Consider the following 72089-nt stretch of genomic DNA (forward strand, 5'->3'; position numbering starts at 1 on the left):
AGTCTAAAAGCTCCGCAGTCAAGAACAGCTCAAAAAATCCCAGGGCCGAACCGATCTGAGCCGTCTCAACCCGAACTCCAGACTGGGCGGTGAAAGGGAAAACTACGGGTGCGGCTGAAGTTGGGGACTGCCAATCAGGGTTTGCCAGCACCTCTGGGATTCTAGGGGCTCTACGGGCACGTCTTTGCGGTGGCTGCGACGGGGTCACTACTGCACGTGCCACCGTACCAGCTTCAACTGCCCTTCTGGTGCTCGCTACTTCACCAGGTTGTACGGCAGTGCTGGTACTAGGTCCAGGAAGGGCTGGGCTGCTGGTGTATGCCTCACCACGTAATCCGACAGCACCAGCCCCACTCTGCTGCTCTTGAAGCGGATCCTGCGCAACCTGCGGTCTAGCGACACGGGGCCGGGTACGCCTGGTGCTATCAGGGACCTCAGCCTCCTCGTCCGAACTTTGGGTCAGAGAGCCACTGCTTTCTACAGGTTCGTATTCTGACCCGCTGGATTCATCAGATGAGGGTTCCCACTCCTCATCCGACTGGGTCAGAAGCCTGTAGGCCTCTTCAGAGGAATACCCCCTGTTTGACATGTGGGCAACTAAATTTAGGGGTATTCCCTGAGACTACCCAAGAAAAAAAAAGCAAGCCTGTCTTACAAAGGGGAGGCTAGCGAAGTACCGGAGGCTGCTGCGGTTGATAAAAAATATCAAAACTGATTTTTTTATCGCCGCAGTGCGTGTAAAGTGAATGTGCAGTGATCAAAAAAAAAAAATTTTTTTGTCACTGCGGTGGGGCGGGTGTGGGCGAACGCACGTGTGGGCGACCGATCAGGCCTGATCGGGCAAACACTGCGTTTTGGGTGGAGGGCGAACTAAAGTGACACTAGTACTATTATAGATCTGACCGTGATCACTTTCAGATACTATAAAAGTACAAATGCTGATTAGCGATACGCTAATCAGCGAATAACGGACTGCGGTGCGGTGGGCTGGGCGCTAACTGATCGCTAACTACCTAACCAAGGGACCTAAACTATACCTAAAACCTAACGGTCAATAACAGTGAAAAAAAAAAGTGACAGTTTGCACTGATCACTTTTTTCCTTTCACTAGTGATTGACAGGGGGGGATAAAAGGGGTGATCAAAGGGTTAATTGGGGTGATCTGGGGGCTAAATGTGGTGTGGTGGGTACTCACAGTAATGATGTGCTCCTCTGCTCCTCTGCTGGAACCAACCGACCAAAAGAAGGAGCAGAGGAGCACAGCAGCCATATAACCCCATCATATTTACTAATATGTGGGGTTATATGGCTGCTGATTGGATTTTTTAAAAATCAGCAGCCTGCCAGCCAATGATCGTGGCCGGCAGGCTTCTGACGAAATAGTCTTCTGCGAAATGCCGGCCCGCGATGCGCATGCGCGGGCCGGCTGTGACGTAATCTCGCGTCTCGCGAGAGGACGCGCCGATGCGTCCATGAGGAACTAAACAACCACCTCCCGGACGCATCGGTGCGTACAGCGGTCGGGAGGTGGTTAAACCTTTTTTTTTTTTTTTTCTCTCTGCTTAATTAAGGGGAGTGCCCTGGGCAACCAGGTGCTATAAATTAACCCACTAAAACTCTGTAGAGCCTGCTCTTCCTGGGACCTGCTCTACTAAGTGGCCTTCTTATTAAGTGGAGTTAAAAAAACAAGGAGTTTAAGAAAAGGAGTTTGGAAACTAAGGTTGGATATAATTTCCTTGTGTGTTGTTGGCTTGGTTTAGCATAGCCCTTCGGCTACAGCAGACAGGGTCTAGGTCTGAATCATATATACTGTTTTACTTTTTTACTGTTGTAATCCCCATTTAGTATGTGTTGCACAATTTACAACGCAGTCCAGTGCACATCTTGCATGATGTATGCAGTCCTGGAACAGGAGTTCAAGGGTGCATATCTTTGTTCTAGATGTGAGCAAATAACCCGTTTGGAATCGCAAATCGAGTCTCTAAACGGGCAAGTTGCAACACTGAGAGGCATTGATAATTTGCAAAAGAGTTTGCTTCTCACCGAGCAAGCACTCTTTGGGGTAGATGAGGGGGAGGGTGACAGAGAGGAGGCTGAGGAAAGTGAGGTAGCTAGCTGGGTAACAGTTAGAAAGCGGGGTAGAGGGAAGAGTGCCAGGGAGGCTAGCCCTGATCTGACACACCCCAACAAGTTTGCACGTTTGGCAGATGAGGGGGATGTCAGTCCGGGGACGGCACTGCTGCAGCCGGACACTTCCTCTGCCAGTCAGGGGAATGTCAGCTCCAGTAAGCAGGGAACCAGGAGAGCAGGGCAGGCCAGACAGGTGCTGGTAGTGGGCGACTCCATTATTAGGGGAACAGATAGGGAAATCTGTCACAAAGACCGTGATCGCCGAACAGTGTGCTGTCTTCCTGGCGCTAGAGTTCGACACATTGCGGATCGGGTTGACAGATTACTGGGAGGGGCTGGAGAAGATCCAGCGGTCATGGTCCATATCGGAACCAATGACAAAGTTAGAGGTAGGTGGAGAGTCCTTAAAAATGATTTCAGGGATTTAGGTCAAAAGCTGAGGGCAAGGACCTCAAAGGTAGTATTTTCCGAAATACTGCCTGTACCACGAGCCACACAAGAAAGGCAGCGGGAGATTATGGAGATTAACAAGTGGCTCAAGAACTGGTGTAGGAAGGAGGGGTTTGGGTTCCTGGAGAACTGGGCCGATTTTTCTATCGGCTACAGGCTCTATCGTAGGGACGGGCTGCACCTCAATGGGGAAGGGGCAGCTGTGCTGGGGAGAAAGATGGCTAGAAGGTTGGAGGAGTGTTTAAACTAGGGACTGGGGGGGAGGGTAATTACGTTATAGGACGGGAAGATAGTGCAGATAGAGACCGGGGGCAAAGTAATGGGACTGGGGGAGGAATGGAAGGAGGGACTAGAACAGTTCAGAAGGAAAGGTGTAGGGTAAAAAATATAAATAAACCTCTCAAATGTATGTATACTAATGCCAGAAGCCTGACTAATAAAACTGGTGAACTGGAATTAGTGATGTGTGAGGAGAACTATGACATAGTGGGAATAACTGAGACATGGCTGGATGATAGCTATGACTGGGCGGTTAATGTACAAGGTTACAGTCTGTTTAGAAAGGATCGTCAAAACCGGAGAGGAGGAGGGGTCTGCCTCTATGTAAAGTCCGGTCTAAAGCCCACACTCCGCGAAGATATAAATGAGGGATATGAACATGTGGAGTCACTGTGGGTAGAGATACATGGAGCTAAAAACAACAATAAATTACTAATAGGAGTTTACTATAAACCACCTAATATACCAGAGTCCACAGAAAATCTATTACTAAACGAGATAGACGAGGCGGCAAATCATAATGAGGTGGTTATTATGGGGGACTTCAACTACCCAGATATAGACTGGGAAACTGAAACTTGTATATCTCATAAAGGAAACAGGTTCTTGGCAATAACCAAAGACAATTACCTCTCCCAACTGGTTCAGGACCCGACTAGAGGGACGGCCATACTGGACTTAGTATTAACCAATAGGCCGGACAGAACAACAGACGTGCAGGTTGGGGGACACCTGGGAAATAGTGACCACAAAGTAATAACCTTCCAATTATCATTCAAAAGAGCGTTTCTACAGGGAGGAACAAAAATACCAAACTTCAAAAAAGCTAAATTTAGCCAACTAAGAGAGGCCATAGGCCAAACTAACTGGGACAAAGTCCTCAAAAATAAAAATACAGCCACAAAATGGGATATCTTTAAAAACATCCTAAAATCTCATTGTGAGAGGTACATACCGTATGGTAATAAAAGGTTAAGGAATAAAAAGAAACCAATGTGGATAAATAGAACTGTAACGAAAGCAATAAATGACAAAAAGAAAGCATATCATTCACTGAAACAGGAGGGGAACACGGAAGCACTGAAAAACTATAAGGAAAAAAATAGAACATGTAAAAACAAATAAAAGCGGCCAAACTAGAGAACGAGAGATTAATTGCCAAAGAGAGTAAAACTGACCCTAAAATATTCTTCAATTATATAAATGTTAAAAAGTATAAATCTGAAGGTGTCGGCCCTTTAAAGAGTAATGAGGGGGAAGTCGCAGAGAGCGACGAGGAGAAAGCAAAGCTGTTAAATATTTTTTTCTCCAATGTATTCACTGAGGAAAATAAATTGTCAGATGACATGCAGAATGTAAAAATAAATTCCCCATTAAAAGTGTCCTGTCTGACCCAGGAAGAAGTACATCAGCGACTTAAAAAGATTAAAATAGACAAATCGCCAGGACCGGATGACATACACCCCCGTATCCTAAAGGAATTAAGTAATGTCATAGCCAGACCCTTATTTCTGATATTTGCAGACTCTATACTGACAGGGAATGTCCCACAGGATTGGCGCATGGCATATGTGGTGCCAATATTCAAAAAGGGGCCAAAAACAGACCCTGGAAACTATAGGCCGGTAAGTTTAACATCTGTTGTGGGTAAACTGTTTGAAGGTTTTCTGAGAGATGCTATATTAGAGCATCTCAACAGAAATAAGCAAATAACGCCATATCAGCATGGCTTCGTGAGGGATCGGTCATGTCAGACTAATTTAATCAGTTTCTATGAGGAGGTAAGTTCTAGACTTGACAGCGGCGAATCAATGGATGTCGTATATCTGGACTTCTCCAAAGAATTTGACACTGTACCACATAAAAGGTTAGTATATAAAATGAGAATGCTCGGACTGGGAGAAAACATCTGTATGTGGGTAAGTAACTGGCTCAGTGATAGAAAACAGAGGGTGGTTATTAACGGTACACACTCAGATTGGGTCACTGTCACTAGTGGGGTACCTCAGGGGTCAGTATTGGGCCCTATTCTCTTCAATATATTTATTAATGATCTTGTAGAAGGCTTGCATAGTAAAGTATCAATTTTCGCAGATGACACTAAACTGTGTAAAGTAATTTACACTGATGAGGACAGTATACTACTACAGAGGGATCTGGATAGACTGGAGGCTTGGGCAGATAAGTGGCAGATGAGGTTTAACACTGACAAATGTAAAGTTATGCACATGGGAAGGAAAAATGCAAGTCAACCGTACATACTAAATGGTAAAACACTCGGTAACACTGACATGGAAAAGGATCTAGGAATTTTAATAAACAGCAAACTAAGCTGCAAAAACCAGTGTCAGGCAGCTGCTGCCAAGGCCAACAAGATAATGGGTTGCATCAGAAGGGGCATAGATTCCCGTGATAAGAACATAGTCCTACCACTTTACAAATCGCTAGTCAGACCACACATGGAGTACTGTGTACAGTTCTGGGCTCCTGTAAACAAGGCAGACATAGCAGAGCTGGAGAAGGTCCAGAGGAGGGCAACTAAAGTAATAACTGGAATGGGGCAACTACAGTACCCTGAAAGATTATCAAAATTAGAGTTATTCACTTTAGAAAAAAGACGACTGAGGGGAGATCTAATTAATATGTATAAATATATCAAGGGTCAGTACAGAGATCTATCCCATCAGCTATTTATCCCCAGGACTGTGACTGTGACGAGGGGACATCCTCTGCGCCTGGAGGAAAGAAGGTTTGTACACAAACATAGAAAAGGATTCTTTACGGTAAGAGCAGTGAGAATATGGAACTCTCTGCCTGAGGAGGTGGTGATGGTGAGTACAATAAAGGAATTCAAGAGGGGCCTGGACGTATTTCTGGAGCTTAATAATATTACAGGCTATAGCTACTAGAGAGGGGTCTTCCTCTGGATCAACTTGCGGGATAACAGGCCGAACTGGATGGACAAATGTCTTTTTTCGGCCTTATGTACTATGTTACTATGTTACTATGTTACCTCACCTTCATTAAGATGAATGAGGCATGGATCCCGAAGGAACTGACAGTGGGGGATACGTTTGACTAACAAAAGGCCTGATGACATGCCTTGGCCTCAAAATGGTCCCCACGCTGCTGTATTTAATGTCTGCATATCGGATGACTTTCGTGAATTCTCCGCCACCAACTAGGGTTCAAGCCGCAATGTTTTAGTCACCTTTCTGCCTGGAAAACATCAATTTTTCCGTCCGCTGCTACAACAGCGGCTGCAACAATACAATTTTTTTTCAGGCATGTGTACATGCCTAATTTTTCTGGCCTCTGGTGCTGCACTGTGGCTGCAAAGACAAAACAACATAAAAAAAGGCACATGTCAATTCCCCTTCGTGATCATTACCTTGTTGTGGTGAAGGGGCTTGCGTATCACAATGAAGTGATCATCACCTCTATGAGTCAAATTATTTTTTCACTGTGATATAATCGCAGTTGCAAGCCAGTGTGTGTCAGGCCCACACAGACTGTACTCTGCCCACCACGTATATAGGGTGGCACAGTACCTTGCACGCATAGTACCACTTATCAAAAAAAAATGACAGGCAGAGGCAGGCCACCCCGCAGGGGCCGTCGTGGTCGTGGTGCTGTGATTTCCACTGGCCCTGGAATAATGCCCAGTGTTCAGAGGCCACATACCCTGAACCCGAAAAATTCTGAGAACATAGTTGACCGGCTTACACAGGACACCCAATCTTCAACAGCTTCCGCTAAGAACCTTCTGGCCTGCCCCGCTTCAAGTGTCCTGTCAGAAAGGACCTTCAGTGCAGCAGGAGGCATTGTCACTGAGAAAAGAAGTCGCCTCGGTCAAAAAAGTGTTGATTACCTCACCTTCATTAAGATAAATGAGGCATGGATCCCGAAGGGACTGACAGTGGGGGATACGTTTGACTAACAAAAGGCCTGATGACATGCCTTGGCCTCAAAATGGTCCCCACGCTGCTGTATTTAATGTCTGCATACCGGATGACTTTCGTGAATTCTCCGCCACCAACTAGGGTTCAAGCCGCAATGTTTTAGTCACCTTTCTGCCTGGAAAACTTCAATTTTTCCGTCCGCTGCTACAACAGCGGCTGCAACATTACCATTATTTTTCAGGCATGTGTACATGCCTAATTTTTCTGGCCTCTGGTGCTGCACTGTGGCTGCAAAAACAAAACAACATAAAAAAAGGCACATGTCAATTCCCCTTCGTGATCGTTACCTTGTTGTGGTGAAGGGGCTTGCGTATCACAATGAAGCGATCATCACCTCTATGAGTGTGTTGGCAATGTTGCCACACCCCAGATGATAAGGCCGTTGCTTCATTATGATCAGACCAAAAGTGATCGGCTGGATAATTTTTAAGTTGTATGGGTTTTTAATACATAAAATAAAAAAATCATAATAAAGTCTCTTAATAGTTTATTAGAAATAATGCAGACAATTTAAAAAATCCCCATCAATTCCAATACAAAGCAAGTACAGAGCTCAGAACTAAATTATTTCAGGATGTCGTAATGGTTTGTTATTTCGACATTTCGTTATGGTTAATCAATTTCAAAACACGTCCCCGGATAGGGAACGTAACAGGGATTAAACTGATAGGAATAGTACTAGTTAAGACACCACTCATATAGGGTGTCACAGCACATTGCTCCGTACACGCGCAGTGCCCCAACTTGAGAGTAAGAGGACCGACCAAGCTGCTTTTTCCATCTCCCGCTTCCTAAAATCAATTCAGTTTGGTGTATCAGAGTTTGGTCTGTCACTGTGAAGGCAAAAGGCAATCCCTGATATGGGACGTAACAGGGATTATAGTACTACAGAAAATACCACTCATATCGGGTGTGACAGTAAATTGCACGGCGCAGACGCAGTGACCGTGGATTAAAACAAAGGGGAGGGAGCCAGCGTTTTTTTAACCATCTCTCCGTTCGAAAAATCTATTCAATAAATGGACCCCAGATTGGGGACGTAACAGGGATTAAACTGATGAGAATAGTACTACAGAAAATACCACTCATATCGGGTGTGACAGTAAATTGCATGGCGCAGACGCAGTGACTGTGGATTAAAACAAAGGGGGGGGGGGGGAGCCAGCGTTTTTTTAACCATCTCCCCGTTCGAAAAATCGATTCAATTCACCTTTCAGGGACCCTTGGTGTTGTACGTGGCTGGGTGGAGGAAGAAACCTTTAATGACATCAACTGGACATGGCTAGCTTGGTATCCAACCGTGTGCAAATGGGGAGTTTGCGGTTGGGCAAATGAACTGTTTGCGGTTGTTTGCGGTGCATTAAAAGGGGAGTTTGGTCTGTCAATGTCTGAGAAGCAAGCGTAACCCTTACACTACCTGATTGATACAACATCATACCCGATCGTATACACACACTAGATGTTTTAAACCACTTGGTTAAAAAAAAAATAGGATTGTTAGGTGATTTATGCCCTTTATGGATTAAATCCCAACTCTGCGTCAACTATGTAATTTTCCATGGGAGTTTTGCCGTGGATCCCCCTCCGGCATGCCACAGTCCAGGTGTTAGTCCCCTTGAAACAACTTTTCCATCACTACTGTGGCTAGAAAGAGTCCCTGTGGGTTTTAAAATTCGCCTGCCTATTGAAGTCAATGGTGGTTCGCCCAGTTCACGAACATTTGCAAAAATTTACGTTCGCCGCTCGCGAACGAAAATTTTTATTTTCGCGACATCTCTAGCCAGGATCCAGGAGTCCAACCGTACAAAGCTAGGAGACACCGTTGACACTATTACTACAGCTACACAAAGACATTACACCACTTTGGCATTCCTAATCTGGTACATTAGTTGCAACACCTTAACCACTTCAGCCCCACTAGCTGAAACCCCCTTAATGACCAGGCCACTTTTTACACTTCGGCACTACACTCCTTTCACCGTGTATCGCTCGGTCATGCAACTTACCACCCAAATGAATTTTACCTCCTTTTCTTCTCACTAATAGAGCTTTCATTTGGTGGTATTTTATTGCTGCTGACATTTTTACTTTTTTTGTTATTAATCGAAATGTAACGATTTTTTTGCAAAAAAATGAAATTTTTCACTTTCAGCTGTAAAATTTTGCAAAAAAAACGACATCCATATATAAATTTTTCGCTAAATTTATAGTTCTACATGTCTTTGATAAAAACAAAATGTTTGGGCAAAAAAAAAAATGGTTTGGGTAAAAGTTATAGCGTTTACAAACTATGGTACAAAAATGTGAATTTCCGCTTTTTGAAGCAGCTCTGACTTTCTGAGCACCTGTCATGATTCCTGAGGTTCTACAATGCCCAAACAGTAGAAAACCCCCACAAATGACCCCATTTCGGAAAGTAGACACCCTAAGGTATTCGCTGATGGGCATAGTGAGTTCATAGAACTTTTTATTTTTTGTCACAAGTTAGCGGAAAATGATGATGATTTTTTATTTTTATTTTTTTCTTACAAAATCTCATATTCCACTAACTTGCGACAAAAAATAAAAAATTCTAGGAACTCGCCATGCCCCTCACGGAATACCTTGGGGTGTCTTCTTTCCAAAATGGGGTCACTTGTGGGGTAGTTATACTGCCCTGGCAATTTAGGGGCCCAAATGTGTGAGAAGAACTTTGCAATCAAAATCTGTAAAAAATGACTGGTGAAATCCGAAAGGTGCACTTTGGAATATGTGCCCCTTTGCCCACCTTGGCTGCAAAAAAGTGTCACACATGTGGTATCGCCGTACTCAGGAGAAGTTGGGGAATGTGTTTTGGGGTGTCATTTTACATATACCCATGCTGGGTGAGAAAAATATCTTTGTCAAATGCCAACTTTGTATAAAAAATGGGAAAAGTTGTCTTTTGCCAAGATATTTCTCTCACCCAGCATGGGTATATGTAAAATGACACCCCAAAACACATTCCCCAACTTCTCCTGAGTACGGCGATACCAGATGTGTGACACTTTTTTGATGCCAAGGTGGGCAAAAGGGCACATATTCCAAAGTGCACCTTTTGGATTTCACCGGTCATTTTTTACAGATTTTGATTGCAAAGTACTTCTCACACATATGGGCCCCTAAATTGCCAGGGCAGTATAACTACGCCACAAGTGACCCCATTTTGGAAAGAAGACACCCCAAGGTATTCCGTGAGGGGCATGGCGAGTTCCTAGAATTTTTTATTTTTTGTCGCAAGTTAGTGGAATATGAGACTTTGTAAGGAAAAAAGAAAAAAAAAGAAAAATCATCATTTTCCGCTAACTTGTGACAAAAAATAAAAAATTCTAGGAACTCGCCGTGCCCCTCACGGAATACCTTGGGGTGTCTTCTTTCCAAAATGGGGTCACTTGTGGCGTAGTTATACTGCCCTGGCAATTTAGGGGCCCAAATGTGTAAGAAGTACCTTGCAATCAAAATGTGTAAAAAATGGCCTGCGAAATCCGAAAGGTGCACTTTGGAATATGTGCCCCTTTGCCCACCTTGGCTGCAAAAAAGTTTCACACATGTGGTATCACCGTACTCAGGAGAAGTTGGGCAATGTGTTTTGGGGTGTCATTTTACATATACCCATGCTGGGTGAGAGAAATATCTTGGCAAAAGACAACTTTTCCCATTTTTTTATACAAAGTTGGCATTTGACCAAGATATTTTTCTCACCCAGCATGGGTATATGTAAAATGACACCCCAAAACACATTCCCCAACTTCTCCTGAGTACGGCGATACCAGATGTGTGACACTTTTTTGCAGCCTAGATGCGTAAAGGGGCCCAAATTCCTTTTAGGAGGGCATTTTTAGACATTTGGATCCCAGACTTCTTCTCACACTTTCGGGCCCCTAAAAAGCCAGGGCAGTATAAATACCCCACATGTGACCCCACTTTGGAAAGAAGACACCCCAAGGTATTCAATGAGGGGCATGGCGAGTTCCTAGAATTTTTTTTTTTTTTTGCATAAGTTAGCGGATATTGATTTTTTTTTTGTTTTTTTCTCACAAAGTCTCACTTTCCGCTAACTTAGGACAAAAATTTCAATCTTTCATGGACTCAATATGCCCCTCACGGAATACCTTGGGGTGTCTTCTTTCCGAAATGGGGTCACATGTGGGGTGTTTGTACTGCCCTGGCTTTTTAGGGGCCCTAAAGCGTGAGAAGAAGTCTGGAATATAAATGTCTAAAAATGTTTACGCATTTGGATTCCGTGAGGGGTATGGTGAGTTCATGTGAGATTTAATTTTTTGACACAAGTTAGTGGAATATGAGACTTTGTAAGAAAAAACAAAAACAAAAACAAACAAAAAATTTCCGCTAACTTGTGCCAAAAAAAATGTCTGAATGGAGCCTGACAGGGGGGTGATCAATGACAGGGGGGTGATCAATGACAGGGGGGTGATCACCCATATAGACTCCCTGATCACCCCCCTGTCATTGATCACCCCCCTGTAAGGCTCCATTCAGACGTCCGTATAATTTTTACGGATCCATGGATCGGATCCGCAAAACACATGCGGACGTCTGAATGGAGCCTTACAGGGGGGTTATCAATGACAGGGGGTGATCAGGGTGATCACCCCCCTGTCACTGATCACCCCCCCTGTAAGGCTCCATTCAGACGTCCGCATGATTTTTACGGATCCATGGATACATGGATCGGATCCACAAAACACATGCGGACGTCTGAATGGAGCCTTACAGGGGGGTTATCAATGACAGGGGGTGATCAGGGTGATCACCCCCCTGTCACTGATCACCCCCCCTGTTAGGCTCCATTCAGACGTCCGCATGATTTTTACGGATCCATGGATACATGGATCGGATCCACAAAACACATGCGGACGTCTGAATGGAGCCTTACAGGGGGGTGATCAATGACAGGGGGGTGATCAGGGAGTGTATATGGGTGATCACCCGCCTGTCATTGATCACCCCCTGTAAGGCTCCATTCAGACGTCCGCATGTGTTTTGCGGATCCGATCCATGTATCCATGGATCCGTAAAAATCATGCGGACGTCTGAATGGAGCCTTACAGGGGGGTGATCAATGACAGGGGGGTGATCAATGACAGGGGGTGATCAGGGAGTGTATATGGGTGATCACCCGCCTGTCATTGATCACCCCCCTGTAAGGCTCCATTCAGACGTCCGTATGCTTTTTGCGGATCCGATCCATGTATCCGTGGATCCGTAAAAATCATACGGACGTCTGAACGGAGCCTGACAGGGGGGTGATCAATGACAGGGCGGTGATCAATGACAGGGGGGTGATCAGGGAGTTTATATGGGGTGATCATGGGTGATCAGGGGTTTATAAGGGGTTAATAAGTGACGGGGGGGGGGGTGTACTGTAGTGTGGTGTTTGGTGCGACTGTACTGAGCTACCTGAGTCCTCTGGTGGTCGATCCTAACAAAAGGGACCACCAGAGGACCAGGTAGGAGGTATATTAGACGCTGTTATGAAAACAGCGTCTAATATACCTGTTAGGGGTTAAAAAATTCGGATCTCCTCCCTGCCAGCGAGCGATCGCCGCTGGCAGGCTGGAGATCCACTCGCTTACCTTCCGTTCCTGTGAGCGCGCGCGCCTGTGTGCGCGCGTTCACAGGAAATCCCGGCCCTCGCGAGATGACGCGTATATGCGTCGTCGTGCGCAGGGCTGCCGCCTCCGGACCGCACATCTGCGTTAGGCGGTCCGGAGGCGGTTAAAGGGCCCTAAGACTGTACCCTGCGCACGCTGCAATTGGCCTCACAAACAAAAACAATAGACTTCTATACCTATATCCGGACCCACTGCATACTTTGGCGTCCACTTAACCGTACCACGCCCCGGCTCATTGCATTTTTTGGTTTCACTGGAACAGGATCGAGCTGTGTGCCAACAGAACCGGATCCAATTGTGTGCTTAACCGGATCAAATTGCATGTTTCACGGTACTGCAAGATCTACAGATTGTGCCAAAACCCTGAAAATTTACTTTATTGCCTTGTTGCTGTGCCAGAAAGCACTAAACGTGCATTCCAGCATTCAAAGGGTTAATTCGCCATATTTGTAAAATGGCGCTTCTTCTTCATGCCCAGAAGTGGGAAAACACAGGAACGCCCTCTCAAGAGTACAACGATGTCGAATACACCCCAGAAGCGGGAAATCTAAAGCCTGCCCACCAAGAACTTTGCATTGTGAGCCAAGGGAGTGAAGTCTCCTCCCTCTGGGCTCCACCCTCACTTCCTGAGAGCACCCCGACAGTGGAGCCAAGAAAGATGGCGCTCCCTCCTCCAAGATGGGATCAGATGGCGATCCAGGGAGAGCTGATATATGAGACAACCGTACCTGAGATCCAGGTCTCGCAGCTTGTCAAGAAAGTGGGCCCCTACATATTTGGAGCGTCCCCAGAGCCAGCGCCTGCCACAAGCAAGGACATGACAGCCGCCGCTAACCCAGCTGAGAAGGCCGCTGTTCCAGCTCCCGCGGAAGAAGACGCGACTCCAGCCAAGTCCTCGGAGGCTGTGGATCCCTCCGCTACTTCTGCTGTCAACACTGAAGGCAAGACGTCACCCAAGATGGCCGCCAACGCTGAACCTGCTCCCGCGGAGGACGCCGCTGACACAGCCGTCCAGGCTTCGGACCAGCCTGCACCGCAGACGGCGATTGGACCCCTCGCGATGACCACCAGGAGGCACTGGAAACGGACAGCCGTAACATCAGGTAGTGTCACTACCAGAGCTTTGAGACGTTCTCACAGCTCTGTGTCTCCACCCCTGTGATGATGTCACTTAGAGTTTGGAGGTGTTCTCACTGTTCTGTCTCTCCGCCCCTGTGATGAGGTCTTTACTCTCAGCTGTTCCTCCTGCGTTTGATTTCCCTGCCTTTAAATCACCCCTCCTCCTATTGCAGGGCGTGGATTATATTTCTCTTTTCAGTTGTAGCTCTGCCTTGAGTATCTTCACTTCTTAAGCTATTAGTTCTCTGGACCTGTGTTCTGTTGCTGCAAGCACTCCGGATATTGCCAGCGGCCCTTGGATCCGTCTTCTCTGCGGCTGCAGCTCCATCAGCTAAGTGTGCAGACATTGTTGTGTACCTGGTGATTTTCTGACTGGATCTGAGGTGGCCACGGTTCCCTCCATATTCTGAGCAGGGCATCGGTGGCTGTGCCCCTTCCACTATTGTAGGGGTTACAGGGCTCATCAGTCTTAGGCACGCGGGCATGCCTCGTTCCACCACATGGATCCGGGCATGTGCTTTAGCAGCATAGGGAGAGTGTTGAGGGTCTGACAGGGGTCACCCTTTCTCTTCCCTAGTTTGGGTCCGGTCAGTAGCTCTTTTTACTGTGTATGCTCTTATTACCCTTAAACAGCCGTGACAGGTAGGAGCAGCCGAGCTCCCTGAGGCCCATGCCCAGTCCATACCTGCCCCTGCACCGCTCCCGCGGGTCCCGAAACTGCTAACAGGCCTAGGCTTGCTCCGCCAAAGACACTTACTGGTGCAGCGGAGGTGGCCAGTTTCCACTCCGCCGCCCAGTGCCTCAACTACTGCAAAACCGGGATGCTTAAACCCCAAAGTGCCATGGGAGATCACTGTGTATGCCCAGACCCCATGGGAATACAAGACTAATATAGAAGAGTGGGTCAAACAGGTCTTAGACGATCCCCAACCAGGAGAACCCCAAACTCACCAGACGGACAGAGACAGTCCTCTGGTTTTCCGTCCAGCGCGGAGTGGGATTCCTGCAGGACAATTATTCAGGAACAAAGATGTTTGTGGGCCGCCGCTCTGTGAAGCGCCCCTTTTTGCCGCAGGCCCATCACAGTTTGTATGTGGGCGACCAGGTGGAGTACACCCCTATGCGTTCTGTTCAAGGACCCTTTGCTGCCGGCGTGACCCTGCTGGCTAAACCATTAACCCCTGCAGTCATCCCAGAGACCTGGCAGGAAGACCCAAACTCTGCAGGGAAGGTCAGATCCTAAGGCCTTTTTCACACGAGCGTGGCGTTTGAGGGCCCGATAAGATGCGGGTGCGTTGCGATAAAATGTGCGATTTTTGCGCGCGAGTGCTAATCGTTTTAATGCGTTTTGCACGAGCGTGAGAAAGATCGCCATGTTTGGTACCCAGAACCAAACCCAGACTTCATCACAAAGTAAATTAGGGATGGAGGGGTTAAAAAAAACAACTTACCTGCGCCATAGCTGCCAGTCTCTGTTCTATCTTCAGGACCTGGCAAAAGACCTGTGGTGACGTCACTATGGTCCAATCACATGGTTCATCACCATGGTGAGGGACCATGTGATTGGATCATGTGATGTGACGTCACCACAGGTCCTTAGTCGGCAGCTCAACATTACAGAAGAAGACAGAGATCTGCAACTACGCGATCAAGTGGACTCGGTGAGTTAATTTTTTTTTTTTTAACCCCTTCATCACTATTTTACTTTGCATTCTGTATTCAGAATGCTATTATTTTCCCTTACAGCCATGTTATAAGGGAAAATAATACAGATAGGGTCCCCAGCCCGATCATCACCTAGCAACCATGCGTGAAAATCACACCGCATCCGCACTTGCTTGTGATTTTCACGCGGCCCCATTCACTTCTATGGGGCCTGCGTTGAGTGAAAAACGCAGAATATAGAGCAACTCCAGCCAGAACCTGCACCTCTTATCCCTGACCTGGCCGCACCACCAACACTGCTGTTGGGCCAAATCAACAATTCCGTTTTAACATTTAACCCCAGGGTGCAATCTTATGTCCTTCCTTGGAAGGAGCCTTCCAGAACCCGTTCAGCGGGAGGTTTTGTCCACCTCTGCACCGGCTAGGGATCCCGGCTTGCAGCAGGTCACAGCTGCTTTCACCAGGCTGTCTGCATAGCCAGTACCCAAGGACACCACCAGAGGTCAGTGGCGCGCTACCACTGCTGCAACTATGAGCTACCAGAGGCAAGAGTGCCCCCTGATGCGCTTCAGTAGCTCAAGCAGCGAGGAGGACATGGATGTCCTTCTCTAGGTGTCTTCCTCTTCAACAAAATAGGGAACTATTTGAGAGCCACGTCGTGGACTATTCCTGATGGGTGAGGACCCGTTGGCATTGTGTGTCTTAACGTTTTTATTTTCAGGTTGCCCTGTTCGGTCGTCGCTCGGGTGGTTGTGCACTGTGGGGACTCCCCCCATCATCATTTGACCCCTCGTGTCCAAGTTCGTTGTTTTGCCCCCTTTCTCGGGTTGCTTGATGGCCTCGTGGAACTCTGGTTCTTGGGTATGCTGCTTTTATGTGACATTTCATACCACCCTTTGGATTACGGTTAACTTTTATCCCTGTGGATTACGGTTGAATTTCACCTGTTTCCGGAGGATTCAACGACGGGAACTTCGGGTCAAAGGACTCAAGTTATTTTTGAGCCTACTCTTGCATTAATAAAATTGCACTACTTTTACTAAAAATGTTTACCGCAACATAAAAGCTTGCACCCAAAGAAAAGACTCAAACGATAGCTGAGCTCTTTGTGATTTCATACTGTAATATTTTTGCCCTACACATTTTATGCAACGTTTGAGATAACATGCCCATTGTGTGTATTGTTTTTCAGGTGCCGCAATGTGAACTTATGCACTATTTGTGACAATTGCACTTAACATTGCACTTAACTGAAAATATAGCAACTTACTCTTGTATGCCTTATTTGACAGCTCATGTTCTCTCCTTCCTTTATACGTACTGCCTTCATGCGGACGCTTAAAACTAATGGCCTACATCTGGAGTTATATATCCTAGGTACCCAGGTAAAACCAAGTGGTTAGTCCAGGCAGGTCCAGTAACTACACGGGTAACCCCGCTGCTTCGGGAATCGTTAGTAGTCATAGACCCCGCTTGTTTCATGTTCAGGATTGCTCCCATCCTGAGGTGTTATTTCCAGGAGTTCCATGGGATTATACTACCCTCCTCCTGTGACATTGCCAGAAGTGCATGGAGACGCTAAATACCTCCCCTTCTAAGCCTTTGCCTAAGGTAAGGCGCCTCAAACCTTAGAGACACAATTTAGCTACCCCTTAGTCGCCATAGGGATCATGCTTTAAGCCAAATTTCTCAGGCTTTGGTGCAGGAAAGGGAATACAGGATAAAGCCACCCTTTAATTTGCGGGCATTCAATTACTCAATGGCGGGACTACAGAGTAAAGACACCCCCATGCATTCTTTGGTGTTTTAGGGCCAGAACACTTCAAAGTCAGTCAGTAATGTTTGTTAGTGCAGTATTTGGTTCACTGGTTTTTACCAAGAGAAGGAAACTGTGTGTTGGACATCTTACTCTATCGGGCAGGAACCTGGGGATAGCCGTTTCATGTTTGTCTATGTATGTCATTATATGTAATTCACACAGCACTTTGCACTTTATTGGGTACCCCAGAGCTGATTCCTCTCCCTCCTAAGCATAAGCCGAGGGCGGCTTAACTAAAAGTAAGGTGTAATGTAACATCCCAGAGTTATGTTACTAAACTCTTTTTTCCCGTTACTATTTGTTGGTAACATGTGCCTTGTCATCTAATGTGATTTTATTTAATATTCCTCACAAATGTGCATTGAAAGCCTTGTTTGAATGTACTTTGCTGTAATTTCCATGTACACCAGCAGGGGGCAGCAATGTGTCAGCAGGGCCTTAGTTATAGTTTAGCATATATAGACTGGAATAGTACATTCCAGTTTAGCTCCAGTGGGCTGCCTCATGGGGAGGAGAAGGAAGTTCAGTTAGTGTGCCAGCCACCCCGGCTAGGGGAAGGCTGTGCTGGTAGGAGCTCCCAGTTCTAGGGATCCCAACCCAGGATCATGTCTCGGCTAAAACCAAAGATCTTCATTCCCAGTCTGAGCCTTCAGTCTCAGCTGGTGACAAGCAAGCAGCCACCTCCAGAACTCCAGGAAGAACCATTCCCTGTGAGCATAACTGTGAGTACCATCCAGAGACCAGGAGAAGCCAAATTCCTCCTCAGCTAGTCAGGCCCATACACAGCAGAAGATAGACAAAGCAGAAGATATAGATTCCTGCCACATATTACAGAGCCATAAGCAGACGACTAATCCTGCAAAAGAGCTCCAGGCTCATGATAGAAGCAGAAGAGATATTGATTCCTGCCATACATTGCCTGCTGGGACCCAAGACTGTTGCTGTATCTCATATGGATTAAAGACAAGTTTGAATTATACTCCAAGTCTGGATCTCATTTACTGCTACTAAAACCCTCAATTACTCCTACTAGCAACGCACTAATTTATTGCAAAAGAGCCAGGATCTGTCACAAACAGACAGCTGAGAAGCTCTGACAGAAGCCTTTCAGAACCTCCTCCTTGAGTTTTCTTTGTTTTGAATTTCAGTTCCTCGTCTCGTTAGCCTCTCTCAGCTGTCATGTAGTTGGACTGATTGCATCCCTTTAAATTCCTCCCCATAATGCATTAGTGTGTGGCTTATACAACTTCCTGGAGTGTGTGTGCATGCTGATCCTATTTTCCAGCCTTCTACAAGATAAGTGCTGTACATTTATTTGTGATTTTCTGTTTGCTGGATCCCAGGTGACCCTGACTCCCTCCGTGTCTAGTGTAGGGAGCCGGTGGTCGTGTCCCCTCACTATTATAGGGTGTTCAGGTGGTATATAGTTGAGGTACGTGGATATGCGATCATCCACCATTGGGATTTTCGCATAGGTTGAGCAGACAGGGAGAGTGCCAGGTCTTATGCAGGGGTCTCCCTTTTGTTCCTTAGTTTTGGGATCCAGTGAGTCATATATTCATTTTGCATAATCTTGTTTCCTGTACATCTTCCGTGACATTATAAGCCGCCAAAACCGTCTCAAGCATGGATCCGGTTTCACTTTTGACTGAACGCTTCCAGGGTCTTTCATTGGAGGTAGCTGATCTCCGTAAGACTCTTTCTCAGTTTCTAGTGACCGGTTCAGCTTGCGTTCATGGAGTTTGTTCTGAGCCTAAGATCTCGCTCCCAGATACGTTCTCCGGGGGTAGTGAGAATTTTGTGCGTTTCAGAGAGGCTTGCAAACTCAATTTTCGCCTTCTTCCCCATTCCTCTGGTGATGAGGAACGGAGGGTGGGGATCATTATATCGCTGCTCAGGGGTAACGCTCAGTCGTGGGCCTTTTCGCTGCCGGTGGGGGCACGGCCCCTCCGTTCAGTGGATGATTTCTTTTTAGCCCTGGGTCAGATATATGATGATCCGGATCGTGTTGCTTTGTCTGAGTCTAGACTACGTCTGTTATGCTAGGGTAAACAATCCGCAGAGATATACTGCTCAGAATTTCGGAGATGGGCAGCTGATACTGGTTGGAATGATGCTGCACTCCGAAGTCAATTTTGCCATGGTCTTTCAGAGGGATTGAAAGATGCATTTGCCTTTCATGAGAGGCCTATCTCCTTGGACTGTGCTATGTCTCAGGCCGTTCGTATTGACAGGCGTCTTAGAGAGAGAGGAGCGATCTCTCCTTCCTGTCATACTCAGTCCCAGGACAGTGCAGCGGTCTCATTCTATGCGCAGGGGTCTCAGTCGCTGTCAGCCCCTTCTGAGCAGGAGCCCATGCAGCTGGAGTTGATTGCCTCTGACAATAGAAGATTCAGCCCGCATGGGAAGGTTTGTTTTTGTTGTGGAGGTATAAATCATTTGGCAAATGTTTGTCCCTCTAGGAGATTCAGGCAGTTTTCTGGGAGTAATAAAGAAACAAAAAGGAAAAAATCTTTTAAAAATGTTCCATCTGTTACTATTGGCAGGGTTGAGGCGGAAATTGAAGGTTTTCCGTTTGCTTGTAGTTCCCATTTTGTCCTGCCTGCTAGGGTGGCGCTAGAGAGCAAGAACATTTTTTGTGAGATTTTTGTAGATAGTGGAGCAGCTGTCAATCTCATTGATAATCATTTTGCGATAACTCATGGTTTCCAGGTGTGCACTTTGGGAAAGGATATTCCTGTTTTTGCTATTGATTCCGCTCCACTTTCTCAGAAATCATTAAAGGGCATAGTTTACAATATTCGTTTAATTGTGAGTGATGCTCATGTTGAGGATGTGTCATGTTTCGTCCTTAGCGGATTACCTACTCCTCTTGGGTTGGGGCTACCCTGGCTCACTAAACATAACCCCACCATTGATTGGCAAGCGAGGCAAATAAATGGTTGGAGTGACTTTTGCAGAGAGAATTGCCTCACGACATCTGTTTCTGAGGTTTCTACTAAGACTGTACCACCTTTTCTCTCTGAATTTTCGGATGTCTTCTCTGAGAGTGGAGTTCAGGATTTGCCCCCGCACAGGGAGTACGATTGCCCTATTAATCTCATCCCAGGCGCCAAACTCCCTAAATCTCGTTTATACAATCTTTCCCAACCTGAAAGGGTCGCTATGTGTGCTTATATCTCGGAGAGTCTGAGAAAAGGACACATACGACCCTCGAAGTCACCCGTTGCCGTTGGTTTTTTCTTTGTTAAGAAAAAAGATGGTTCTTTAAGAGCTTGTCTGGATTTCAGGGAGCTAAACAGTATCACTATTCGTGACCCTTATCCGCTTCCTCTGATCCCGGACCTGTTTAACCAGATTGTTGGGGCTAAAGTATTTTCCAAATTAGATCTAAGAGGGGCATACAACCTGGTCAGGGTCAGAGAAGGAGACAAATGGAAGACGGCCTTCAATACCCCTGAGGGCCAGAATGTTGAGAATTTGGTTATGCCTTTTGGGTTGATGAATGCCCCAGCCGTTTTTCAGCATTTCGTGAACAGCATTTTTTATCATTTAATGGGAAAATTTGTATTAGTGTATTTGGATGACATTTTGATTTTTTCTCCTGATTTCAAAACTCATAAGGAACACTTACGTCAGGTCTTGCTAATCCTGCGGGAGAATAAATTATACGCGAAACTGGAAAAATGTGTGTTTGCGGTTCCAGAAATTCAATTTCTGGGGTTTCTTCTCTCCGCTTCTGGTTTTCGCATTGGACCCCGAGAAGGTCCGCGCTGTGCTTGAGTGGGAGCTTCCTGAGAATCAGAAGGCGCTGATGCATTTTTTTGGGCTTTGCAAATTATTACAGGAAGTTTATTTTGAATTATTCTTCTATTGTTAAACCACTCACTGATATGACCAGAAAGGGGGTAGATTTTTCTTCCTGGTCGGTAGAGGCGCGTAAGGCCTTTTCTAATATCAAGGAGAGTTTTGCTTCCGCTCCCATCTTGGTACAACCTGATATTTCTCTACCCTTTATAGTTGAGGTTGATGCTTCTGAGGTGGGTGTGGGTGCGGTCTTGTCTCAGGGTTCCTCTCCTGCCAAATGGCGACCGTGTGCCTTTTTCTCGAAGAAACTCTCCTCCGCAGAGAGAAATTACGATGTGGGAGATAGGGAATTGTTGGCCATCAAGTTGGCTTTTGAGGAATGGCGCCATTGGCTAGAGGGAGCCAGACACCCTATTACCGTGTTTACTGACCATAAAAATCTGGCCTACTTGGAGTCAGCCAAGCGTCTGAACCCGAGACAGGCCAGATGGTCTTTGTTCTTTTCAAGGTTTAATTTTGTTGTCACGTTCCGCCCTGGGGTTAAGAATGTGAAGGCAGATGCCCTGTCACGTTGTTTTCCGGGAGGTGGGAATTTTGAAGACCCGGGTCCCATTTTGGCTGAAGGTGTTGTGGTCTCTGCTCTTTTTCCTGAATTGGAGGCAGAGGTGCAGGCAGCCCAGTCAGAGGCTCTTGATCTTTGTCCTCCTGGGAGGTTGTTTGTGCTTCTCGCTTTAAGACACAAGATTTTTAAGGAACACCACGATACGGTCCTGGCTGGGCACCCGGGGCAAGAGCCACAGTGGATCTCATCGCTCGGAGATTCTGGTGACCTGCGCTTCGTAAGTCGGTTGAGGGTTTTGTGGCAGCCTGCGAGACTTCGTCCCTCATTCACGGCCATCAGGTCCTCTCCTTCCCTTACCCATTCCTTCCCGTCCTTGGACACATCTATCCATGGACTTCATAACGGACCTGCCTCGTTCCTCGGGGAAGACTGTGATTCTGGTGGTGGTGGGCCGTTTTAGCAAAATTGTGCATTTCATCCCTTTTCCTGGTTTGCCCAATGCTAAGACGCTGGCGCAGGCATTTATTGATCACATTGTCAAATTGCATGGTATTCCTTCAGACATACAGGGAGTGCAGAATTATTAGGCAAATGAGTATTTTGACCACATCATCCTCTTTATGCATGTTGTCTTACTCCAAGCTGTATAGGCTCGGAAGCCTACTACCAATTAAGCATATTAGGTGATGTGCATCTCTGTAATGAGAAGGGGTGTGGTCTAATGACATCAACACCCTATATCAGGTGTGCATAATTATTAGGCAACTTCCTTTCCTTTGCCAAAATGGGTCAAAAGAAGGACTTGACAGGCTCAGAAAAGGCAAAAATAGTGAGATATCTTGCAGAGGGATGCAGCACTCTTAAAATTGCAAAGCTTCTGAAGCGTGATCATCGAACAATCAAGCGTTTCATTCAAAATAGTCAACAGGGTCGCAAGAAGCGTGTGGAAAAACCAAGGCACAAAATAACTGCCCATGAACTGAGAAAAGTCAAGCGTGCAGCTGCCAAGATGCCACTTGCCACCAGTTTGGCCATATTTCAGAGCTGCAACATCACTGGAGTGCCCAAAAGCACAAGGTGTGCAATACTCAGAGACATGGCCAAGGTAAGAAAGGCTGAAAGACGACCACCACTGAACAAGACACACAAGCTGAAACGTCAAGACTGGGCCAAGAAATATCTAAAGACTGATTTTTCTAAGGTTTTATGGACTGATGAAATGAGAGTGAGTCTTGATGGGCCAGATGGATGGGCCTGTGGCTGGATTGGTAAAGGGCAGAGAGCTCCAGTCCGACTCAGACGCCAGCAAGGTGGAGGTGGAGTACTGGTTTGAGCTGGTATCATCAAAGATGAGCTTGTGGGGCCTTTTCGGGTTGAGGATGGAGTCAAGCTCAACTCCCAGTCCTACTGCCAGTTTCTGGAAGACACCTTCTTCAAGCAGTGGTACAGGAAGAAGTCTGCATCCTTCAAGAAAAACATGATTTTCATGCAGGACAATGCTCCATCACACGCGTCCAAGTACTCCACAGCGTGGCTGGCAAGAAAGGGTATAAAAGAAGAAATCTAATGACATGGCCTCCTTGTTCACCTGATCTGAACCCCATTGAGAACCTGTGGTCCATCATCAAATGTGAGATTTACAAGGAGGGAAAACAGTACACCTCTCTGAACAGTGTCTGGGAGGCTGTGGTTGCTGCTGCACGCAATGTTGACGGCGAACAGATCAAAACACTGACAGAATCCATGGATGGCAGGCTTTTGAGTGTCCTTGCAAAGAAAGGTGGCTATATTGGTCACTGATTTGTTTTTGTTTTGTTTTTGAATGTCAGAAATGTATATTTGTGAATGTTGAGATGTTATATTGGTTTCACTGGTAAAAATAAATAATTGAAATGGGTATATATTTGTTTTTTGTTAAGTTGCCTAATAATTATGCACAGTAATAGTCACCTGCACACACAGATATCCCCCTAAAATAGCTAAAACTAAAAACAAACTAAAAACTACTTCCAAAAATATTCAGCTTTGATATTAATGAGTTTTTTGGGTTCATTGAGAACATGGTTGTTGTTCAATAATAAAATTAATCCTCAACAATACAACTTGCCTAATAATTCTTGAAAGGGATTTTCATAATCTTACTTTTGATACATCACAGATTAGACATATATTATACAAGCCTCATCTCTTGTGGAAACGCAGTACCTCGCATTAACATATCTTACACCCTCTTCCAGTCTTGGACACAATAGCAGCCTTCCTGACCAAAAGGCTATTTAACATCTCACCTCACATACATTGACAGGAACCTGTGATTTCCTATTTAACTTGTTAGCATGGAGAGAAAAACCTGTTCAATGTAAAATAACCCTTTCATGTATTGTATATAGCAGATGTCAGCATTGTTTAGCAAAGTTTCAACTGTATATTGACAAACACATGCTTCCCAGGGCCTGCTGAGTTCTAGGAGGATTGGTGCAATTGGATCTGGAAGGACACAATGTTCCCACCCCCAAGAAACACTATAACTATGTGCTGGAAAATAAAGATTTCAGATATTGACAACCTATGTTGAGTCAGGGCTGTCTTATCTCTCTGATCAGAAGCAAAGGGGATATTCGTTGCACAGGGAAATATTCACGGGTGTGGAGGTCTGAAGCCATGGTACAAAGGAGACCCTCACTGGAATAAAATATATATGAATACTTGTGGCCAAGCATGGCTATGTGCAAAAGTTTTGGACTGACTTGTGCAGTTCAAATACAAGACAGCAAAAGTGAAACCCCCCTTTGTGATTTCAACTCCTGTCCCACCCCCATATGTGCCATTGTATCCCGTAGTAACAAAATTAACAACAGAATCAGATGATGAGATATGCGCACACTTGACTCTACCACAGTTTCTGGTTTCCCAGAACCTGGGGAACAGGTTTTGTCTGAGCATACTAGTCAGCCTATTGTACAGTCTGCACAGCCCAGTAGAACAATATATGCAAGGGCATCAAAGATTCAAGGGATGAGCAAAGACGCTAAGGGTCTATGCTCAAAGGGAGGAGTAGTATGGGCAGACCTCTCCCAACCCCATGGACAATGAGTCCATTAATTCTGATGCCTAGATACTTGCAGCAGATACAAGAGGAAAATATGACAAAACTGATTGAAGAAATAAAAACATTGATTATGATGATATTTCGCTTTTGTTTCCCTTGCCAACAGGTGCACCAACCCAACCCTCGTCTTAGAGGAAAAGATGGCACTGGATTATCTTTTAGCTTCTAAGGGGGGGTTTCTGTGAGTTTATAGGAGAGGACTGCAGATACCAGGGATAAAGTCCAGGCCCATATGGATAAAGTCATTGTAATTCAGGGCGTAGATAGGGCTATTACTAATGAGGGATAGAATCCTTTCACAGCTTTGGGTGGTTTTGGAGATTTCCTGATTTCCATAGGTAACTGGTTGAAGGAAATAGGAATATATATCCTCATGTTGTTGTTTTCTCTTTATCATATATATCCTGGTGAGATGCTCCTGCTGTTTGATCGATCGGATTGCCCAGTCACGTGCAGATAATCACATCCTCATCGCAGCTCCCAGATACACCACGGATCAACCTATGTCTTTGATGGAAAGGATGTCCAACTAAACGTTCATCGCCACGCCACACCTTACCACATCAGGACATCGCTCAGAGTCTACTCCCCGAAGAATCGAACCGAAGGATGGAGCATCATCATGGAGGCAATAACACCCAAGGAGCACCACAATCGACGAGGGCAAGCTGAGGAAACCGAAGATTCAGCAAGAGACTCAAAGAACACAGGGGACATATTGCAGAGAGGAGGGAACTGTCGTGGAAAGTTTTATTAAGCATAGGATGACTATGGTAGACTTTCTTTTTGGCTTAGGAATGGTATGTAAGTCTATAGATCAGCACTCTGGTTCCTGCTACCCATGTGAAAGCCGCCACCGTTGGTTTGAGAGGGATCTAATGGCTGCTGGCTCTGAGAGCAATGTTCTTAGTGAAAGCTACCAGCGGGTCCTCATCAGCAACGCTGGGGTATGGCACGCTGATGCCAGTCTCACTGAACCATGGGCGCCCCGACATGAAACATTGGTTGGTGAGACTGGTGTCCATGTGAATGCTATATCACCTTTCTTGGTCGACTCTGTTTTAAAAGACCTTCCTCAGGGACTGATCCCCCTTTCGGAACCATGTCTAACAGAGATTCACTGTGGGTTAGTAGCATCTTTGTACCATATTGAATAGATGCTGTCCGATTAAGGCCACATTTGTTTAAAAAAAAGGGCTGATTCATTTGGGAGCATTTGCGCATGTGCTGGGTGTGGTGGTGGATGGTGAGTGTTTGAGCGCCACCCACCGTCACTCTCAGGAAATGTGCGAATGAGTACCTTCCAGGTCTAAAAGGAATTTCTATTGGTCAAGGCATGAGGTGGAATGTACCTGCCTATCTGCAACATTACTGGGCAGCCATGTGCCATGGAGGGCGGGGTTAGCCCAATAAAAGTCTATGTGCAGAGCTTGCATGCTTTATGTTTTTTCTTACTTTTCTTTCTTCTCTCTTTTCACTATGCAGGAGATTTTTTTCCTACTGTGCGCCAAATTACACAGAAGTTTTTTTTTATCTCCTTCATAGTCTTTATTGTCTTCATGTGACACACACACACATATACATACATATACACACACACACACACACAGCCTTAGATGGAGAAAAACATAAAGTGATCCCGTCAACTATGTGCTGGAAAATAAAGATTTCAGATATTGACAACCTATGTTGAGTCAGGGCTGTCTTATCTCTCTGATCAGAAGCAAAGGGGATATTCGTTGCACAGGGAAATATTCATGGGTGTGGAGGTCTGAAGCCTCATAATATAACCATCATAAACCTGCCTAGAAAGATAGCTAACAATTCTGCACTCCCTGTAGTCTCTAATAGGGGCACGCAGTTTGTTTCCAGATTCTGGAAGGCTTACTGTTCTCGCTTGGGGGTTCGGTTGTCATTCTCTTCTGCTTTCCACCCGCAGTCGAATGGCCAGACAGAGCGCGTCAATCAGAATCTGGAGACATATCTGCGCTGTTTTGTGGCGGAGAATCAGGAGGATTGGTGTTCTTTTTTGTCCCTTGCTGAGTTTGCTTTAAATAACCGTCGTCAGGAGTCCTCTGATAAGTCACCATTTTTTGGTGCATATGGGTTTCATCCGCAGTTTGGGACTTTCTCGGGAGAGGGGTCTTCTGGTTTACCTGAAGAGGACAGATTCTCCTCGTCTTTGTCTTCTATTTGGCAAAAGATTCAGGATAATCTAAAGAGCATGAGTGAGAGATATAAGCGTGTGGCAGATAAGAGACGTGTGCCTGGTCCGGACCTGAATGTTGGTGATCTGGTGTGGTTGTCTAACAAGAATATCAAATTGAAGGTTCCCTCCTGGAAGTTGGGTCCTAGGTTTATTGGGCCTTACAAAATCCTGTCTGTCATCAATCCTGTTGCCTACCGTCTTGATCTTCCTCAGACTTGGAGGATCCATAATGTTTTTCATAAGTCCTTATTGAAACCTTATGTTCAACCCATTGTACCCTCGCCTTTGCCTCCTCCTCCGATTATGGTTGATGTGAATCTTGAATTTCAGGTCTCTAGGATTGTGGATTCTTGTCTTGTCCGCGGTTCTCTCCAGTACCTCGTTCATTGGGAGGGTTATGGTCCTGAGGAGAGGATGTGGGTCCCAGTGACGGACATTAAGGCCACTCGTCTCATCAGGGCTTTCCATAGGTCCCATCCTGAGAAGGTGGGCTCTGAGTGTCCGGAGTCCACTCGTAGAGGGAGGGGTACTGTCACAACCAGACATCTGAGAAGCTCTGACAGAAGCCTTTCAGAACCTCCTCCTTGAGTTTTCTTTGTTTTGAATTTCAGTTCCTCATCTCGTTGGCCTCTCTCAGCTGTCATGTAGTTGGACTGATTGCATCCCTTTAAATTCCTCCCCATAATGCATTAGTGTGCGGCTTATACAACTTCCTGGAGTGTGTGTGCATGCTGATCCTATTTTCCAGCCTTCTACAAGTAAGTGCTGTACATTTATTTGTGATTTTCTGTTTGCTGGATCCCAGGTGACCCTGACTCCCTCCGTGTCTAGTGTAGGGAGCCAGTGGTCGTGTCCCCTCACTATTGTAGGGTGTTCAGGTGGTATATAGTCGAGGTACGTGGATATGCGATCATCCACCATTGGGATTTTCGCATAGGCTGAGCAGACAGGGAGAGTGCCAGGTCTTATGCAGGGGTCTCCCTTTTGTTCCTTAGTTTTGGATCCAGTGAGTCATATATTCATTTTGCATTATTTTGATTCCTGTACATCTTCCGTGACAGGATCCAGGAGTCCAGCCGTACCAAGGTAGGAGACACTATTACTACACAGAGACATTATACCACTCTGGCATTCCTCACCTGGTACGTGAGTTGCAACACCTTACAGGGCCCTGAGACTGTACCCTGCGCACGCTGCAATTGGCGTCACGAACAAAAACAATAGACATATCCGGACCCACTGCATAATTTGACGTCCGCCTAACCGTACCACGCCCCGGCTCATTGCACAAGGCCATAGCTGACTTTGTGGTCCGCAAATTAATGATCCCTGTGCTTTCCGCATATTGCGGATTGCCACATCCTCCCTGTTAAAACTGCCAAAAAATGGGCAAGAATAGGACATGTTCTATTCTTTTTGTGGGGGCCACAAAACGGACGTACGGATGCGGCCAGGCCACAATTTGCAGTTATGGGTCTGCATCTGATTGCAAAGTTGCAGAAAGAAAACCCCACTTGCATGCTTGCGTCTGTTCTGTAGGGAGTCGACTAGAATGGAGTTTCTATTAGTAGGTCCTGCAAGTAACTCCATTCTTGTCATTTCTGCAATTAACTGTCTAGACTGGAGTTGCTCCTAGCAGTCCTCCCTTTAGCAACTCCACTCTAGCAAACTCACTACTGAACTGTCTAGAGTGGAGCTTCTGTAAGGAGGATCTACCAGGAGCAACTGCAACCTACAGGCAACTTATTGACTCAGCACGCCGCGCGTTACACCGCCATTTCCCCTACTCTATGAACTGCCTTCACGCCTCTAGACAGTCACGTGATCCGGAGTGCTTGCGCGCCCCCCCCCCCCCACGTCACGTGACCGCAGTGACTCCGAATTCGTTGGTTTCTCCCGTCCGCCGGACCGGTCTCCCGTGCCAGGTGAAGTGAATGTTGGTGACTTTATAAGTAAGTGGATGGACGAGTGGGTAGTGTTGTCTTGTGTGACCACTCAGAGCAGTGTACAGAGCGCTTAGCTTAGCTTGTTACCCTCCACTTCCTTGTTATTCGCCATGTTACCAGTTATAAGTGCAGGGCGCGGCAGTACCCGGGACGCGTCTGAGGCACTTTGTAGGACCCTTCTCACCTCTCTATTGACGTCACAGTACAGGTGCCCTCTCCTTGACTTCAGGTTCCTTTACAGTACATTTCCTTCAAGGCCGGGGCGCATGCTTTTACTGGTCATACACTGCGTTGGCATTGGGTAGTGGAAGTCATGAGCAGTGGGTGATAGACTCCCTTTAAAGGGTTTCTCTCACTAGAATTTTCAGCATTAAACTGTCTGACGTTACTTTCACACTTGCGGCAGTGTGATCCGGCGGGCAGTTCTGTAGTCAGAATGCATTGCAAGGACGGATCCGTCTCTCCGCTTGTCATGCGGACCGACGGATCCGTCTTGTACATTTTTTCACAATTTTACCGATCTGCGCATGCCGGAACGACGGATCCGGCATTCCGGTATTCTGAATGCCGGATCCGTTGCTAATACATTTCTCTGGGGAAAAAATGCCGGATCCGGCATTCAGGCAAGTCTTCAGTTTTTTTCGCCGGAGAGAAAACCGTAGCATGCTGCGGTTTTCTCTTCTGCCTGATCGGTCTAAACGACTGAACTGAAGACATCCTGATGCATCCTGAACGGATTACTCTCCATTCAGAATGCATGGGGATAAAACTGATCAGTTCTTTTCCAGTATAGAGCCCCTGTGACGGAACTCTATGCCGGAAAAGAAAAACGCAAGTGTGAAAGTACCCTTAGCGATGTGCTAATGTCAGCTGCACCTACCTCTGCTATTCTAAGGATTATCCGTGACCCTGTTACTGTAGAATTCTTACTTTTATAATACGCTAATTAGCCTCTAGGTGCAAGGGGGGGGGGGGCGTTGCTCCTGCTCCTAGAGGCTTTGTTTGCCCACCTCTTTTAACGCCCCTCTACTCTTGATTGACAGGGCCAAGCATCATTTGCATCCTCTTGCCTGCCCTGGGGAGATCTCATGCCGTTCGGTATTCTGCGCAGGCGCAGTGAGTGAAGTGCGCTCGCAGGCTGCTAGCTTCCTCACCACTCCTGCGCCGAATACTGAACGGCACAAGATTTCCCCACCGGTCAGGGCCGGCAGGAGGATGCGAACGCTGCCTGGCCCTGTCAATCAAGAGTAGAGCGTTGAGGTGGGCAAACGGAGCCTCTAGGAGCAGGAGCAACGGGCCCCCCCTGCTCCTAGAGGCTAATTAGCATATTATAAAAGTAAGAATTCTGCAGTAACGGGGTCACAGATAATCCTTAGAATAGCAGAGGTAGGTGCAGCTGACATTAGCACATCGCTAATGTCAGACAGTTTAATACTGAAAATTCTAGTAACAGAAAACCTTTATGGTAGTATAATAGAAGGTCCCATGTTATGTAGTGCAGTAGATGCGCCTTTGCCGACATTTTCATGGGTAAAACTCCAACCCCCCCCCTTTTTTTTTTTTTTTTTTTTTACAGACATAAACGGGACGTGGACACATGAAAAATACTTTAGGGTATATTCTCATGACAGATTCTGTGTTGAAATCCATATTAATTCTGGCCAAAAACGACATTCCACTTCTTTAAATGGGTTGCTTGTCATTTATATACATGCATTCTGCATGCAAACCGTGGCAGGTAGCAGGCATGTCTGCAGCATATGAAACGGCAAATTTTTGCTAATGCTAAAGTAGAAGATCTGTTTTCTGAACGTAACATTAGGTATTGTTCACACAGGAGCAACAACACATAGTAAAGGGCTTGGCTGTCCTTCATATTGGTTATCAGTCAGGGCCAAGAGCTTCTATTTAACCCTGTAATGCTGTAACTAGACCCACATTGAGAGCTCACTCAGCTCTGTTGGCAGAAAATAAAAAAGGGCATGGGCATTAGAATATGGCAACACAAAGCTATTTTCAAGCGCTTTTTAATGTTTAATCCTAAAAACAATGGCAGAATTGTGTTTTCACCGCCATACCAAAAGATTTTTGAAAATTTATACAATTCATCTGATGTACCACAAATTGGTGCTGTTATAAATGTAATTAGCCCTGCTATATGGCTACAGAAAAATAGAATAGATAAGGCTCTTGAATTGCAGAGTTTCCCAAAATGAAAAAACATTTTTTTTAAATGTTTGCCTGTTTTTTATTTTGGCACTACTCTATAAAAATATTGTGCTTCTGTAGCAGTCAGCACAGAGAAATAGGTACCCTTGTCAGTTTACTGCTGCCGTGAGGGAGTGATGTTATATGGTAGAGTACAGTGTTATAACTCCATTCTTCTCTTGATAGGCCTAGGTGAAGAGCCTCACAGAAGAGCACAGTTACTTATCAGTCTGATTGTTTCACTTATCCTCTTTCCCTCTCTAGTCGGAGTGAAAGTTCTGACTGAGAACAGCTACCTACAGACGTGGACAAAATTGTTGGTACCCTTTGGTCAATGAAAGAAAAAGTCACAATGGTCACAGAAATAACTTTAATCTGACAAAAGTAATAATAAATTAAAATTCTATAAATGTTAACCAATGAAAGTCAGACATTGTTTTTCAACCATGCTTCAACAGAATTATGTAAAAAAATAAACTCATGAAACAGGCATGGACAAAAATGATGGTACCCCTAACTTAATATTTTGTTGCGCAACCTTTTGAGGCAATCACTGCAATCAAACGCTTCCTGTAACTGTCAATGAGACATCTGCACCTCTCAGCAGGTATTTTGGCCCACTCCTCATGAGCAAACTGCTCCAGTTGTGTCCGGTTTGAAGGGTGCCTTTTCCAGACTGCATGTTTCAGCTCCTTCCAAAGATGCTCAATAGGATTGAGGTCAGGGCTCATAGAAGGCCACTTTAGAATAGTCCAATTTTTTCCTCTTAGCCATTCTTGGGTGTTTTTAGCGGTGTGTTTTGGGTCATTGTCCTGTTGCAAGACCCATGACCTGCGACTGAGACCAAGCTTTCTGACACTGGCTAGTACATTTCTCTCTAGAATTCCTTGATAGTCTTGAGATTTCATTGTACCCTGCACAGATTCAAGACACCCTGTGCCAGACGCAGCAAAGCAGCCCCAGAACATAACAGAGCCTCCTCCATGTTTCACAGTAGGGACAGTGTTCTTTTCTTGATATGCTTCATTTTTTCGTCTGTGAACATACAGCTGATGTGCCTTGGCAAAAACTTCGATTTTTGTCTCATCTGTCCACAGGACATTCTCCCAGAAGCTTTGTGGCTTGTCAACATGTAGTTTGGCATATTCCAGTCTTGCTTTTTTATGATTCGTTTTCAACAATGGTGTCCTCCTTGGTCGTCTCCCATGTAGTCCACTTTGGCTCAAACAACGACGGATGGTGCGATCTGACACTGATGTTCCTTGAGCATGAAGTTCACCTTGAATCTCTTTAGAAGTCTTTCTAGGCTCTTTTGTTACCATTCGGATTATCCGTCTCTTAGATTTGTCATCAATTTTCCTCCTGCGGCCACGTCCAGGGAGGTTGGCTACAGTCCCATGGATCTTAAACTTATGAATAATATGTGCAACTGTACTCACAGGAACATCTAGTTGCTTGGAGATGGTCTTATAGCCTTTACCTTTAACATGCTTGTCTATAATTTTCTTTCTGATCTCTTGAGACAGCTCTTTCCTTTGCTTCCTCTGGTCCATGTCGAGTGTGGTACACACCATATCACCAAACAACACAGTGATTACCTGGAGCCATATATATAGGCCCAATGGCTGATTACAAGGTTGTAGACACCTGTGATGCTAATTAGTGGACACACCTTGAATTAACATGTCCCTTTGGTCACATTATGTTCTGTGTTTTCTAGGGGTACCATCATTTTTGTCCATGCCTGTTTCATGAGTTTATTTTTTTACATAATTCTGTTGAAGCATGGTTGAAAAACAATGTCTGACTTTCATTGGTTAACATTTATAGAATTTTAATTTATTATTACTTTTGTCAGATTAAAGTTATTTCTGTGACCATTGTGACTTTTTCTTTCATTGACCAAAGGGTACCAACAATTTTGTCCACGTCTGTATATTCACACGAACTGGAAAAAATGGCCATGTGACAACTGTTTAAAGGGGTTATCCAAAACCTATAGTATATATCATACTGGGGGCAATATGGAGGACACTGCAGGGGTTGCGATTTAAAAAAATACATACGCCAAATGTGTTTTAATAGCTGTTTTTAATCCCTTAGTGCTCCATCACGAGTATACACATCATGGCATTAAACTGTCACCATGTCTGCAGACATGGTGACAGCGCTGAGACCCCAGCTGTTACACACAGCCAGAGATCTCGGCTTACCATCCATAGGGACCGCTGTATGGAAGAGGTTAACAGAGGGAGGGAGCGCCCTCCCTCTCCCATAAGGCCGCTGCTGTGCTGTGGCAGCTCCCCGATGGTTGTGCTGTGGCAGCTGCCCGAGAGAGGGAGCTCCCTTATTGGGCTGTGGCCCCGTCCCAATGGTTACCATGGCTACCAGACGCCTTCACAGGCAAAAAAAATAGGTATCGCTGCGTCCATAACGACCTGTTCTATAAAAATATCATACTCTTCCCCCAAAAGGTAAATGGCGTCATTTTTATTTTTTTATAAAAACTGTGCCAAAAAGCCATTTTTTGTCACCTTACATGACAAAAGGTGTAATACCAAGCGATTAAAAAAAATACATATGAACCCCAAAATAGCACTAATCAAACCGGCATCTCACTATGGCTCTGATTTTTGGTGTATCAAAAATGCTTTTATTGTGTTAAAGTGAAGTAAATTAAACATTTTCGCTTTATAAGATGCACCTTTTCCCCCCAAAAGTGGGAGGGGAATGTCAGTGCGTCTTATAAAGTGAATGCTGCAATTTTTACTCTGCTAGCACTGATACATCGCCGGCCGCTATGCTGCACAGTGCAGCCTGCGATGCATCAGCGGGGAGGAAGGATGGGCTGGAGGCCGGCAACTGGTGTTGAAATCACGGCGGGGCCAGGTGCAGTCACTTTACTCTATTACACCGGGCCCCACTCACAGCAGTCTTTATATGTAAAGTGTAGCCATGTGAGCTTTGTTAAAGTATGGCAATCCTCTTCAGTAGCGCAATCCTCTGTAGAACTCACTATCAAACTACCCTAGCAGGCAGGCCGGCCATGTAACGTCACTCACTCCGTCACACGTCTGCTCCTCCCACTTTATTAATGAAGCAGGCGCATGAAGGAGTGAGTTATGTTATGCTGACGGCCGACCTGCCTGCTATGGTAGTTTAACAGTGAGTACTGCAGATGATTTCCATACTTTAGCAAAGCTCCCATGACTACACTTTAAATATAAAGACTGCTGTGAGCGAGGCCCGGTGTAATAGAGAACAGTGACTGCATCAGGCCCCGCCGTGATTCCAACACCAGTTGCCGACCTCCACCCCCTGTTTTGGGGGTCAATATTTACACATGGACACTGTTATTGGGGGGGGGGGGGGAATCTGTGGATGACACATATATAGCATAAGATGCTATATATGTGTTATCCACAGATGCCCCCCATAACAGGGCGTCGTCCACAGATGCCCCCCATAACAGGGCGTCGTCCACAGATGCCCCCCATAACAGGGCGTCGTCCACAGACCACCATTAGTTCAAAAGCACACCTTTTTGGTTAAAAAATGTTTTTTTTTTATTATTTTCCTCATCAAAAACCTAGGTGCATCTTATAAAGCGAAAAATACGGTACATATCGCCGCGCCTGTAACAACCTGCTCTATAAAAATATCACATGACCTAACCCCTCAGATGAACACTGTAAAAAAAAAAACTGTGCCAGAAAAGCCATTTTTTGTCACCTTACATCACAAAAAGTGTAATACCAAGCGATCAAGAAGTCATATGTAATCCAAAATGGTACCAAACCGTTGCCTCATCCTCCAATAAATAAGACTACCTAAGACATATTTATAAAACATATATTTTTTTTCTAATATGCTTTTATTGCATAAAACCAAAATAAAAATAGACGTATTAGGTATCGCTGCATCCGTAACTGCCTCCTCTATAAAAATATCAAATAATAAATTTGTCTACTTGCTCAATAAAATGTAATGTTGAATGATCAAAAAATATTATGTACCCAAAATTGGGACCAATGAAAATGTGTCTTCCCGCAAAAAAGATTGTCTATGCACAAAACGATCGGCAGAAAAATAGAAAAACTATGCCTTTCAGAAAATGGACACACAAAAACATGATTTTTTTTTTTTTTGAAATGCTATATTAAGTAAAACTGAAACAAACAAAAAATGTAGACATATTTGATATCCTAGTTTTTGTAACAACTTGCTCTATATAAAAATAGCCCATAATATAACCTGTCAGATGAACATTGTAAAAAATAAAAACTATGCCAGAACAGCCTTTTTTGGTTACCTTGCCTAACAAAAAGCGTAATATAAAGCGATCAAAAATCATATATAACCCAAAATTGTATCAATAAAACTGTGACCTTATCCCATAGTTTCAAAAATATGGGCACTTTTTGGTTGTTTCTACTGTAGGGTGCATCAGGGGGGCTTCAAATGGGACATGGTGTCTAAAAACCAGTCCATCGTTGCTGCCACTTCAGGTCCCCATACCATATGCTGCCACACGCAGGACACTAGATAAAGACTACAGCTGAACCATACGGGGCTATTATTGGACAGCTAAGTAGACAATGTTTCGCTTTGTAAACACTCCAAAGATTGTTGCAAATATGTTCCTCCAGCATTATAAGAGTACCCTGTAGATTGGCCACTGCTAAATCCTCAGGAGACCTATGAAACGCGTCGGGACAAGTATATTGATTATGATTAATTCAACACAATTGTTCCATAATCAATTCTCTCGCTTTTCCCTTTTTGTTTCCGTATTACTTGACAAAACTGGGCAGTCACTGTCGCCTGGTTTAGGGACACTAAGGGATACTTAGAGAGAGAGATTTAACAGTGAGACACAGAGGGACAGATACCCAGTATCTTAGTCTCTCCAACATCTATTCCCCTGTACTTGCTGTTATCTGTAGACCATATAATTATCGTATGGCAGCTAGCGGTCGCACCCCTTTCATTTTGGTGCGACCCCTGTTTATACCTTTTTTTTTTGTAGTAATATTCATATCTGGGCCTATTAATTTTAATAAGCTATTGATTAAATGTTAAGTTTTAATTGCGGTCACTTATGTAAAACTGATATTTTAAAAACCAGTCCAGCAAAATGCTCCTTTCCTTCTGTGCCGTTCCATGTGCCCATACAGCAGTTTGCGACCACATGTGGGTGTTTCTGTAAATCGCAGAATCAGGGTAATAGATTTTGAGTTTTGTTTGGCTGTTAATCCTTGATGTGTTACAGGAAACAATTGATTAAAATGGAAAATCTGCAAAAAGTGAAATTTTTAAATGTCATCTCCATTTTCCTTTAAAGGGAACCTGTCACCTGGATTTTGTGTATAGAGTTGAGGACATGGGCTGCTAGATGGCCGCTAGCACATCCGCAATACCCAGTCCCCATAGCTCTGTGTGCTTTTATTGTGTAAAAAAAAAACGATTTGATACATATGCAAATTAACCTGAGATGAGTCCTGTCCCTGACTGATCTCACATACAGGACTCATCTCAGGGTAATTTGCATATGTTTCAAATCGTTTTTTTTTTAACAATAAAAGCACACAGAGCTATGGGGACTGGATATTGCGGATGTGCTAGCGGCCATCTAGAAACCCATGTCCTCAGCTCTATACCCAAAATCCCGGTGACAGGTTCCCTTTAACCCCTTAAGGACATAGGACGTACCGGTACGCCCTGTTTCCCGAGTCCTTAAGGACACAGGACGTACCGGACCCCCGCACCCCCCCCCCGTGTCGGCGATCGCAGCAAACCGCAGGTCAATTCAGACCTGCGGTTTGCTGCGCTTTTTGCAGTTTCTGATCCGATCAGAAACTTTAGAGTGCCTAAATTAGAGATTTTGCACCCCTGCACGATTTGATGGCGGCGGGTGGTGCAGGGGGGGTGTCGCAGGCGGTGGGGGCGTTGCAGGAGGCGGGATCGCGATCCCCCGCCCGCCTCCCCTTGAATAATCGTTGGCGTCTAGTGGGTTATACCAGGGTGCCAGCACATTGCTGACACCCTGGTATAAACGGCTGACATCTGTGCAGATGTCAGCCGTTTAACCCTTTCCATACCGCGGTCCGTACGGACCGCTGTATGGAAAAAGTTAACTGTCATCGGTCAGGGCGCTCCCTCCCTCTCCATCGGGGGGCTGCTGTGCCTTTGCAGCCCCCCGATGGAGAAGGAGAGAGCCCCCAGGCAGCCCCCCAAAGCCCCGTCCTTACCCTTCCCCGTCTGCGAAGTTGTGGCAGATGGGGAAGGTTCCCATGGCAACAGGACGCCTGCTCAGGCGTCCTGCTGTCCATGGTGCTGAACAGATCTATGCTAAAAGCTAAATGTAAAAAAAAGTGAAAAAAGTTAAGATAAAAAAAAAAAAATATACACTACACATATTAGGTATCGCCGCGACCTGATCTATAAAACGGTCATGTTACTTTCCCCGCACGGTGAACTCCATAAAAATAGAGACGATTACTCTTACCGGTAATTGGATTTTCCAATAGCCTCCACAACGGCACTCCAGGAGGGTGTCCCCGCCTTCCCAGGACAGGAAACAGCGTAGAAGCTTAAGTTTAAAAGGCCCCCTCCCCTTACCTGCTTCAGTTAATGAGATAGGACTCGGTTAGTTAGTTGGTTCAAAACTATATTGATATAATGACAACATAACATGAGTAACATAACATTCCACATAAATTATACCACTTGGGTAGGGAATCCAGTGCCGTTGTGGAGGCTATTGGAAAATCCAATTACCGGTAAGAGTAATCGTCTCTTTTCCCCGGCGCCTCCACAACGGCACTCCAGGAGGATTAATAGAGAAATAAACTCTAGGGTGGGATTACGGCAGATAAAACTTTTCTGCCATATGATAACTCATGACTTCTGAGTATATCTAACTTATAAAGTTTGAAAAAAGTATTTGGCTTTTTCCATGTAGCTGCTGTACATATTTGTTCTACTGAGGCCGAGGCGTTCTCCGCCCATGAGGCCGACACAGCTCTGGTAGAGTGTGCTTTTATCCCTTCAGGAGGGGTTAAGTTCTTCTGTAGATAGCAAAATTAAATGGTGTTCCGGATCCATCTGGATATAGTGCCTTTGCTTGCCGCTGATCCCTTGCACTGCCCCTGATATTGAAGGAGGAGATGGTCCGATTCTCTGAATGTCGCTGAGATTTCCAGGTATTTTAGTAGACATTTCCTGACATCCAGGTTATGGAATTTCCTCTCCAGGTCAGAAGTCTGATTCTCACAAAAGGATGGAAGTGACACCTCCTGTTGGCGGTGGAACCTTGAGGCCACTTTAGGAAGAAACATTGGGGTGTGTCTAAGAATAATCCGGTCTTGTAAAACTGTAAGATAAGGTGCTTTACAGGAGAATGCCTGAATCTCACCTACTCTCTTGGCTGATGTTATAGCCAGCAGAAAGGCAGTCTTTAAGGATAGGAGTTTAAGTGAGATCTTTTCTAAAGGCTCAAAGGGTGCCTCCATTAGGACTTCTAGCACTAGGTTCAAGTCCCACGGGGGAATGGTCGAATGAAAAAATGGGCATTTTCTGAATGCTCCCTTTATGAACCTGTTTATCAACGGAAGGTCTGCCAATCTTACGTCAAGGAAGCTACTTAAGGCTGAGACTTGTACTTTTATGGTGTTGGGTTTGAGGCCCCTATCCAGGCCTGCCTGTAAAAAGTCCAGTATGAGTGGGATATTAGTCTCCTGACTGTGGTATATCCTGTCTCCTGCAAATCTTAGGAAGGCTTCCCAAGTTCTTTTATAGATCCGAGAGGTAGAGGCCTTTTTACTGCATAGTAGGGTAGATATTACGGAATCTGATAGACCTCTTTGCTGTAAGTGAACCCGTTCACTCTCCATGCTGTTAAGTGAAGGTTTGCTACCTCTGGATGAAGTACCGGCCCCTGACGTAGTAGTCCCGGATATGATGGGAGAGACCAGTATTGACCTGCCGACAGATTGTAGAGGAGGGGAAACCAGGACCTTTTGGGCCAAAAGGGGGCGATTTAATATTAGTTGTGCCTTCTCCTCTATTATTTTCATTAGCACTCTTAAAATTAGGTTGTACGGGGGAAATGCGTACAGGAGATTTTTTGGCCATGGACAGGACAGGGCGTCCACCATCAGTGGGTGATCCCTGTTGGAGAGGGAACCGAATAACTCGAGTTGTCTGTTTTTCAGGTTTGCGAAGAGATCTACTTTTGGTAGCCCCCATTTGAGTGTTATTTGTCTGAACATGTTGGGATCTAGAGACCACTCTCCCCCTTTTAGAACTTCTCTGCTGAGATAGTCTGCTATTTTGTTTTCCTCTCCTTTAAGATGAACTGCTACCAGGGATTTTATATTCTTTTCTGCCCAGCTGAAAATTTCCCCTGCCAATTTTTGTAGTTTTATGCTTCTGGTATCCCCTTGTCGGTTCAGGTAGGGTACAGTAGTAGCGTTGTCGGACAGTATCTTTACATGATGGGTCTTTATGAATGGAAGAAGATGTGTTAGCGCCTCCCATACTGCCGACAGTTCTCTTACGTTTGAGGAGGCTGCTGACATCTCTGGACTCCAGGAGCCCTGGATTACCTGACACCTTGTATGGGCTCCCCAGCCCCAGCTGCTGGCATCGGTAGTTATAGTGATCTGGTTTATCGGTCGCCAAAAGACTCCTTTTTGGAGGTTTCTTTTTATTTTCCACCACAGGAGAGATATTTTCACTTTTAGTGGAATTTCTACCTTCCTGTTTAGAGAGCTTTGTTCTCCGTCCCAGGATTCTAGGAGAAAAGTTTCTCGTGTGATGTTGTGCCCATCGCACTGCGGGAATAGTGGATGTCAGATGACCTAACAGTCTCATGATGTCTCTTATGGTCACTTTCTTTGCTTCGCAAATTTTGGAGACCTTTTGGCCTATGTTTATCTGTTTTTCTGGGGGGCAGGAAGGACATGAGATTGTGTGAATCTAACAGTATCCCTAGAAATTTTTTCAGTTGACTGGGAACTAAGTCGGATTTTTGAGTATTTATTAGCCAACCTAGCTCGGTCAGTTTCTCCTGCACCAGCTGTAGATGACCCTGGAGAACCTGAAGAGATGAGCCCACTATCAGGAGGTCATCTAGGTATGGGACTACTAGGATACCCTGAAGGTGTAGGAACCCTGTCACTTCGGCCATGATTTTTGAGAAAATTCTTGGGGCGGATGATATCCCAAAGGGAAGGGCCTGAAACTGGAAGTGAACCTCCCGACCTCCCAGAAGGAGGGCTATCCTGAGATATTTTTGGTAGGCTCTGTGTATGGGAACATGGTAGTATGCGTCCGCAAGGTCTACAGGTCCTTCTAAAAAAATTAGCATATTGTGATAAAGTTCATTATTTTCTGTAATGTACTGATTAACATTAGACTTTCATATATTTTAGATTCATTACACACCAACTGAAGTAGTTCAAGCCTTTTATTGTTTTAATATTGATGATTTTGGCATACAGCTCATGAAAACCCCAAATTCCTATCTAAAAAAATTAGCATATCAGGAAAAGGTTCTCTAAACGAGCTATTAACCTAATCATCTGAATCAACTAATTAACTGTAAACACCTGCAAAAGATTCCTGAGGCTTTTAAAAACTCCCAGCCTGGTTCATTACTCAAAACTGCAATCATGGGTAAGACTGCCGACCTGACTGCTGTCCAGAAGGCCATCATTGACACCCTCAAGCAAGAGGGTAAGACACAGAAAGAAATTTCTGAACGAATAGGCTGTTCCCAGAGTGCTGTATCAAGGCACCTCAGTGGGAAGTCTGTGGGATGGAAAAAGTGTGGCAGAAAACGCTGCACAACGAGAAGAGGTGACCGGACCCTGAGGAAGATTGTGGAGAAGGACTGATTCCAGACCTTGGGGGACCTGCGGAAGCAGTGGACTGAGTCTGGAGTAGAAACATCCAGAGCCACCGTGTACAGGCGTGTGCAGGAAATGGGCTACAGGTGCCGCATTCCCCAGGTCAAGCCACTTTTGAACCAGAAACAGCAACAGAAGCGCCTGACCTGTGCTACAGAGAAGCAGCACTGGACTGAAAGCAAATTTTGCATGTCATTCGGAAATCAAGGTGCCAGAGTCTGGAGGAAGACTGGGGAGAGGAAAATGCCAAAATGCCTGAAGTCCAGTGTCAAGTACCCACAGTCAGTGATGGTCTGGGGTGCCATGTCAGCTGCTGGTGTTGGTCTACTGTGTTTTTTTATCAAGGGCAGGGTCAATGCAGCTAGCTATCAGGAGATTTTGGAGCACTTCATGCTTCCATCTGCTGAAAAGCTTTATGGAGATGAAGATTTCATTTTTCAGCACGACCTGGCACCTGCTCACAGTGCCAAAACCACTGGTAAATGGTTTACTGACCATGGTATTACTGTGCTCAATTGGCCTGCCAACTCTCCTGACCTGAACCCCATAGAGAATCTGTGGGATATTGGGAAGAGAAAGTTGAGAGACGCAAGACCCAACACTCTGGATGAGCTTAAGGCCGCTATCGAAGCATACTGGGCCTCCATAACACCTCAGCAGTGCCACAGGCTGATTGCCTCCCTGCCACGCCGCATTGAAGCAGTAATTTCTGCAAAAGGATTCCCGACCAAGTATTGAGTGCATAACTGAACATAATTATTTGAAGGTTGACTTTTTTTGTATTAAAAACACCTTTCTTTTATTGGTCGGATTAAATATGCTAATTTTTTTATATAGGAAATTTGGGTTTTCATGAGCTGTATGCCAAAATCATCAATATTAAAACAATAAAAGGCTTGAACTACTTCAGTTGGTGTGTAATGAATCTAAAATATATGAAAGTCTAATGTTTATCAGTACATTACAGAAAATAATGAACTTTATCACAATATGCTAATTTTTTGTATAGTTACCATGTAGCAATCTTTGGGTAGGAGATTTACTGTGGATCTGATCGACTCCATTTTGAATCTTTTGTAGGTCATATGTTCAGTTTTTTTAGATTGATTATTAACCTGAAGGATTTGTTGGGTTTTTGAATAAGGAATATGGGGGAATAGAACCCTTGCCTCTCCTGACCTTCTGGGACTGGTACAATAACTTCCTTTTTTAAGAGAGATGATATCTCCGACTCTAAGGCCTGTTGGCTTTCTGTTTTTTTTTTAATGGTCTGTTGATAAAGAAATGCTCTGGAGGAGTCGTATCGAATTCTAGCTTGTACCCCATGGATATAGTGTTTATAATCCAAGGGGCGGACAAGATCTTCCCCCAAGCTGTGGTAAACCTTCTTAATCTGCCCCCTACTTGATACCTGGCGTCATTGACTGGGCTTGGAGGTCGACTCAGGGTTAAAAAGAAACCCCCTTCCTCTCCCTCTGGAGGATTGCCATTTATTAGTTTTATCCCTCCTCTTCTGGTCTGTTCTATTTCTCCTTTGGCTACGAAAGGACCGACGTTGTTGGTAGAATTTTGATTCTGATGGAAACCGTTTCTTTTTGTCAGACGCTTTCTCTAAAATGTCCTCCAGAACTGAACCAAAAAGCTTATCCCCCTCACACGGAATGGCGCATAACCTACTTTTTGAGCTAGCGTCTCCCGTCCAAGATCTAAGCCACACAGCTCTTCTTGTGGAATTGGAGAGGGCCGCGGATCTAGCTGAAAATTTCACCAGATCTGCTGATGCGTCCGACAAAAAATTGCATGCCTGCTTAAGGGTAGGTATTGAGGCTAGGATTTCTTCCCTAGGAGTCCCTACTGCCAGGTGTTCTTCCAATTGGTCTAGCCACATTGACAGGGATCTTGATGTGCAGGTAGCTGCTATACTGGGCCTGAGCATAGCTGTGTTAGTCTCCCAGGTTCGTTTTAATAGTCCCTCACATTTTTTATCCATGGGGCCTTTAAGCAGGCCCATGTCCTCAAAGGGAAGACACGTTTTTTTGGATATTCTGGCGACCGGCGCATCAATTCTAGGTGTCTTATCCCATAGAACTAAATCCTCTTCCAGGGATGGGTATTTCCTTTTGAAGGAGACCGGTATTAAATACTTTTTTTTCCAGATCTTTCCATTCTTTTTTAATTAAAGTTTTAATATTATTATGGACGGGAAAAACTTTTCTCTTTTTCTCTCCCAGTCCCTGGAACATCTTGTCCTGCACGGACTGAGGCTCCTTGGTCTCTTCAATTTTCATTGTGGCCCTGATGGTCCTTAATAATCTCTCGGTTTCTTCTGGGCTATAGAGGGGTCTCCCTGATTCCTCTTCAGAGGATTCGGATCCCTCAAGAGACACTACCTCTCCCTCTTCGGAGTCAGGCTCCGGCTGATGGTGCGACACCTGAGATTTTTGCGAGGTGGAAGGCTGAGGAGAGCATGGAGGGAGTCTAGCATCAATTGCCGAATTCACCTCCTCTTTAATCATACCACGAATGGATTCCAGAAGAGAGGGCGATTCTTCCGACACTATTTTGTCCGTACACTTGGGACATAGTGATTTTTTGGTTTTAGAGGGTAGGGATTTCTTGCACATAGCACATCTCTTTTTAGACAAACATTCCCCAGATCTTCTAGTGCTGGTATCCTGGCCCTGAAAGGTAATATTTGAACCTCTTTTAGGGCATGTAATAGCCTATGCTACCACCAGCACCACTAGTGAGGGAAAGAGTGGGACTAGAGTGCAATCTCCCCCCCCCCCCCAACAGGATTAACACAGGCTTACCGGGCTCTGGGCGGCAGGATCCACAGGTTTGCGAATTTTGGGAGCTTCCACGGGAGCCGACATGTCAGCAAGTGAAGCAGGACGCCGACTCCTCGCTTCCCAGCTCTATATCCGCCAGTCCTCTGACGTCACACGCCAACGGAAGTGACGACGAGGACTGGCAAGCTCACTTCCGCCTGTGCTGCGCGTATGCGCTTGATCCCTCGTTCCTTTACCCAAGTAACGGAGGTCCGTGGCTGCCTTCAATGGACGGACTTACGCCTAAGGTACAGAGCAGTCCGTTACCCTCCACCTCTGCACGGCCCTCCCGAACGGGGAATCCTCCAGGCCGTGCACATTAACCCCCGCCGTAGCAGGAGCGACTTCCACGCGATCCCGAGGACAGGAAACAACAAACTGAAGCAGGTAAGGGGAGGGGGCCTTTTAAACTTAAGCTTCTACGTTGTTTCCTGTCTTGGGGAGGCGGGGACACCCTCCTGGAGTGCCGTTGTGGAGGCGACGAAAAAAAGAAAAAAAAAAACTATGAGAAAATTTTGCCCATCTTACTTCCCAAAAAAGGTAATAAAAGTGATCAAAATAGTCGCATGTACGCCAAAATAGTACCAATCAAACCGTCATCTCATCCCGCAAAAAATGAGACCCTACTCAAGATAATCGCCCAAAAACTGAAAAAACTATGGCTCTTAGACTATGGAAACAAATAAAATCATTGTGTAAAACTTACATAAATAAAAATAAAGTATACATATTGGGTATCGCCGCGTCCGTATTAACTGGCTCTATAAAAATATCACATGACCTAACCCCTCAGGTGACCACCGTAAAAAAAGGTGTAAAAAAAGCCATTTTTTACCATCTTACCTCACCAAAAGTGTAATAGCAAGCGATCAAAAAGTCATATGCACCCCAAAATAGTGCCAATCAAACCATCATCTCATCCTGCAAAAAATTAGACCCTACTCAATATAATCGCCCAAAAACTGAAAAAACTATGACTCTTAGACTATGGAGACACTAAACAATTTTTTGGTTTTAAAAATGAAGTTATTGTATAAAACTTACATAAATAAAAGAAATTTATACATATTAGGTATCGCCGCGTCCGTGACAACCTGCTCTATACAATTACCACATGATCTAACCTGTCAGATGAATGTTGTAAATAACAAAAAAAACGTGCCAAAAAAGCTATTTCTTGTTACCTTGCCTCACAAAAAGTGTAATATAGAGCAACCAAAAATCATATGTACCCTAAACTAGTACCGAGAATACTGCCACCCTATTCCTTACTTTCTAAAATGGGGTCACTTTTTTGGAGTTTCTACTCTAGGGGTGCATCAGGGGGGCTTTAAATGGGACATGATTTAAAAAAAACAGTCCAGCAAAATCTGCCTTCCAAAAACCGTATGGCATTCCTTTCCTTCTGCGCCCTGCCTTGTGCCCGTACAGCAGTTTATGACCACATATGGGGTGTTTCTGTAAACTACAGAATCAGGGCCATAAATAATGAGTTTTGTTTGGCTGTTAACCCTTGCTTTGTAACTGGAAAAAATAATATTAAAATGGAAAATCTGCCAAAAAAGTGAAATTTTGAAATTATATCTCTATTTTCCATTAAATCTTGTGCAACACCTAAAGGGTTAACAAAGTTTGTAAAATCAGTTTTGAAAACCTTGAGGGGTGTAGTTTCTTAGATTGGGTCACTTTTATGGAGTTTCTACTCTAGGGGTGCATCAGGGGGCTTCAAATGGGACATGGAGTTTAAAAAATTGTCAGGGCAATAAAGATACAGTCTTGTTTGGCTGTTAACCCTTGCTTTGTTAGTGGAAAAAATGGGTTAAAATGGAAAATTAGGCAACAAAAATGAAATTCTCTAATTTCATCCCCATTTGCCAATAACTCTTGTGCAACACCTAAAGGGTTAACGAAGTTTGTAAAATCAGTTTTGAATACCTTGAGGGGTGTAGTTTATAGAATGGGGTCATTTTTGGGCGGTTTCTATTATGTAAGCCTCGCAAAATGACTTCAGAGCTGTAGTGGTCCCTAGAAATTGAGTTTTTGTAAATTTCTGAAAAATTTCAAGATTTGCTTCTAAACTTCTAAGCCTTGTAACATCCCCAAAAAATAAAATATCATTCCCAAAATAATTCAAACATGAAGTAGACATATGGGGAATGTTAAGTCATCACAATTTTTGGGGGTATTACTATGTATTACAGAAGTAGAGAAACTGAAACTTTGAAATTTGCAGATTTTTCAAAATTTTTGGTAAATTTGGTATTTTATTATGCAAAAAAATTAATTTTTTTTACTTTATTTTACCAGTGTCATGAAGTACAATATGTGACGAAAAAACAATCTCAGAATGGCCTGGATAAGTCAAAGTGTTTTAAAGTTATCAGCACTTAGTGACACTGGTCAGATTAGCAAAAAATGGCCTGGTCCTTAAGGTGAAATAGGGCCGTGTACTTAAGGGGTTAATTCTTGTGGATTACATGAAGGCTTAACAAAGTTTGTAAAATCAGTTTTGAATAACTTGAGGGGTGTAGTTTCTAAATTGTGGTCATTTATGGGTGGTTTCCACTATGTAAGCCCACAAAGTGACTTTTGGAAATTTTCTTAAAAATGTTAAGAATTGCTTCTAAAATTCTAAGCCCCAAAAAATAAAATTACATCTACAAAATGATGCTAACATAAAGTAGACATATGGGAAATGCAAAGTAATAACTATTTAGTGAGGTTTCGCAATTTTCCTTAAAAGCTGAGAAATTCCCTTTCCAATTTTTCTGTAAATTTAGGATTTTTTTTTAAATAAAGTTGATTTATATTGACTCAAATTTACCACTGTCATGAAGTACAATGTGTCACGAGAAAACAGTCTCAGAATGACTTGGATAAATAAAAAATGTTCCTAAGTTGTTACCAAATAAAGTGACACGTCAGATTTTCAAATTTTGGCCTGGTCCTTAACACCTTAAGGACCAGGCTCATTTTCACCTTAAGGACCAGGCCATTTTTTGCAAATCTGACCAGTGTCACTTTAAGTGCTGATAACTTTAAAACACTTTGACTTATCCAGGCCATTCTGAGATTGTTTTTTCGTCACATATTGTACTTCATGACACTGGTAAAATAAAGTAAAAAAAAAAAATTTTTTTGCATAATAAAATACCTAATTTACCAAACATTTAGAAAAATTAGCAAATTTCAAAGTTTCAGTTTCTCTACTTCTGTAATACATAGTAATACCCCCAAAAATTGTGATGACTTAACATTCCCCATATGTCTACTTCATGTTTGAATTATTTTGGGAATGATATTTTATTTTTTGGGGATGTTACAAGGCTTAGAAGTTTAGAAGCAAATCTTGAAATTTTTCAGAAATTTACAAAAACCCAATTTTTAGGGACCACTACAGCTCTGAAGTCACTTTGCGAGGCTTACATAATAGAAACCACCCAAAAATGACCCCATTCTATAAACTACACCCCTCAAGGTATTCAAAACTGATTTTACAAACTCCGTTAACACTTTAGGTGTTGCACAAGAGTTATTGGCAAATGGGGATGAAATTTGAGAATTTCATTTTTTTGCCTACTTTTCCATTTTAACCCATTTTTTCCACTAACAAAGTATCACGATCGGCGTAACTGTCACATACGTGACACGGAGGGAGGAACAGAGGGAGGCCCTGCCCTAGTGAGAGGGAAGGTGGTGACCCCTGACTCACCTTGCGTCTGGCACCTGGCTGCCCTGTCGTCCCTAGACGGGTTCCTCACCCGTACGCCGATCACGTGCCTAAAACCCTGGCTTTCCCTAGGATGAGCCCTAGATAGTGAACAGGGCGGTGGGAACACTAGTCCGCACCACTAGCTCTAGAGGAAAACACCAAGGGGAGGACAGACAATACAAACTAAACATATAATCCCAGGTGGGCAACAACAGGAGACAACAAAAGCCCAACAGGGATCCGGAGGGTAGCACTCTGGAACAACAACCAGGATTCACAGCTCCAGTGGGTCAGTATAGATGTCCAGGCAGGAAGCTCTATAACTGGCAACAAGAGAAGTGTGAGAGGAGAATATAAGGAGTTTGGGAGTGGCAGACAAGAAACAGCTGAGGAGGAGAAGCTACGGATCCCTGAGTGAGACAAAAAGGATAGCAAGGCAAACACAGAAAACAAACACTAAGAAACACCGTGATCTTTAGGCATAGAGCGCGCAGCCACCCGCTGCGACTTCCTGACCCCGGGTATAACGGAGTCAGACGTGGCTCTTGACACCCTCGTGACAGTACCCCCCCTTTCACGAGGGGCCTCCGGACACTCAGGACCAGGTCTCTCCGGATGAGAGACATGGAAAGCCTGAATCAACCTGTTGGCGTTTACCTCTGACGCTGGAACCCACATTCTTTCCTCGGGACCGTAACCCCTCCAATGCACCAGATACTGAAGAGAGCGGCGGACCCGACGAGAATCAACAATTCTGGATATTTGAAACTCCAGATTACCATCCACAACAACAGGAGGAGGTGGCAGCGGTGATGGTTCTAGAGGTGGAACATACTTCTTGAGCAACGACTTATGGAAGACGTTATGGATCTTAAAAGTCTGAGGTAGCTCCAGGCGAAAAGCCACAGGGTTAATGACGGCTACAATTTTATACGGACCAATGAACCTAGGACCCAGTTTCCAAGAGGGAACCTTCAACTTAATATTCCTAGTAGACAACCACACATAGTCATTCACTCCTAGGTCCGGACCTGGCGACCGTTTCTTATCGGCCATGCATTTGTATTTACCACTCATATTTTTCAAGTTAGCTTGCACCTTCTGCCATACCGATGAAAGAGATGAAGAAAACCGTTCCTCTTCGGGAACCCCAGAAGACCCCCCCTCTTTGAAAGTACAAAATTGGGGATGAAAACCGTATGCACCAAGAAATGGTGACTTGCCAGTGGATTCCTGACGGCGATTATTTATGGCAAACTCGGCTAACGGTAAATATGATGACCACACCTCTTGGTTTTCAGACGCAAAACACCTTAAATATGTTTCTAGGTTTTGGTTGGTACGCTCAGTCTGTCCATTCGACTGAGGATGGAAAGCTGAGGAAAAGGATAAGTGTACCCCTAAACGGGTACAAAAAGCTTTCCAAAACTTAGAAATAAACTGGGTTCCCCGATCCGAAACCACATCGGAAGGGACCCCGTGAAGCTTCACGATTTCACTGATAAACACCTGAGCAAGAGTCTTAGCATTAGGAAGTGCGGGTAGCGCAATAAAGTGTACCATTTTGCTAAACCTGTCTACTACTACCAAGATAACTGTTTTACCCGCAGACAAAGGTAAGTCAGTGATGAAATCCATTGATAGATGTGTCCATGGTCTATTGGGGATGAAAAGTGGCAGTAAAGACCCTGCTGGACGTGTATGAGAGACTTTCGCGCGTGCACAAGTAGAACAAGTAGACACGAAATCTATTACATCCTGACGCAACCTTGGCCACCAAAAACGACGAGACAATAGCTCCAAGGTTGCTTTACTACCCGGGTGCCCAGCAAGTGCCGAATTATGATGTTCCTTCAATAACTCAAGACGCAGGTTTAACGGTACAAACAATTTCTCTGAGGGGCAAGAGGCCGGGGCGTCCCCCTGGGCCTCTAACACCTTTCCCTCTAGAACAGAGTGTACAGCCGAGACAACCACTCCTCTTTGTAAAATAGGTACCGGATCACTAACATTACCCCCTCCAGGGAAACTACGAGACAATGCGTCTGCCTTGGTATTTTTTGCCCCAGGACGATAGGTGATTACAAAGTTAAATCTGGTAAAGAATAGCGACCACCTAGCTTGTCTAGGGGTGAGACGCTTAGCCGATTCTAGGTACAGAAGGTTTTTGTGATCCGTAATTACCGTGACGGGATGGATTGCTCCCTCTAAGAAGTGACGCCACTCTTCAAACGCCAGTTTAATCGCCAACAGTTCCCTATTTCCAATATCATAGTTCTTTTCTGCTGCAGATAATTTTTTGGAAAAGAAAGCGCAAGGACGCCATTTGCCAGGAGACGGACCCTGAGACAAAACAGCCCCCACTCCAACCTCCGACGCATCAACTTCAACAATAAAAGGCTGGGAGACATCAGGTTGAATTAGAACAGGTGCCGAGGTAAATCTCTCTTTTAGAGAGGAAAATGCAATTTTAGCGGCGTCAGACCATTTAGAAAAATCAGTCCCCTTCCTAGTCATGTCAGTAAGGGGTTTAACGATCACTGAATAATTTTTAATAAACTTTCTGTAGAAATTTGCGAAACCCAAAAACCGTTGTAGAGCTTTAAGGTTCTCAGGAAGATCCCAATCTAAAATTGCCTGGACCTTCCCAGGATCCATACGGAAACCTGAAGCAGATAATAGATATCCCAGGAATTGTATTTCCTGAACGGCGAAGACACATTTTTCAATTTTCGCATATAATTTATTCGTCCGTAGGACCTGCAGTACTTGCCTGACATGTACTTCATGTGTTTTCAGATCAGCCGAATAAATTAAGATATCATCTAGGTATATGACTACAAACCTGCCGATGAGATGACTAAAAATATCATTAACGAAATGTTGGAAGACAGCAGGGGCATTGGTCAGACCGAAAGGCATGACTAAATTTTCGTAATGCCCCTCAGGGGTGTTAAAAGCTGTCTTCCACTCATCCCCTTCCTTGATACGAATCAGATTGTAGGCCCCCCTAAGATCAAGTTTGGAGAACCACCTAGCACCCGCAATCTGATTAAAAAGGTCAGGAATGAGAGGAAGAGGGTATGGGTCTCGGACGGTTATCCGGTTTAGCTCACGGAAATCTAGGCAAGGACGCAGGCCCCCATCTTTCTTTTTAACAAAGAAAAACCCTGCAGCCACGGGTGAAGAAGAGGGTCTGATGTGTCCCTTGGCCAGACTCTCGGAGATATAATCTTTCATGGCTTGTCTCTCGGGACCCGAAAGATTATACAACCTGGACTTGGGTAATTTTGCACCGGGAATCAGGTTAACCGGGCAATCATAAGGACGATGAGGTGGTAGCTTCTGACAACCCTTTTCAGAAAAAACGTCCTCAAAGTCCGAAATAAATGTAGGTAGGGAAGCTATGGAGGCGATTAAGCAATTGTTATTTAAGCAATTCTCTCTGCAATGCTCACTCCACTCCAATATCTCCCTGGCCTGCCAATCCACCACTGGATTGTGCGCTACCAACCAGGGAAGACCCAATACCACAGGAGAGGGAAGGCCCTCCAGAACGTAACATGAAAGACGCTCCTTATGGTGGTCCCCTACCCGAAGATGTAAGTTATGGACAACGTGAGTGAGGTTTCTCTGAGACAGAGGAGCAGAGTCAATAGCGAATATGGGAATGGGTCTCTGCAGCGTACAGAGAGACAAACCCATAGTGCGGGCAAAATGGGCATCTATCAAATTTACCCCTGCACCACTGTCTAGAAAAAAAGAAATAGTCTCCGTCTTAGCGCCAAAAACAATAACCGCTGGCAACACAAATTGAGATGTTCGTATGGAGGAAACGTATACCCCCCGGCTGACATCCTCCGCACAGCCTGGGGTTAGTAGTTCCGACGGTCTTTTGTTTTTGGGAAAGGAGGGACAGACATTAATGAAATGACCCCTCTCCCCACAGAAAAAACAAGCCCCCCACCTACGGCGAACCTCAGGAGGACGGACCTGACGAGAAGTTCCTCCTAGCTGCATAGGCTCATCCAAGTCAGTACAGACTAACTGCTGCTTGGGAGAGGTTACCGATTGCTCAGGAATTTTCGATCTCTCCCTAAGACGTCTATCTATCCTGATAGAGAGGGACATAACAGCATCAAGGGAAAGGGGAGTCTCATACAGCGCCAGCGCATCCTTAACCCTTTCAGATAACCCAGAGCAGAACTGACTCCTGAGAGCCGGGTCGTTCCACTGAGTATCCGTAGCCCACCTACGGAACTCTGAGCAATATTCCTCTGCTGGCCGATCTCCTTGTAGGAGTCTCCGTAACTTCGACTCAGCCAGGGCGACACGGTCAGGGTCATCATATATGAGACCCAAAGCCCCAAAAAATCCCTCCACTGACCGGAGAGCCTGGGAACCAGGGGGTAACGAGAACGCCCAGGATTGCGGGTCCCCCTGAAGCAGGGAAATAACAATCCCCACCCGCTGTTCTTCATTACCTGAGGAGTAAGGGCGCAGCTTAAAATATAATTTGCAGGCCTCACGGAACAACACAAATTTGTCCCTTCCCCCAGAGAATCTGTCAGGAAGAACAACCTTGGGTTCTGTAACAACCTGGTTACCCATAGCAACCGCTGGGCTTACGGTCTGCTGCATTTGCTGCTGCTGTTGGAGGACAGACGCCTTCAATCCTGCCACCTCCAAAGACAGGCCTTGAAGCTGTTTTGCCAAAGCAGCAATAGGATCCATATTGAATTCTAAGTAGAGAAAAAAAAAATTAAATAAATTTTTTTTTTTTTTTTATTTATTCTTTTTTCCTCAAAAAATAAGGGCCAGTTATAATATCACGATCGGCGTAACTGTCACATACGTGACACGGAGGGAGGAACAGAGGGAGGCCCTGCCCTAGTGAGAGGGAAGGTGGTGACCCCTGACTCACCTTGCGTCTGGCACCTGGCTGCCCTGTCGTCCCTAGACGGGTTCCTCACCCGTACGCCGATCACGTGCCTAAAACCCTGGCTTTCCCTAGGATGAGCCCTAGATAGTGAACAGGGCGGTGGGAACACTAGTCCGCACCACTAGCTCTAGAGGAAAACACCAAGGGGAGGACAGACAATACAAACTAAACATATAATCCCAGGTGGGCAACAACAGGAGACAACAAAAGCCCAACAGGGATCCGGAGGGTAGCACTCTGGAACAACAACCAGGATTCACAGCTCCAGTGGGTCAGTATAGATGTCCAGGCAGGAAGCTCTATAACTGGCAACAAGAGAAGTGTGAGAGGAGAATATAAGGAGTTTGGGAGTGGCAGACAAGAAACAGCTGAGGAGGAGAAGCTACGGATCCCTGAGTGAGACAAAAAGGATAGCAAGGCAAACACAGAAAACAAACACTAAGAAACACCGTGATCTTTAGGCATAGAGCGCGCAGCCACCCGCTGCGACTTCCTGACCCCGGGTATAACGGAGTCAGACGTGGCTCTTGACACCCTCGTGACACAAAGCAAGGGTTAACAGCCAAACAAGACTGTATCTTTATTGCTCTGACTCTGCCGTTTACAGAAACACCCCATATGTGGCCGTAAACTACTGTACGGCCACACAGCGGGGCGTAGAGTGAAAGGTGCGCCGTATGGTTTTTGGAAGCCAGATTTTACTGGACAGTTTTTTTGACACCATGTCCCATTTGAAGCCCCCTGATGCACCCCTAGAGTAGAAACTCCATAAAAGTGACCCCATCTAAGAAACTACACCCCTCAAGGTATTCAAAACTGATTTTACAAACTTCGTTAAGCCTTTAGGTGTTGCACAAGATTTAATGGAAAATAGAGCTACAATTTCCAAATTTCACTTTTTTGGCAGATTTTCCATTTTAATTTTTTTTTCCAGTTACAAAGCAAGGGTTAACAGCCAAACAAAACTCGTTATTTATGGCCCTGATTCGGTAGTTTACAGAAACACCCCATATGTGGTCGTAAACTGCTGTACGGGCACACGGCAGGGCGCAGAAGGAAAGGAATGCCATACGGTTTTTGGAAGGCAGATTTTGCTGGACTGTTTTTTTGACACCATGTCCCATTTTAAGCCCCCCTGATGCACCCCTAGAGTAGAAACTCCAAAAAAGTGACCCCATTTTAGAAAGTACGGAATAGGGTGGCAGTATTGTTGGTACTAGTTTAGGGTACATATGATTTTTTTATTGCTCTATATTACACTTTTTGTGCGGCAAGGTAACAAGAAATAGCTTTTTTGGCACGTTTTTTTTTTGTTATTTACAACATTCATCTGACAGGTTAGATCATGTGGTAATTTTATAGAGCAGGTTGCCACGGACGCGGCGATACCTAATATGTATACAATTTTCTTTTATTTATGTAAGTTTTATACAATAACTTTTTTTAAAACCAAAAAATTGTTTAGTGTCTCCATAGTCTAAGAGCCATAGTTTTTTCAGTTTTTGGGCGATTATCTTGAGTAGGGTCTAATTTTTTGCGGGATGAGATGACGGTTTGATTGGCACTATTGTGGGGTGCATATGACTTTTTGATCGCTTGCTATTACATTTTTTGTGACGTAAGATGGCAAAAAATAGCTTTTTTTACACCGTTTTTTGTTTTTTTACGGTGGTCACCTGAGGGGTTAGGTCATGTGATATTTTTATAGAGCCGGCCGATACGGACGTGGCAATACCTAATATGTATACTTTATTTTTATTTATGTAAGTTTTACACAATGATTTTATTTTTGAAACAAAAAAAAATCATGTTTTAGTGTTTCCATAGTCTAAGAGCCATAGTTTTTCCAGTTTTTGGGCGATTATCTTGAGTAGGGTCTCATTTTTTGCGGGATGAGATGACGGTTTGATTGGTACTATTTTGGTGTACATGCGACTTTTTTGATCACTTTTATTACCTTTTTTTATTTTTATGGCGTTCACCGTGCGGGGAGAGTAACATGACCGTTTTATAGATCAGGTCGTTACGGACGCGGCGATACCTAATATGTGTAGTGTATTTTATTTTTTTAATTTTTATTCAGTGATAAATGTTTTTTTTTTATATTAACTTTTTTTCACTTTTTATTTTATTTTTTTGACCCAGACCCACTTGGTTCTTGAAGATCCAGTGGGTCTGATGTCTGTATAATACAGTACAGAACCTATATTGGGTTCTGCACTGTATTTTACTTACACTGAACAGATCTATGCTTTCAGCATAGATCTGTTCAGCACCATGGACAGCAGGACGCCTGAGCAGCCGTCCTGTTGCCATGGGAACCTTCCCCGTCTGCCACAACTTCGCAGACGGGGAAGGGTGAGGACGGGGCTTCGGGGGGCTGCCTGGGGGCTCTCTCCCTCTCCATCGGGGGGGGCTGCAAAGGCACAGCAGCCCCCCGATCGGAGAGGGAGGGAGCTCCCTGCACTGTTAACCTTTTCCATACAGCGGTCCATACGGACCGCTGTATGGAAAGGGTTAAACGGCTGACATCGCATCAACGATGTCAGCCGTTTATACCAGGGTGCCAGCAATGTGCTGGCACCCTGGTATACCCACTGTACACCAACGATTATGCAATGGAAGGCGGGCAGGGGATCGCGATCCCGCCTGCCGCACCGCCCGCCTCCCGCAACGCCCCCACCGCCTGCGACACCACCCGCCGCCATCAAATCGTGCAGGGGGAAGGTAAAATCTTGATTTTAGGCACTCTGAAGTTTCTGATGCCTGCGGTCAGGGACCGCGGGGATCAGAAACTGCAAAAAGCGCAGCAAACCACAGGTCTGAATTGACCTGCGGTTTGCTGCGATCGCCGACACGGGGGGGTCAAATGACCCCCCCCCCCCCCCTGCGTTGTTACGGGATGCCGGCTGAATGATTTCAGCCGAAATCCCGTTCCGATTAACCCCCGCGGCGCCGGAATTCAGATTTTAAGTCAGGATGTACCGGTACGTCCTCGGTCCTTAAGGACTCGGGAAATAGGGCGTACCGGTACGTCCTGGGTCCTTAAGGGGTTAAGGTGAAAAATGGCAATGTCCTTGAGAGGTTAACGACCGTTAAAAACTGATGCAAAACGGTTGTTAAAAACAGACTGCCTGGCAGGAAACAGAGGCATAATTAACCATTGTTTTTCATTGTCAAGCCTGCCAGGGCTGTATGGCTATTAGGCTGTTTCCCAGGCAGAGCCATTTAGATTTTATTTTTTTTTTCTGTTACACCATTCACTGTACAGGGTAGATATTGTTATATTTTAATAGTGCAGGCATTTTCACAAATGCCCATGATGTGTATTTTAAATTTTTTTTATTTTTTTATTGTTTGTGATTTTGGGGAAAGGGGGTGATTTGAACTTTCCGATTATTTATATTTTTTTAAACCTTTTTTAAGTCACCGGGGGTGACTATAACTGGCAGTCATTAGACTGCCCATTGTGTTCTGTGATGGGTATATAGCCATCATAGAATACACAATTTACTATATTAGGGCTCATGCACACAAACATATTTTCTTTCCATGTCCATTCCATTTTTTATGCAGAACCATTCATTTCAATGGGTCTGCAAAAAAACTGAATTTACTCTGTGTGCATTCCGTTTCTATATGTCCGTTCCACAAAAAAATTGTCCTATTATTGACCGCATCATGGACAAGGAGAATACTGTTAGGGGCCAGCTGTTCTATTCCGCAAAATACGGAATGCACACGGACGTCATCCGTATTTTTTGCAGACCGCAAAATACATACAGTCGTGTGCATGAGGCCTAACACAGTGCTGCCACGTGCTGGCCTGTATTGAAATATTCCAGTATTGGCTATCAGAGCCTTCTGTTTGAAACAGTATAAACCTAATGGCTATGTAGCAGGTGCCATCTTTAAAGTGTTGATTTCCGCCTTACATGTACAGCAGATGTCGCCAAGGGGTTAAATGTTGCCGCTAGAAAGTACAAAGTTTCCTACAAAAATTAAGCCCTCATACATCTACGTGAACGGAGGGAGAGTGCCTGAGCTTTAGGTTTCTGAAAGGGGTTATCCAGGTAAAGATATTTATGACTTATCCTTTGGATAGGCCATCAGTATCAGATCTGCGTGGGTGCAACACTCAGGACCCCTCCAATTAGCTGTTAGGAGAGGCCTTGAGCGCTGCAGCCTCTTCCTAAGCCAGTACATTGGTCACATGGCCTAGTTGCAGCTCAGCCCCATTCAAGTCAATAGGGCTGAGCTACAATACCAAGCACTTCCACTATACGATGTACGGCGCTGGCCATGGAAAGCTGCCCGGAACCTGCATCGCTCATGAGAGCTCCTGTGAGTTTATGGATCACTGCTGATGTGATAATGATAACCGATCCTGAGTATAAGTCATCATTATTGTTTTCAGGATAACCCCTCTAACTTCCTAGTAACTAGTGTAGGTGTGTTATTCTGTGTATCGACCTCTGTCTGTTTACCTGACCTTCCGCTGCCTACCCAGACTTTAGACTGTTTACACTTTGCTGTCTGCTTTGACCTCAGACTATTTTTTACATATTTTCATGAATGCTGCCTGCCCTGACTGCTGCCTGTTTCCTGACTATTTGTATTGCCTGACCCCTGGGTGTTTTGCATTGGTGTCTCTAACCCCAGCGCGTCATTAGCCAACCACATCGGAGCTATCCCAAGTAGCAGACTGGTGGCTCCCCTGCAGCGAATACCAGATCCCTGTATATAGGCTAAAGGGTGAAAACCAGTAGACTGCCAGGACTGCACCCTTAGGTTTAGCCCAAAGTCAAATCAGTTGGTTGGCACAGTTGGCTCCACAACCACTGCCCGTGACACCTACCTCATGAGATTTTTGCAATTTTCTGGATGAACTTTGTAGGATAATATCTTAAACAGAATGGCTGTTTGTCATTTTTTGGTCTTACATAATATGTGATTAAGCTTATGAACATGACTGTGGTTTTGGTTCTCATTTACTTCAATGCAATGTGTGCTGCCTGCATCCTTATGTCCTTTTGCCCCGCAAAAAAGTACATGTCCTACAAAAAAGTACAGGGCAGGAGATTCTGTTCTGCAAAAAGCGGAATACACATGGCCGGTATCCATATTTTGTGGATTATAAAAAATGGCTATGACCGTGTGCATTAGCCCTTAGTAAGACTTTGTTTTGAGCATAAACAATTTCTTTTCTCTTCTTTGCTTACTTAGAACAAGACACTATGCAATATAAAGAAGCTATCCAACCAGCATTTTGCAGGAGCCCTGGATTCTAATCAAGGTTTTAGTGAAACAAATCAGTGACATTATGAATTTTGTTAATCACGTTAACATGTTGAAAACAAATGTAAACTCACACATTGATAATGAACCTCACACTTTACGTTCTGATCTACCGAGTAGAGGGATTCCTATATGCAAACCATCACACCTGAGTGCTCTGTCACTCGAATCCAATTCATTACAAATCAGTCAGTCACCCACAAGATGTTTTGTAACACAGAAAGACAAGAACCAAAGGTCTGGCGTGCAAACGTTAAGCATGAATGTTAACCTCCAAGAAGAACATTCGGTGTGTGGATCAGTTCCTTCAGATACCACTGATGATACCACAAATCAGACAGGAGCTGTGTCAGACACTTTTGTTGAGCCAAAGAATGCAGGGAAGGAGATGCTTGTCTCCAATGAGGAAAGTAATAAACAATCTAAGGAGCATGAACTGAAAAGGCAGCCACCTACGGACTTTGGTCTGTCTCCTTCATTCGAAAATCCATCCACTAAATTATCTTCTGAACCTTCTTTTGGCACATCATTTCGTGATGAGAACAATCCTTCATGTGCTACTTATTCAAACATACCTTCTGAAAGATTTGCAGCTCCACCTCCGACTTCTTCCTTTTTTACTGATATACCCTCTGGCTTGAATTTTTTCAGCTTTGTCATACTACATGTCCCAGATGATCAAGAGGAAGCTGGCAGGGTATGTCAAATTTTAAACAACCTTCAGATTGGAGAAGGTACAACATTTTGTGAAGGGTTTGAGACAGCAGGAATAAGTCCCCTGAAATGCCTTGAAGATGCTGTGGAAAATTCTGCCTATATTGTCCTATTGCTCACTACTGGCTTTTTATCCAGATGGGGAAAGTTTCAGACGAATGTAGTTCTTATGAATTCAATTGAAGATAAAAACAAATCAGGAACTGTAATTCCTCTTATTCCGAAGTCAGAGACACTAAAATGTAAAATACCTTTGGGTCTTCAGTCATTAATTAAATTAGAAGAAAAGTCATTTCTATTTGAGAAACAAGTGCGGAACACATTCAAATGGGATGTGATCAAAAGACAGCAAGAACTTTGGAATATAGAGCAGGATTTAAGAACAAAAAAAAAATGTTTAGAACATGCTAAAGACCTATCTAATTCTTTTGAAATTCAACAACAAATCACCAAGGATATACAGGCCATTTACACTAATTTCTGTGCTCAAATGTCATCAATGATGTCCAATCTGCCAGCCCAAGTATTCCCGGGATCAGTTATTCATATAAACAATTCGAGTAATGTTCAGATCGGCAATCAAAACAGCATGAACGTTCAAAAAACTACAAATATGCCACAGATGGAAATGTCTGGAGAATGTTATCAAGAATGTAACAATGACCTTCAAGGTCAATTTTAATTATTGAAACATTATTTGTAAAAAAAAAAACAAAAAAAAAAAACGGACCTTTTTTTTTTTTAATATATATATATTTTTTTTTATTACGTCACTGTCTTTTAAAAATCAATAGAAATTTGAATACAGGTTGTATTTTCATAGATATCAGTTAAAGAGGATCTGTCACAGTGCAATCTACAGGCAGCAGGTAACAGAGCAAGAGAAGCAGCAGAATTATATAATTTTTGATAACCCAAAGTTAGATAAACTATCATATAGTTTTATGGGAAAATATTTGGTAAAATGTGTGTCTATACATTTCATTCTCTACTATTTTTGACCTTTTTCACGGAGAAGATCTTAAGTCTCTGTGTAAAGGTCCCTTTAGACGGGACAGTTTAGCAGGTGTTTGTCGGGAAGGAAGCGTTCCTTCCTTTCTCCCTCCTGGCAAGCACCTGTTCATTGAAGGAGACCATAGCATTGTACATGTAGCAACAGTATGGGGAGGAGCGATCGATAAGGCCATTGCTCTTCCCCATACATAATTATTGTTTGGCGACAGCAGTGTGCTGTTTAGATAGCAAGATCTGTTGCCAGCAAATTATGATTTAAGTGTCCGCATGAAAGATCCATTTACCCGATAAACCAGCGTTACACTTGTTCATCAGGTAATCCGCAGCCACTTTACACTCTGCACACCTGTTAGTGATTATCTGGCCGATAATCGGCCCGTGTAGAGCAGTCTTAAAGGTCTGAACCCAGATATACCCATAATTTCACCCAGGCAGCCCCCCTGACCAGAGCATTGAAGCAGTTCATGCAGGATGAACAGTGTTCGGTGACGCCCGGCAGTGTGTTCGGTGACGTCACCGTCTCTGATGGGTGGGCTTTAGCGCTGCCCTAGCTGTTTTACATGCATGGGCAGCGCTAAAGCTCGCCTATCAGTGCGGTGACATCACCGGGATCACTGCTGAGCGGAAGCCTCCACCTGGCAGCCCAAAGGAGAGCCCGGTTCATCACCGGAAGTCAACAAAATGCCTTTGCCCTGCACAATGCAACACAGGGCAAAGGAGAGCATCGGAGCATGAACTGCTCCAATGCTCGTCAGAGGGTGCTGCCTGGGTGAAATTCTGGGTATGTCCAGGTTCAGAGCTGAACCCGGACAACCCCTTTAAGTGTGTGTACTGAGATAGCTGTCAGTCACTGATAAAACCTTCCCTGTGAAATATAAAATCATAAATAACAGACATATAAATGTATATATTACACATTTTGCTGAGTCTTTTTTCACAAAAATATATATGAATCTGCTAGGCTGCTCCTGCTCTAAAGCCTGCTGCCTGCATTTTGTGGTGACAGGTCTCTTTAAGTGCTATTCTACTGACACCAGGCAGTGGTCTGTAGACTGCAGCAGATGTTCCTCCAGGATACACATTCACTTACATATTTACTCCCCACAGTCTGCTGCGGCAAGATATCCTCGCATTTGATGCCTCCATTCTTTATTTGGGGATACATAGTTTTTGGTGGTTATGTATTTTAATTGCTCCTTGATACTTTTTGACAAGCATAAGCGTTGATTGTGATTCAGTTGTAACCAAGAGACAATATGAAACCAGTAAAAATAAATGTGACTAAAAAAACGCAGCACATTTAATTTTGGATAGTTGAGTCGTCGTCAATAAGATTCATACTGCAATATAACAGCATAGACCAGGGGTGCACAACCTTTTCTGGTTGGGGGCCACATTGTCAGACTGAAGGAATCCCAAAGCCTGAAAATAAAAGTTAAAGCGGTATTACCAATTGAAATACTGTATTTATAGCTTATTGTACATACAGTATATACTATAAATGTCTGGTTACACCTCCAGGATTCCCATCTAGGGGAAAAGGTAATGAATTTTCAAAGTTGCCTTCTTGAATATTAGAGGCCTAAAAAAAAAGAAACTATAGAAACAGGAAAAGTTTGGTGGATCAGCCTTTCTACTCAGTCCAAACCTCTTATTCACAAGTGGTTACTATATTACGACACAGGCTGTAGACTTTAGAGGTATGTATGGTAGTTGAAACTTGGGTAGTTGTATCAGTCTATATTTCACCACCATACTCACCAGAAGTGTTTATATAGGTTATAAAAAAATATTAAATATAAAAAAAAATTACAATATCCTGAAGCTGAAAAGTCACTTATATTTATGAAAGTATAAACTGCACAATATGATATCTCTAGAATGTTGACAGTATACCCAAGCTTCCCCTCTTCCAATATTAGCGCCTGTACAAACGGGGTCCACTTCCTAAAGCTAAACAGGGTCCCTTCCTAAACGGGGTCCACTTCTTCCACAGCAAGACATTCACTGCCCTTGGACACAGATCCTCTCAGCGTTCAGACTCACCACTCCATGGAACCGGGAAGACAGCCAGGAGAGAAGGACAAAAAAGACTATTGGATAGGATCCACATTAAAATAATATATCTGACTTTATTCCATAGCACAAGATAAAAACGTGTTCAGCTGCACATGTCCGATGAGGTTTGACCTTTTCCGCTTCATCAGGAACTGAACTCCAAGATAATTACGTTCCTTAATAACACTTACTGGGTTTCCTAGTTCTGTTCTATACAAATCACGGAAACGCATCTCCACATTGAATGAATGTTTCTCTAAAGGGCTGCATTTACACTGCGCAGCGCCGATACTGCCTCTAACTTCAGCAATTACTAGTAACTGCATCCAAGCTATGAGGCCTTAAGTGCAATGGTCTGTATAGTACAAACTCGCCACTGCAATAAAAAAATAAATAAAAATGTGCGCACACAGCCTACGTAAAACAATGGAAGTCCAGATGAACATTTAACCCCTCAGGTGCCTTGGTGCCTATGTTGGCATTCCACTCTAATTTTTATGATGAAAATGAAGAGAGAGCTTATAATTAAAGAAGAAAAAAAGTCCATAAAACCAGGGAATCTCAGCTAATCTCCCAAGCTGGTACTCCCCAGGCCTTAAACTGTGGAACATCTTAGAAGGGCCATTGACAGAGTAGCTGGAATCCACCGGACCTTTTTATGATGGAAATCAAGTGAAAGCATAAATTAAAAGAGAATACAGTCAACCAAACCAAGGATTCCCATCCAGTCTCCCGAGTTGGTACTTGCCAGGCCTTAAAAAGGACCTGTCACCAAAAAATTCAGTGCAATCTGAAAGCACCATGTTATAGAGTCGGAGAAGCTGAGCGGATATATATTTTTGTGGGAAAATATTCAGTAAAACCTGTAATTTATAGATTTATATTTAATCTTTTTCTACCTTCTGTGAGTAGCATTGGTACAGTAGGGAGGTGTTATCAGTGATTGATAGAATTGTGTATATAAGTGTACATAGACAGCTGTCAGTCACTGATAACTCCTCCTCCCTGTACTGATAGCTCTTCACAGGGCTGCAGATGTAAATGTAAGAACAACAAGTTTTACAAATCTTTCCCTACAAATATATATCAATCCGCTCAGCTTCTCCTGCTCGGTAACATTTTGCTTTCAGATTGCATTTCATGTTCTGGTGGCAGATCCTCATTAAGCTGTGTAACCTCTGCAACCAGATGAGTGAAGGTACATTGAGCTTACAATGGCCATTGACAGAATTGGCAATCCACTGGTCTTTTCATACTGGAAATCAAGAGAAAGATTAAAATTGGAGTCCCCCAAGCTGGTAATTTCCAAACCTTAGGGCTTGGAAATGCACATGAATGTATTTTATTGCCATGTCCATTCATTTTTTTATTTTATTTTTTTTTAGTTTTTTTGTCGCCTGCATGTGGAACCATTCGTTTCAATGGGGCTGCAAAAATAATAATAATAATACTTTGTGTGCATTCTGTTTCCGCCAAAAAAAATAACATGTCCTATTATTGTCTGAATTATGGACAAGGATAGGACAGTTCTATTAGGGGCCAGCTGTTCCACAAAATATGGAATGTATACAATTGCTATCTGTGTTTTGTGGATCCGCAAAACACGGTATGAGCCCTTAATGTGTAACATTTGCGATATGACAAGGTACATTCAGCTTAGAATAGCTGTTAACAGAATTGCTGGTAATCCACTGGCCTTCTTATGATAGAAATCAAGAGAAAGCTTAAAATTAGAGAGAGAACAATCAACAGAACCAGGGATTCCAGTCAGGCACCCAAACTGGTACTTGTCAGGCCTTAAAGGGTAACTGTCATGTTTTCCTCAAAACATCAATGTTACCATATGATACTGCTGCAGCAGCATAAAGCAATCTTTAGTTTCTGCACGTATCACTGTTTTCCTTGAGTTTTCCCCTTAGTTACGGCTGTTTACACATTTACAATATGAAGACCTTCTCAAGATGGCTCCTCTGTCAGTTCTCTGAGGCCAAAACTGCTTTCCCTCACTTCCCATACACACTTGCTGTAGCCAGCAGCTCCCTGCAAGCCAATCAGATTGAATTACTGAGAGACACACCTCCTCACTCTGAAGCCTAATGTAGGCATGCAGTGTGGCAAACCGCCCCTCTGTCTTCTGTTTATACTAAAAGGAAGACAGACAAGCCATAGCAACGGTCTTTTAAGGGAACAGTGGAAAGGGACAGAGGATAAGGGAGCAGTGGAAAGGGACAGAGGACATTAATGAAAGCTGTTATTATAAGTTAATTACAGATCTTTTGACAATCATTGACAGACTAACAACTCTACACATGCCTAGCTCTAATAAACTAGCAAATTAAAAAAAACATGACAGTTACCCTTTAACCGCCTCCGGACCGCACATCTGCGTTAGGCGGTCCGGAGGCGGTTAAAGGGTAACTGTCATGTTTTTTTAATTTGCTAGTTTATTAGAGCTAGGCATGTGTAGAGTTGTTAGTCAGTCAATGACTGTCATATATGCGTCATCTTGCGAGGGCCGGGATTTCCTGTGAACGCGCGCACACAGGCGCGGGCGCTCACAGGAACGGAAGGTAAGCTAGTGGATCTGCAGCCTGCCAGCGGCGATCGCTCGCTGGCAGGCTGGAGATCTGATTTTTTTAACCCCTAACAGGTATATTAGACGCTGTTTTGATAACAGCGTCTAATATACCTGCTACCTGGTCCTCTGGTGGTCCCTTTTGTTAGGATCGACCACCAGAGGACACAGGTAGGTCAGTAAAGTCGCACCAAACACCACACTACACTACACCCCCCCCCCCCCCCGTCACTTATTAACCCCTTATGAACCCCTGATCATCCATGATCACCCCATATAAACTCCCTGATCACCCCCCTGTCATTGATCACCCCCCTGTCAGGCTCCGTTCAGACGTCCGTATGATTTTTACGGATCCACGGATACATGGATCGGATCCGCAAAAACACATGCGGACGTCTGAATGGAGCCTGACAGGGGGGTGATCACCCATATACACTCCCTGATCACCCCCCTGTAAGGCTCCATTCAGACGTCCGCATGTGTTTTGCGGATCCGATCCATGGATCCGTAAAAAATCATACGGACGTCTGAATGGAGCCTTACAGGGGGGTGATCACCCATATACACTCCCTGATCACCCCCAGTCATTGATCACCCCCCTGTCATTGATCACGCCCCTGTAAGGCTCCATTCAGACGTCCGCATGTGTTTTGCGGATCCGATCCATGGATCCGTAAAAATCATACGGACGTCTGAATGGAGCCTTACAGGGGGGTGATCAATGACAGGGGGGTGATCACCCATATACACTCCCTGATCACCCCCTGTCATTGGTCACCCCCCTGTAAGGCTCCATTCAGACGTCCGCATGTGTTTTGCGGATCCGATCCATGGATCCGTAAAAATCATACGGACGTCTGAATGGAGCCTTACAGGGGGGTGATCACCCATATACACTCCCTGATCACCCCCTGTCATTGATCACCCCCCTGTAAGGCTCCATTCAGACGTCCGCATGTGTTTTGCGGATCCGATCCATGGATCCGTAAAAATCATACGGACGTCTGAATGGAGCCTTACCAGGGGGGTGATCAATGACGGGGGTTATCAGGGAGTCTATATGGATGATCACCCCCCTGTCATTGATCACCCCCTGTAAGGCTCCATTCACATTTCTTTGGCCCAAGTTAGCAGAAATATTTTTTTATTTTTTTTTGTTTGTTTTTTCTTACAAAGTCTCATATTCCACTAACTTGTGTCAAAAAATAAAATCTCACATGAACTCGCCATACCCCTCACGGAATCCAAATGCGTAAACATTTTTAGACAGTTATATTCCAGACTTCTTCTCACGCTTTAGGGCCCCTAAAAAGACAGGGCAGTATAAATACCCCACATGTGACCCCATTTCGGAAAGAAGACACCCCAAGGTATTCCGTGAGGGGCATATTGAGTCCATGAAAGATTGAAATTTTTGTCCTAAGTTAGCGGAAAGTGAGACTTTGTGAGAAAAAAACAAAAAAAAATCAATTTCCGCTAACTTATGCAAAAAAAAATTAAAAATTCTATGAACTCTCCATGCCCCTCATTGAATACCTTGGGGTGTCTTCTTTCCAAAGTGGGGTCACATGTGGGGTATTTATACTGCCCTGGCTTTTTAGGGGCCCAAAAGTGTGAGAAGAAGTCTGGGATCCAAATGTCTAAAAATGCCCTCCTAAAAGGAATGTGGGCACCTTTGCGCATCTAGGCTGCAAAAAAGTGTCACACATCTGGTATCGCCGTACTCAGGAGAAGTTGGGCAATGTGTTTTGGGGTGTCATTTTACATATACCCATGCTGGGTGAGAAAAATATCTTGGTCAAATGCCAACTTTGTATAAAAAAATTGGAAAAGTTGTCTTTTGCCAAGATATTTCTCTCACCCAGCATGCGTATATGTAAAATGACACCCCAAAACACATTCCCCAACTTCTCCTGAGTACGGCGATACCAGATGTGTGACACTTTTTTGCAGCCAAGGTGGGCAAAGGGGCACATATTCCAAAGTGCACCTTTCGGATTTCTCAGGCCATTTTTTACACATTTTAATTGCAAAGTACTTCTCACACATTTGGGCCCCTAAATTGCCAGGGCAGTATAACTACGCCACAAGTGACCCCATTTTGGAAAGAAGACACCCCAAGGTATTCCGTGAGGGGCATGGCGAGTTCCTAGAATTTTTTATTTTTTGTCGCAAGTTAGTGGAATATGAGACTTTGTAAGAAAAAAAAAATATTAAAATTAAAATCATCATTTTCCGCTAACTCGTGACAAAAAATAAAAAGTTCTATGAACTCACTATGCCCATCAGCGAATACCTTAGGGTGTCTACTTTCCGAAATGGGGTCATTTGTGGGGTTTTTCTACTGTCTGGGCATTGTAGAACCTCAGGAAACATGACAGGTGCTCAGAAAGTCAGAGCTGCTTCAAAAAGCGGAAATTCACATTTTTGTACCATAGTGTGTAAACGCTATAACTTTTACCCAAACCATTTTTTTATTTTTTTTTGCCCAAACATTTTTTTTTTTTTACCAAAGACATGTAGAACAATAAATTTTGCGAAAAATTTATATATGGATGTCGTTTTTTTTTGCAAAATTTTACAGCTGAAAGTGAAAAATGTCATTTTTTTGCCAAAAAATCGTTACATTTCGATTAATAACAAAAAAAGTAAAAATGTCAGCAGCAATGAAATACCACCAAATGAAAGCTCTATTAGTGAGAAGAAAAGGAGGTAAAATTCATTTGGGTGGTAAGTTGCATGACCGAGCGATAAACGGTGAAAGTAGTGTAGTGCAGAAGTTTAAAAAGTGGCCTGGTCATGAAGGGGGTTTTAGCTAGCGGGGTTGAAGTGGTTAAGCTGTGCAACATCTGCAGTCTGACAAGTGAAGGTACATTCAGGTTAGAACAGCCGTTAATGAAGTTGGTGGCAATCTCTTGGGCTTTTTATGATGGAAATCAAGAGTAAGTTTAAAATGCCAAAAGAAACGAGTTAATAGAACCAGGCATTTCCAGCCAGTCTCCCAAGCTGGTAGTTGGCAGGCCTTAAAGTGGATGTGTCACTTAAGCAAATAGCATTTATTTAGTAGTGGAAGTTAATACAAGGCACTTACTAATGTATTGTTATCCATATTGCGTCCTTTGCAGGCTGGATTCATTTTTCTATCACGTTATACACAGCTTTTTTACATGGTTACAACCACCCTGCAATCCCTCAGCAGTGTCCATGCTTGCACACTATAGGAAAAAGCACCAGCCTATGTGAGCTACAGCGTTCCCGGCCACCAGAGAGGCTGGCACTTTTTCCTAGAAGGGAGTGTATTTTCTGCTGCAGCTAAGGAGCCGTGTCTATGTTCTCCCTATCACAACTCAGAAGGCAGTTAAAATATGAAACTGAGCATGTGCAGCCTTCTCAGCAGGACAAAGAAATAGGAAAAAGAACAAATGGCAGGTGTCACTATGCAGATACATTTTACTGGATAACTCAATGGCTATGCAAAATATTTTTAATTACATGCCATGACAAAAGAATTCAGATCCAGGTGCTGGTTTGAAAACTGTGGAACATTTTTGGTGGGACAACCCTTTTAACTGTGCAAATATCTCTAGTCCATATCTAGCTGGTACCAAACCAGAGATATGAGCAGAGAAAGCGGGCCCCCCTCCCTGTTAGTCTGAACGAGAATGAGGGAGCTGCTGCAGAGCTTGATAGGCTGCAGGCAGGGCCGTCTTTAATATTGATTGGACCCTGGGCAAGAATTTACTTGGGCCCCCTGGATAACGCCCCCCCCCCCCCCCCCCCCCCGCACTTTGCTGTACTTGCTATACAGCAGCACTTACCTGTCACATCCAGGGCCTCCAGGTGACGTCTCCTCTCTGTCATCATCTTCTCTGTAGAACTTCTCCACTCGGTCTGGACAACTTCTCTCTGCCTTGTCTCTGCAGAGTGTGACACACAGACATCTTAGCTTCCTCACATTCTATCATTATCCCCCAACTGGAGTCCTCACAGTGTTATCCTGCTGCTTGCTGTGCCCCCCCCCCCCGCCCCAACCGTGATAATGCTCCTCAACAATGCCCCCCATTATTAGAAGAGCCCTCCCATATAAATAATACCCTCACAGAGTCCCCAGTAGAAATAAGGCCCCCTATTGTTCCCCTCAGTAGTAATAAGGCCCCCATAGTGCGCTTAGTAGAAATAAGGCGGATCTATAAGACCCTCCTATAGAACCCCCAGTCAGGCCCGTCGCTACCCAACAGGCAAAACAAGCAATTGCTTGGGGCCCCGAGCTGAGTAACTCAGAAGATCCGATGGTATATTCTAACCCCCAGGCGTTCCCATGGTGACGGGGACGCTTGCCTGCAGGTTAGAATATACCATCGGATCTGAGTTTTACGAGCTCAGTGAGATCGTAAAAACTCAAATCCAATGGTATATTCTAAACCCCAGGCGTTCCCATGGTGATGGGGACGCTTGCCTGGGGGTTAGAATATACAGGGCCACGCCTCTCACAGCAGTATATTTATAAACTAATCAGTAACTTTTTAACTTTAATCATTGCTCATTGCTGAGCTCTTTACTTGGATTATTTGGATATCTTACTTTGTCTTAGCTCCGGTAATAGCAGGCAGTGCGGGGGGCGGCGCTCACTTACTGACCGACGTCACGCGCCTGCTCCTCCCACTAGGCGGTGAGTGAGCGCCACCTGCACTGCCTGCTGTTACCGGAGCTAAGACAAAGTAAGATATCCAAATAATCCAAGTAAAGAGCTCAGCAATAAGCAATGATTAAAGTTAAAGTAGTTACTGATTAGTTTATAAATATACTGCTGTGAGCGTCGGGGAGGGGGATCTGTGGATGGCACTGTAGGGGGATCTGTGGATGGCAGTGCCATCCACAGATCCCCCTACAGTGCCATCCACAGATCCCCCCTCCCCTAAACAGTGCCATCCACAGATCTCCCCCCCCTAAACAGTGCCATCCACAGATCTCCCCCCCCTAAACAGTGCCATCCACAGATCCCCCCCTAAACAGTGCCATCCACAGATCCCCCCCTAAACAGTGCCATCCACAGATCCCCCCCTAAACAGTGCCATCCACAGATCCCCCCTAAACAGTGCCATCCACAGATCCCCCCCTAAACAGTGCCATCCACAGATCCCCCTACAGTGCCATCCACAGATCCCCCCTCCCCTAAACAGTGCCATCCACAGATCCCCCTGTTTAGGGGAGGGGGGATCTGTGGATGGCATTGTTTAGGGGGATCTGTGGATGGCACTGTTTAGGGGAGGGGGATCTGTGTATGGCACTGTTTAGGGGAGGGGGATCTGTGTATGGCACTGTTTAGGGGAGGGGGATCTGTGGATGGCACTGTTTAGGGGAGGGAGATCTGTGGATGGCACTGTTTAGGGGGGATCTGTGGATGGCACTGTTAAAATTTCATGCACATTAAATGCAACAGCAGTATTTGCACTGTGAACCTCCTTTTTTATTTATATAAAGTGTGGGTGAACTTAAACTGTATGGCTATACTGTGGTTTCTGTAGGCTTTGCGTGCGTAAGGTGTGGAGGGGGGGGGCCTCCATGTCTATTTTGCTTGGGGCCCCCAAATTCCTTCAAACGGCCCTGCCCCAGTAGTAATAAGATGCCTATAATGTCCCCTGGATCTGCAGTGCCCCCTGCAGTTATAATCCTCCCTCCACCATACAGTCCCATGTAAAGAACATCACCTCCTCCCCAGCCACCTCCAACGCACAATCCCATGTAAACATCACCCCCCAAGGCTACTTTCACACTTGCGTGCAGATCTGTCCTGTACTTGTACAGGACAGATCCGCACCCATAATACAAACGAATGCATCCGTTCAGGACCGATTCGTTTGTATTAGATTTGAATTTCTAAGTCCCAATACGGATCCGTCCTGACTGACATTGAAAGTCAATGGGGGGACGGATCCGTTTACAATTGCACCATTTTGAGTCAATGCAAAGGGATCCGTCCCCATTTACTTACATTGTAAGTCAGGACGGATCCGTTTGGCTCTGCAAGGCCATGCGGACACAAAAACGCTGCGTGCAGCATTTTGGGGTCCGTCTCCAAAACGGAACGGGGGGCTGTACAGAGCCGAACGAATGCATTCTGAATGGATCCGCATCCATTCAGAATGCATTGGGGTTAAACTGATGCATTTGGGGCTGCTTGTGAGAGCCTTGAAACTGATCTCACAAGCGGATCCCCAAACGCAAGTGTGAACGTAGCCTAAACCCATGTACATCAACATTATTCCCCCCCACCACCATCCACTTTCAACATACAGTCCCATGTCAATAACATCCCTCCCTTCAGCCCTAACATACATCTCAGTTAAATAACTACAACTCCCAGTATTGCTCTGCCTCTCCCTTCACTTACCACTCCAGTCCTGCATTAGGCTCCTCCTCTTCACTCTGGTCCAATCCTGCACTGGTCACATGATGGTGACATCATCCAGGTCATCCTATCACAGCCCGTTTTGCTGATCACATGACCTGTGATGTCACCACAGGTCCTTCGCCTCTTCCCAGTGTATTAGATTCAATTGTATTGCCGTTCTGTGTACGGCAATACAGTTGTATCTAGCAGGCAGGCAGGACATTCGGGGCCTGGGACAAAACATCCGGGGCCCAGGCCCCGAATGTTTTAACCTAGCAATGCCCACTAGTGAATGGGAGTCGGGAAACGGAGCTCCCATGGGCCCCCAGGAGCAACTGGGCCCGGGGCAGCTGCCCCTTTTGCCCTGCGGCAAAGACGGCCCTGGCTGCAGGAGGAGAAAAAAAAATTGACACTCATCACTGTACAGACCCTCATAATAAAATTGTTAGTTTTACCACAGAGTGAACGCCGTAAAAAAAAAAAAAAAAGTATTTTCCCCTAAAAAATAAATGTTATTTAATACACTATATATACACCCCCAAATGGTTCCTAAAAAAAAAAAAAAAAAACTTACAACTAATCCAGCAAAATAAAATATAGAAGAAAAAATTCTAATTATGACTACTAGAACACAAAAGGGGAAAATATTATTGGTCCTTAAGGCTAAAATTAAGTCACTTATGGGTTAAAAATTCAATCGTATCCCCTGAGTTGTACGCCAACAATATCTACTGCAGACACACATTAAAAATCTACAATAAAAAAAGTTACATTTTTGGGAGTGTTTTTCCAATTTTAACGTGACTCTTAAGTTGTATAATAACTGCAATTTGACAAATGCAGGTACATTCAGCTTAGAATGGCCATTTACTGACTTGCTAGAATTCATTGGCCTTTTTAGTATGGAAATCAAGTGAAAGCATAAATTAAAAGAGATTAAAGTCAACCGAACTAAGGATTCCCAGACTGGTACTTGCCAGGCCTTCAACTATATAACAATTTCAGTTTGACGGAATTGGCAATCCACTGAACTTAATGAAAATCAAGAGAAAGTTTAAAATTAAAAGAGCAAAAAGTAAATGGAACCAGAGATTCTCAACTAGTCTCCCAGACTGGTACTTTCCAAGCCGGGGGCTGTTTAACATTTGCGACCTGACAAGTGCAAGTACATTCAGCTTAGTTACTGACAATCCACTGGCCTTTTTATGATGGAAATCAAAAGAAAGGTAAAAATAAAAAAGAGAAAACAGTCAACAGAACCAGGAATTCCCAGCCTGTCTCTCAAGCTGGTACTTGCCAGGCCTTAAGGTATGTAACATCCGTGATCTGACAAATGTAGGTATATCCAGCTTAGAATGACAGTTGACGAAGTTACTGGTAATCCACCGGCCACTTTATGATGGAAATCAAGAGAAAGCTTAACATATTAAAAGAGACAACAGATCCAAGGATTCTCAGCCAATCTCCCAAGGTAGTATTTGCCAGGTGTTAAAGGGGTATTCCCATCTCAGACAATGGGGGCATATCGTTAAGGACCTGCACCTATCTCGTAAACTGAGCTGGCAAAGTGAAGGAGGGCGCCAAAAATAGTAGAGCGCTGGTTTGGCTTTTTCCCATGGCCCCATTGAAGTGAATAGAAGCAGTAGCTGTGCAAGCGGACCCGCACCTATCAGACAATGGGGGCATATCCTAGCAATATGCCCCCATTGTCTGAGGTG

General features: G+C 44.6%; 1 protein-coding gene across 2 annotated transcripts; it reads left to right on the plus strand.

The window, feature by feature from the left end:
* The first annotated feature begins 28600 nt into the window (after positions 1-28600).
* Positions 28601-60634, plus strand: LOC122929089 (TIR domain-containing adapter molecule 1-like). 2 transcript variants are annotated; one of them, XM_044282551.1, is made up of 2 exons: positions 28601-28717; positions 57545-60634. In XM_044282551.1, exon 2 carries the CDS (start codon positions 57642-57644, stop codon positions 59010-59012), a length of 1371 nt encoding a protein of 456 aa, XP_044138486.1. In that variant the 5' UTR covers positions 28601-28717; positions 57545-57641; the 3' UTR covers positions 59013-60634. The 2 variants fall into 2 exon arrangements, with proteins under 2 accessions (XP_044138486.1, XP_044138492.1); XM_044282557.1 differs by having other exon boundaries at positions 28622-28690.
* Positions 60635-72089: the final 11455 nt, after the last annotated feature.

This window comes from Bufo gargarizans, chromosome 1 (genome assembly GCF_014858855.1).
Source record: "Bufo gargarizans isolate SCDJY-AF-19 chromosome 1, ASM1485885v1, whole genome shotgun sequence".
Lineage (NCBI taxonomy): Eukaryota > Metazoa > Chordata > Amphibia > Anura > Bufonidae > Bufo > Bufo gargarizans.

Coding starts and splice junctions, on each gene's coding strand:
- LOC122929089 (XM_044282551.1), top strand. CDS start 57,642: ATGAATTTTGTTAATCACGTTAACATGTTGAAAACAAATGTAAACTCA.